At 44.1% G+C, this 72,089-nt stretch overlaps 1 protein-coding gene across 1 annotated transcript; it reads right to left on the bottom strand.

Annotated features, from left to right (window-relative positions):
* Positions 1-45,355: 45,355 nt before the first annotated feature.
* LOC147728639 (uncharacterized) lies at positions 45,356-66,241 on the bottom strand. The gene is made up of 2 exons (XM_086963829.1): positions 66,111-66,241; positions 45,356-46,810 (listed from the first exon to the last, which is right to left on the bottom strand). Exon 2 carries the CDS (start codon positions 46,778-46,780, stop codon positions 45,356-45,358), a length of 1,425 nt encoding a protein of 474 aa, XP_086819955.1. The 5' UTR covers positions 46,781-46,810; positions 66,111-66,241.
* Positions 66,242-72,089: the final 5,848 nt, after the last annotated feature.

Raw genomic sequence — 72,089 nt, 5'->3', positions numbered from 1 at the left:
GTAACTTTTCGTAAACGTAGGGATGCTAACAACATTCTATCGTCTTTACCGGGTACTGGATCGTATCTGCAAATTGGAAGGGGATCTTTAAGCATGTCGAAACGTGGTGTTTGGGGTGTACGTTGCTTCATTATGTCCCTAAGGTTCAATCTGTGTGTTGGTGGCGGGGTCTGGAGACCTCCTGTCGCACCTCCTGTGGCGGAGGCTTGAAAATTGTGTGTCTGTGGAGTCGGTATCTGTACCTGAACTTGTCTCTTATTAGGATCAGGCGCAATCGGATTTAGTATATTAATCTTAGATGTGGGAAGTGGTGGAGGTGGAGGAGCAGGTGGAGCAGGCTGTCGAACGGGTGAACTTTGTTGCGGCAATGGCTGGACATTGTCTCGGAGCGGGTTGCCACCTCCGTCACCGTCAGTAGGCGGTACGTTGGCACGTGGATTGGTGTAAGCGGGAGCTACATCGTCTAGATAGGAAGCAAGGAATATGTCTTTGGTGGTCCTGTGACTTACTTTAGAACCAATGGTGGCGGCAGATCTTTCGGTATTTCTGAAGTGGCTTTAGGCAAACCCTCGGCCACAAAGTACATGCCATGTACAAGAGTGTTTCGCATGCGGTCTACTTGTTCTGCTTTTACTCGGATCCCTTCATTAACTAATTCGTTTTCTCGGACTTCATCCGACTCTTCTCTATGTTCATCTTCTTTTCGGAGTGCTTTTTCGGCACGTTTATGTGATTCTTTACGCCACAATTCTATGGCATCTTTCTGGGATTGTCTGGCTTTCTTTTTCCATAGCGCTTCTTCTACTCTCAAGATGCACTCGGCATCCCATGTTCCTGTAACGGGCCACCTGTGTCTCTCCTCTAGGTGCTTGGTATAATCGGCCCATAAATCTAGGTACAGTATGGCATCTAAGCCATGCTTATGGTACATAAAATTTCCAGGAGTGTCCCTAGGTGGGATAGGAATTTCTTCCTCTAGCATCCCTTTCCTAGTTCCTATCTGTCTTAATTTATTGAAAAACGGCATCTTGTTACTTAGTACTGGATACTCGATACTTGTTACTTACTCTGTACACAGTTAATTACACAAAAACACAGTAATGTACATCAAACAATCACTCATACCACGACATTAATCACATGAAAACATTTTGAACACATATGACTACCCTTGATACTAGATGTACTGCTAAACAGTACAGATACACTGTTGAGAACAGTGCAAGAACTTGAATGACTGATGTACTGCTAAACAGTACAGATACACTGTCTAAAACAGTGCAGACCGTGTTTGTGTACCCAAACCCGTCTTTACCGGATACATAATAATGCACCCGTCTAGATGCGTCCCCAGCAATGGTACTCACCGGGAAGCACGGAACAGAAGGCCTCGGAAAACTCGACTGGACTGGACCGGACTGGACTCGACTCGACTTGATACGTGAATACTTCGGAACTGGTGGGCCTCTTGACACCTCGGACCTTGCTTCTTTCGGCTAGGCTCTGGTCGGGATCCTCCGCACTCCTCACCGCCTCGTCTGGGTGCTGATCGCAGTCTCCGTCACCTCCGTAGGCCTGAGGGAGATACAGGAAATCCTGCTGGTACGCGTAATTGTCCGTCTTGTCTTATGGCAGGGGGCAAAGGTTGCAACGCACCAACCGGCGCGTGGGGTGGGGGAGGGGTCCCTATTCGGGCGCCAAAATAATGTGGTAAATATTTAATTACCGTCCTAATTTCTATGCAGGTAAGTACTAAAAACAAAATAACTCAATCGGAAAGAAAGACGCAGAGTCCGTGGTGTTAGAGTTCTTAGGGGTTTTATTCCTTAAAAAGGAATGGTTCTTGAACCGGATATCGGGTTCCTGACACCACTGGGGTTCAGGAAGGGATAGAGCAATGCTTTATTGACAATACATAACTTTTATACTCAAATCATATAATGGAAACCAATACAGTAGGCGTAACAGCTGAGAGAAACAAGATAAGAGCACACACGTGTTAGCAATACGTAATCAGAAGGCGTGAACTGGGCGTGAACATAGAGGTGTGTGCTAGAAACGTCACATGAAAGTGTCACAAGTGGGTGGGTACATAGCAGAATCTTGCAATGTCAGCAGAAATCTGAGATCTGGATGCGCGCGCAGCTGCATGACGTGTGATTGACGTGGAGCTGGAGGGTGCAGGGGACTTGCCATTTACACTAGAGGAAAGAGACAGAAGTCTGGCATGTCAGATCAACTCGTTCCTATATCATATCTGATATCTGATGTTTGGGAACCATATTATCTAGAGGGAAAGGTCTCTTGGGCAGAGGCTATTCTATACTGACGAGGAGTGCGTGTATAAGCGTCTACGTGTCTGCATGAGATGCGAGGGGGCATGGGCCTACCATGGTAACAGAAGCTATGAATTACTTGCACGGAGACAGTGAGGCCGGGCCCTTTGCTCTGCAGCTGGAAGGATGTTTACTTGAACTAGTAGGCAGGAATGTATTTTTGAGGAGCGGAGCAGATAATTCGAAGGTTGAATACAGTCTTGGCAGGCAACAGGCTGAGCTAAGCGCCGTTAGCCGCGCAGGGAGTAAGGCAGAGGTCACGGGTACAGAGGCAGGCCCAGGCTGAAGCATTCAGAGTCAGAAGGCAGGAAAAGGCTCGATGGCAGAATTCAGGGCCTACTTCGCCAGAGCTGAAAAACGTGTAAAGTTCACCACAAAAAGACGTTGGCAAGGCATACTTAGGAACGGAATATTCAACCCGTTCAGGGTGGATCTGAAAGAGGACATGTTAACGTTGGACGCAAATGTATTTTCGTCTTCATAGCTGGCACAGGAGGGAAGTTACATGCACTTTAAGCTCGTACATGGAGACGGTGGGGTACACGTTAGGGAACATTTCTTGACCATAAAATTTATATTTCCTCAGGAGGCTCACCAGGCAGGGAGGCAGGGAGGGGGAAGTTGGGGGGGTGGGTTGTTGGGTTTGTGCGGGTGGGATGGGGTGGGGGTTTGTTTCTAATGTACGGTTTTGTTATGCTCATTACTTGGTCAGTCCTTTGGTGGGAGCGGTGGCAGGCGGTTCATCAAAGGCTAGTAGGTTTCAGTTGTAGAGCTGGTGGGACACGAATACAGTATGGGCTCCCAGTCTCAGGTTAGGGTTTGGACGTGGAACGTCAATCTATTTTTCTTTTCTATTTCAACTTATATAGCGCGTTATCACCCCAAGGTCTCTAAGTGCTTGTACAGGAGAAAGAGAAACCGCCTCTACAGAAAAAGCTGATGACTTTACAGCCCTACCCATGCTTCCCGGAAAAGAATGGTTTTTAACATTCGACGGAAAGACAATAAGTTGGGCTCCTTGCGCAGAATCGTTGGTAATTTATTCCACGCTAAAGTGGAAAAAGCACGCCCCCCCCATGGTGGATAGGCGAAAGCGTGGATTATTCAGGAGAGTGGCATCAGAGGACCGCCGCGCCCTACCCGGGACATAACTAGATAATCTAGTTTTGATGTAACTGAGCGCATTCCCGTAGAGTGCCTTGTGTGTAATACACAGTCCCTTAAACAGTGCCCTCTGTCTAACGGGAAGCCTATGCAACTGACGCAGGAGAGGTGAAGCATGAGTTTTTCTAGGCTTCTTAAAGACCAGTCTCGCTGCATCGTTAATGACTGTCTGAAGCCTCTTAAGTTGTTGCTTGGGCAGCCCTATGTACAGCGCATTGCCGTAGTCCAGTCTTCCCAGAATTATGGCTGACACCGCAGTTCTTAGAGTGGAGAACGACAATAGTTGGGCGATCTTGCGGAGCTGTTTCAGTAGGCCGACACACGTGCCTACCACACCCGACACCTGTTTTTTCATGGACAGAGTGCCATCAATGTGGATACCCAGGCTTTTCACCACGGTTGCTGGCTCCGGCGTCCTGCCCAACTCCGTAGGCCAAAACCCGTCATTCCAGGGGCTGCCAGAGATGGCTATTGGCAGCACCTCTGTTTTGGCCGGGTTAATCTTTAGGGAGTTTGCAGACATCCAGTTTACTGTGTACCTTAGAATGTTCTGCAGCCTAGCTTGTGCACCTGGAGAATCCTCTATTTTAATAACAATCTGTGTGTCATCAGCATAATTAAAAATTTGACACTCCATCTGATTGAGAGCTGAAATCAGTGGCTGCAGGTAGATGTTGAAAAGGAGCGGTGAGAGAGCTGAACCTTGTGGTACTCCACATTTGATGGCCGCTGATGTAGATACTAGGTCGGACAGCTGCACCTTCTGCGATCTATCTTGCAGAAAGGAGGTAAGCCAACCTAATACTGGCCCCCCGATGCCCAAGTCTCTCACACGCGACAGCAATTGACTATGACACACCGTGTCAAAAGCCGCGGAGAGATCAAGTAGCACCAGAGCCCCCGGGATCTTCTTATCAGCTCTACACCTCAGTTCATCCAGAATGGATACCATCACCAGCTCCGTACTATGGTATGCCCTGAAGCCTGCCTGATTATGCTCTAGCAAATCATTGGCCTCCAGGTGTCTTGAAAGGTATGTCCGCACATGCTGTTCCAAAACCTTTGCTAAAAAAGGTAGTTGGGAAATTAGCCTAAAATTCGTTAAGACCTTTGGGTCCGCCCCTGGCTTCTTGAGCAGCGGAATCAGCTGGGCTTCCTTAAGCATAACCGGTATTTGTCCAGTTTCCAAAGATTTGTTTAAAAGGTAGAGAACATCTTCTTCTAACCCTGGCACAGCTAACTTAAAAACCCTCGTGGGGCAGGGATCCACCTGAGAGCCAGATTTTATCCTCCCTACCAGACTAGCTAGCATCTCCTTAGTAATCAAGGGAAAAGTTTCTAAGGGATTATCAACTTTTGGAAGACGTGGAGTAACTTGTAGTGAACAATTTAAGACAGGGGTGTGAGTCTTTGGCCTGGGCAACAAGATTAAACGGACCTTATTGCTGCAGCACCTGAAGCGACATTCTCCAGATGTGGTTCTCCTGCAGGAGACACACTTGCGGGGTAACTGATGCCAGGCGTTGGACCGCTTTGGGTACAAAATGGCTGCTCACTCGGGCTTCACGTCTGGCTCCAGGGGAGTGGGCATTCTAATGCGTAAGACCTTTCCTATTGTGCTCACTGGGACATGGACAGATGACTCGGGGTGCATGGTAGCGGTGGTGGGTGGGTGGGAAGGACGGACGGTTACTTTCTGTTCCTGTTATATCACACTGGGCCTACGCTTCACAACTTACTCACGACTTGGCTCCTGTTTGACTAATCTTCCCCTGGGGATGCTCCTGATGGGTGAGGACATGAATGTGGTTCTGGCCACTGACCTCGATAGATCGGGTGGGGGGCAGGGACACCGGGGGGAGTGGGGATTACAGGGATTCCTGGAATCTTTTGGCCCGAGCGACTTGTGGCTGACACATAATCCTACCTCGAGGCAATATACATTCTACTCTGACAGACACTGGTCCTTCTCTAGACTGGATCACCTGCTGACACGTACTGATCAATTGGGAGACTTCCCGGATCCCCAGATTTTGGTGAGGGGTCTCTCCGACCATTCCCCGGTGGGTGTGATTTTGAGGGGGCCAGTCTTTAATAGGGCTGTGTTCCCACGGATAGACCCATGGCAGCTGCTGGATGACAAGATAAGTGACAAACTAAGGGAGGGCTCCCGGCTCTACTTTGAGGAAAACCAGGGGTCTGTAGAATCACACATTGTACTGTGGGAGGCGTACAAGACCATCTTTAGGGGGCAGGCACAGGCACTGATTGGAGCCCAAAAGAAAGAGGAATCCTTACAGATTAGGGGCTAGAGGATGAGATCACCGAGCTAGAACAACGGGAGGAGGCTGTGTCCTCGCTGGACAGTCGCCATACTCTGGCACTTAAGCAGAAAGAGCTCAGAGCCCTAGCAGAGGGCGAGGCGAGGGCCTTTGCCTTGGCCACGCAACACCGTATCTATGATGTCGGAGATAAGGGCCTAAAACTCCTAGCTTGGTTGGAACACAGAGATAGAGTGCGCTCCTGGGTGGCGGTGGTCCAGGATAAGTCGGGCTCCCTCGTGACCACAAGTAGAGATGTTGCGGAGGCGTTCGCGACACACTTTGAAGAGGTTTATACCCCAGTCTGTACCCGGACGGAGCAGGACTGTGAGGAGTTCCTGCATGACTTTGCGCTTCCCACTCTGTCTCAGTCTCAGAGTGATGCCCTGGAGACAGCCTTGTCTAGTGAGGAGATAGGGGCAGCGCTCAACTATCTGCAGTCCGGGAAGGCGAAGGGCCCTAACGGGCTACCGATTGGGATTTTTAAGAGACAGTCTAACATTGCCACAGGGCCCCTTTTGAGGATGTACCTAGAGGCGCGCCAGGTGGGGATGCTACCACCTGATCAGAGAGAGGCCATGATCGTGGTCATCCACAAGGAGGGCAAACCGGTTGATTGTTGCTCTTCTTATCGGCCGATCTCCCTCATAATTGTGGAGGCGAAGGTGTTAGCAAAGGTTCTGGCGGACAGGTTGCTCCCGCTACTACTGGACTTGATCCATGTCGATCAGTCTGGGTTCATGCCGCGACGAAGCACCAGACATAATTTGCGATGTTTGTATGGCATACTGTATATGACAGAGGGTGTGGGGGACAAGCATTGATGACACTCGACGCATCCATGGCGTTCAACAGTATTGAGTGGCCGTACCTCTTTATGGTTCTGCGGAGACTGGGCTTCGGCCCAATGTTCTGCAGTTGGGTGCGCCTCCTGTATGAACAGCCATTAGCGCATGTACGAGTTAATGGACCGGTGTCCAGAGCCTTCCAGCTCCGGCGGGGCACAAGGCAGGGATGCCCCCTGCCCCCTCTCTTGTTCGCCTTAACGCTGGAGCCTCTGGCTCACTGGGTCAGAAGAGATTGCTCGTTTTGGGGCCTAGCGCTGAATGATGAATGGGAGGAGCGCATCAGCTTTTACGCTGACGACATTGTGCTATATATAGCCAGGCCTTACCAGTCGATGGCGCAGGCCCTCCACCTCTTCGAGCTCTTTGGGAGCTATTCGGGCTACAAAATCAATTGGGCGAAATCAGTTATCTTTCCTCTCTCGGGCCCTCCTCTGCGGATAACGTCCAGGTGCCCTGCGATGGTTGCTAGAGATGGCTTCAGGTATCTGGGGTTGTTTATCACCAGAGACAAAACAGAGTTTCTGGCTAAGAACCTTGAGCCTCAGTTGTTGCGCCTTCTCACTGATGTAAGCCACTGGAGCACGCTGCCTTTGTCCCTGCTGGGTCGTGCCGGGATGTTTAAAATGTTGGCATTGCCCCGCCTCCCATAGGTCTTACAGAACACTCAGTATCCGATCCCGCCGGGATTCTTCAAGTGTTTATTCCAGGCGGTGCGGACTCTTCTCTGGGATGGAGGCGCCCCACGGATTGCATTACACAAACTAATTTGGAGAGTATACAACGGTGGGCTGGCCCTGCCGGACGTGCAATTGTATTACTGGGCTTCCCAGCTACAGGTTGTTAAAGACTGGGTATACGCAGACAGGTCGGAACCGGCCTATAGAGTGGATCGGTTTGTGATGGCGGATGGGAATTGCCAGTCCGTGTTCTACACCAAAAGGACAAGGGCAGATTGGCCCTCACATACTAGTGTGGTAGTCCACTGCTGGAGGAAGGCAAATAGATTTCTGGGGTGGACGGGATCCCTGACGGATAGGTCCCCCCCTGTGGATTGGGGAGCAGCTGAGCGAGGTAGCTTGATTGGAGGGCTTTAGGGGCTGGCAACTCATTGGCACTGACTACTTGGGGGATGTGTGGAAAGGGGACGCCCCCGTTCATTTGAATATCTGCAGCAGGAATATGACCTGCGGGACTCGCAGTGATATCATTACTTACGTCTCATACACGCCTTGCGTGCCCGTTTCCGTGGGGGCTCCCCGATCCCGTAATATTCCCCGATGGAGGATCGACTACTTCTTGATCCCATCATTGACAAAACACACGTCCACGATCTACCGCAAGTTAATAAACAGCATTCCTGGTCCATTGGTGTCCCTGAAGGCGACTTGGGAGCAGGACTTGGACCTCTTAGAGGACGATGACTGGCAGGACGCCCTGTAGAGTCCATGTGAAATTGCGATCGGGGTCCGTTTCCGGCTGGTACAGCTCAAAATATTACACCGGGTTTATTACCCCCGTACCCTATTGTACACCTGGGGTGGGTGCCAGTCTACTTTGTGCGCGTGGGGGTGCTGGGGGGTAAGGGTCCTTCTACCACATTCTATGGAAGTGTCCAGAGATTGTCCCCTTTTGGACCAAGATCACAGATATATTGGCGGAGGTGGTGGGCTCTCCGGTCCCGAGGGAGCCCAGATGGCTACTTTTAATGATTAAGGGGCCTACTGATTGGACCAGATATGGGGAACTCTGGCTGGCCATGGTGGCAGGAGTGGCAAAACGGAATATAGCAAGGGCCTGGGGGGCGACGGCTCCTCCACTGTGGGACCAATGGGACCGGGACCTTGATTGGTGCCAGAGGATAGAAGAGACCATTTACAAAAGTAGGGGGTGCCCCAAAAAAAGGAAGAAGATCTGGGGGCCTTGGAGAAGGTACAGGGGAATGGGGGGAGGCCTGGGATAAGGGTGTTCACTCTGAATGTCCAGTGTATTGTGAATTATGTCTATTCTTTACGCTGTTCACTGCCTGTTTGTCTGATACAATGTTACCAATGGATTGACATGTCAACGAGAATGAGCACTGTTAATAAAAAGATTTTTTTTTAAAAAGTTCAACTGAACTGACTCCCGAAGAAGGCATCAGAGGACTTGCTTGAGTATTGATCAAACCATGTTTCTGATGATGGTCCCCAAGTGATTGCCCTACTACCTTTCTTCTCAGTGCTCACAAAGATTAGTGGCAGGGTTATTCTGGGGTCTGCTGTGTCATTACTTTTTCGATCTTAACCTTGTGCTCCTAGCTTTGTTGATCAAAAATGTCATGATATGATTAGGGGGATTTATAAAGCGTGCAGATACTCAAGAGAGTGTCCTGGCGCTAACAGAACAGTATGGGCAAGGAAAAGAACGAAACAGCTGTGTACTGGACAAAGAGCCAGGTTTTGAACATTTTCATGAACAGTCTTTATTTTCTATATGCCTGAGTTATAAAAGAAGGTTGTTCCAGCCCAATGGCCCCAAAAGAGAGAAAGACTGCCGGCCAACTCTTGCAAGGTGGACTCTCAAAACCGCAACCAAGAGATTAGTGGAGGAGCGCAGCTTTCTCAAAGGGCTGTAGAAGGAAATCCTAGAAGACAGATTGTCCAGTCCAGAGTGGTAAAGCGCTCTGTGCACAAGGAGAGAGGTGTTAACAAGAATCCGCATGGTGGGTTTAAATTTTTTAAACTGATGGAAGACACTCCACTCATCCTGCAGGTCAATAGCTAGTGATAGATAGGCCAACTAGGTGCACTTAATGCATGAGCATAATAGTTAAATGGTTGTTTCAGAAGCAGTTGAAATTAGATTTAATTAAGATCTGAATTCTAATGTCCATCCAAACTTCAGCTATCCTACTTGATATTTGGATCCAAAAAAGTACCTGTGCTGTCTCACTGGGCTCATCCCTTTATCTTACAATGCTCAATATCTATATACGCCATTTGATTGCTGTTATTAAATCTTGTGGCTGTTCTGTTATTCGTTGGTTCAGAAATCACCTTGGGGCATATTACCAACAACTAGTGATATTTATCGCTATGTTGGTTTAGCGGGGATATTTTTATCGCCGAGCTGCGGCGATTCTTATCGCTTAGGAACCTTGCTATTATCAAGGTTTATCTCCTAAGCGATAAAAATCGGCCGAAATGCATGAATATCGCTGAAAAGTCAGCGATATTCATGCTTTACCGAGCTAATGCTCTTAGCCATGTTATCCACCTACCATTGGATAACATGGCTAACAACTGCTCAGGGGCAGGTGTTAGCTTTTGGAGATATTCGCGCTTAGCGCAAATATCTCCAAAAGTTGGTAATAGGAGATAGCGATGTTAGCGACTGTTTCCAGTCGCTAACATCTTGGCACGCCCACTTTGCATGTCATTAGTGATAAATATCACTGACATGCAAAGCGGGGCCCAAGATGGTCTCTATCTCCTACTAGCTGTCGCTAACTGGTGTTAGCGAGAGCTAGGTAATAGGGATATAATTTTATCTCCGCTTTCTTGGCTTTTAAAGCCAAAAAAGCGGAGATAAACCCCCTTGATAATATGCCCCCTTGTTTTTCTGCAAACCTTTCTTCTCGTCTCTGTTCAGTTCAGCGTTGGAGGTCTTTAAACTTTCTGCTACAACGCAAAAAAACGGAACTCTTAGTGGTGGGCAGACCTGCAGATAGGTGGCATCATTTTCTTTCACCAACCTGTCGAAGCTAAGTGCCAAAAGCATCTACTAATGTAAAATCACCTGGAATTCAGCTGGATCCCCATCTCTCCATGATGCACCAGATAAGGGCTGTGACATCATCCTGTTTTTTGTTTCAACTTAAAGTAAATAAAAAGTTTATCTTTCCTTCCAAAACAGTTTCATTGTCAAGCCTTTGTACCTGCATTTTGTCTAGGTCAGACTATTCTAACCTTCTCTATCTTAGCTTTGCTGATGCTTTTTTATATGAATTGAGTTGAGACATTGAGGTACATATAGTTTGTGGGCTAAAAACACTGAGATCCACATAAACCAGGCATATATGGAATTACACTGGCTCCAAGTGAAACAAAGGATTGTTTTGTAGGCACTATGCCTTATGCATAAGGTATTTTGTGGACTTGAGAAATCCCCATTGGATTCTCATTTCAAGCAGTGAAACCACTGGGAAAATTAAGCTCAAATAAAACATTCTCCTTTTTGCAGCCCCTAGCTTTATAGGAGCAAGGGCTGCCATAAGGTCACGTTGTATCCTTGGACCACAGCAATAGAATTAGCTGACCTTTTGGCATAAAACCCATTGACTCTTATCTTTCTTTCAGGGAAGCCTAAAAAATGTTTCTATTCTGTTAAAGTCTTGTTTCTCCATGTCAGTCTCTCAAAGCTGTTTTTTGTGTTTGTAGTGCCAATATGCCCTTAGGGTGAGCTCTGCGCTCCTCAAGTACTCTTCCATTTCTCTTTCACCACCAGGGAACCCTCTAAAAGCACCTGAAAAACGTGTAACACATGCATGGACTGTATCAGAAATGCTTTTCTTCCTCTTACGACAATTACTTGTTTTTTGTTCTTTCCTGATTTATATTTTACCAGAAGTGTGTACTTATTACACATATTTTTATTAGGAGACTAAGAAAGAATCTCAGAACAAAGCTAGTGAGGGGCTAATTGATTGAGACATTTATAAAAGACATAAGATTAATAGGCTCTATAGTAGGGAGCCAATGTAAAGACTTCCTGGCCTTTGACATATGGTCCCTTCTGCGGATACCTATCACCATTCACACTGCAACACTCTGAGCACACTGTAGGCCAATCATGAGATATTCAGGTAAATCCACGTAGACAGGAATTTTACCAAAATATCCAGAACCAGACCCCAATTTTTGGCAAAGAGTATGAGAAGCTTTGGCTTCTCTTACAACTTTTACAGATACGTTCACTTGTGAGAGAATTAAGGCTTCAGTATCTAACGCAAGCCCATGGTTATTCTCCTGATTAGCTGGGGACTCTTTGCAAGTCAAAGATGTTGAGAATAACTAGTGCATGCAGAATAGGATGAGTCTTGCGGTCAACTATAATCAGCTTGGTTTTTGACTGATTAGCTGTAGGAAAATGTATATTATCCAGTCTCGACAGGACCTCTGGATCTACTGCAGATCCGTACCTAGTATTAACCTCAATACCTGGCATCTAACCTACTTCTTTTTGCTGACCTAGCTTCAAAAGAGCCAAGGCTGATATATGTCCTTTATAGGTCTCGCGCCTAGTGTTACACTGCGCAGCTGTTTTCGCGCAGTGAGAGTCCCTTTGACGGGGTTTCAGAAAAGGACCCAGGAAATGAACACGCTTGTGCGTGTTCATTTCCTATGGTCCTCTCGGATTGGGCTTAAAATGCGTGTTGTTTTGTAACAGAACACGCAATAGGCCATAGCGGTCGCGTTACTCCGCCCATGGCCTTGGTGTCTGTTACGCGCACCAAAGCCCATATGTCTTCAATTATCATGCCCAGACACGGGCGCGATAATTGAAGACATATGCCTCGCAGTGGCGCGCGCGTGCGTGCACCACTCGCTGGCTTTTTTTTGTTATCCATTTCGCAGGGAAGCCGTGTTTTATTCGGCGTTCTCTGCACCTTTCCTGCCGGGTTGGTTTATTACTCTCACTGTGCCCAGCTCTTTCTTACCCTGAGGGCTTGTTTTTCTCTCCCGTCACACAAGCGGGTAGAGAGACCATGACACACTTATTTACAAGTTTACTGCTGCCTCCTCGAGCGCCGTGTCATTCAGCCCTCGAGCCGCCTTGTCCCTCACCACTCGGGCACACAGACGCCTCAGCCCACAGTGCTGGTTACCCCTCCTGTCCATCTGTTCCCGAGTGTGTCACTTAGGAGACTGTTAAAACTGATAGTGCGCTTGCCACAAAATGTACCGTCTCTAAACGCTATGATCGTAGGCTGGTGGGATTGAGTTATTCCTTTTCCATGATTTAAAGGCAGAGATGAATGAAAATTGCCACTCGCACATAGCCACTTACCTCTAGGCTCTTCAATCCATGGACTTCAGTGGATACGGATGAAATATTGTCCTAGGCCTTAAGAACAAATTAGTGAATGAATGATGACCTTTCTAGAGCCGCCCTTGAGGCACTTGGGACCATAGGCACTACACTTAAAGGGCATCAGCTGGTATTGATGTGCAAGGGAGAAATTCACAAGATGCCCTCTGTTTTATAGGGCTACCGGAAAACATCATGTCAGAATTGGGAATTCATAGTACCAACCTTCATTGTGCGGATTGCCGTATCATGGGAGAATAACAATTATATTTCTGTTGCACGCTGGTTCCAGCCTCTGTTTTGTTTCCCCATTGGTAAGCCTCCTAAGCCTTGAAATACAAACCAGGGTCTAGAATACATTTTGTTTATTTAATCACTAATCCTTTCATTTTTATTGGAATACGCTGCAGGCATGTGCGTTTTTTTCTTATCTTCTATTTTCAATACGTTTTCTGCAGCATATCGTGGTCAGGACTTGTGCCCTGGCTCCTTTTAGAAAGGAAATCCTGAGCTAGGGAGAACTCTCACTCGTGACTGGATCAGAACTGAGTTTTGTTGTACAGCATCCCCCTTCCAGGCACCATAGGGTCCTGATGGTATTTCATGGGTTTAGCTACGATTAACTTCAGCTTTTCCCACGTATTCGCACAACCACCCCTCGGCAAATGCAGGATTTGCACCACTGCTCATTTGCCATTGGCATTTCCCGTCAGTTTCCAAGACCCCTCCTGGCCTTTCTTGGCGCTGGCTTGCACCATCAGCTCTCCCGATAACTCGTGATTATGTAAATATATCGATAGTTCATAACTCCCTTCCACCCCACCATGTGTTATGTCTGCCCCACCCCCTTCGTTCTATGGAACGGTAGAAGGCGTGGGGAGAGGGGAGTTCTGATTAATCAGCCCATCGGTGGTTGAACAATCATGCTTTATTCCCACTCTGCATCACTAGCAGGATCCACACAACCACACACAGACACAACCACACACACACACACACAACCACACATACAACCACACATACAACCACACACACACAACCACACACACACAGCCTCACACACAACCACACGGTCAGTGCACACTTTCACCAGGCACAGACACCATCAGTCGTCAGTGCATGCTTTTCACCGGGCACAAACCCCACCAGCCGTCAGTGCACGCTTTCACCGGGCACAAACACCACCAGCCGTCAGTGCACGCTACCACCAGGCACACACCACCAGACGTCAGTGCACGCTTTCACCAGGTGCACACACACCACCACCCGTCAGTGCACACTTTCACCAGGCGCACACACACCACCAGCCGTCAGTGCACGCTTTCACCAGGCACGCACACACCACCAGCCGTCAGTGCACGCTTTCACCAGGCAAACACACCACCAGCCGTCAGTGCATGCTTCCACCAGGCGCACACCACCAGCCATCAGTGCACAATTTCTACAGGCACACACACAACAAGCCATCAGTGCACACATCAATTGTTAACGCATCCACAATTAACTATTGTGGCAATCGCCGTATGGCGCACTTTACAGACATTTATACCAGACATAAGAATAATACACTCTACAGTAGAGAGCCAATGTACTGACTTCATGACTGTTGACACATGGTCTCTTCTGCGAATGACTACCACCATTTTACACTACAGCATTCTGAGCAGACTGTTAAGAGGTATTTAGAGAAATCCACATAGATGGCATTATAATAATCTAGACAGGAATATAGCACAGTAGCCACACCCAGACCCCAATTTCTTGGGAAAGAGCAAGAGTAGCAGTGGCTCTTTTTACCACCACTTTTCACTTGTGAGAGGAGCAAGGCTTAGGTATCCAAGGCAAGGACAAGGCTATTTCCCTTATTAGAGGGGACTCTTTGCAAGTCGAAGATGTTGGGAAGAGTAGGTCTGGTAGAATAGGATGAGTCTTGCGGTCAAACGTAATCAGCTCAGTTTTTAACTGATTGAGCTGTATGAAATTTGATGCGATCCAGTCTTGACAGGACCTCCGGTGATACTTCAGATCCATACCTGGTATTCAACCTTCTGAGATTAACATAGATGTAAAAGTGTATTCAAAATAGGATTGTAGAGAAAACTAAACTGTGAAAGAATAAAAGTCTGGTGCACACTGTTCCCTCTGCTCAGCCCAGCTCTCCCTTGCGAGGGTGCAGCGCATCAAAAAGACCAGAACAGGAGGCCACTCCTTCTCCTTCCTCACGGCCAAGGTATGGACAACCCTCCCTCTCCACCTCCTCCAAGTTCCTGAAGGACATCAAAACCTTCCACAAATCACCTTCATCATCCAGGACCTGCTCGGATCCTGGAGGGTCTTAAAGGACCACAGGACCTGGCCTTTTTTGACGAATCTCCGTGAGCATTCATGGAGCTGTGCTTTCCCCTTTCCTCCCCCCACAGCGCCTTGAGACCCCTTTGGGTGAGTAGCTGCGCTTAACAAACCATGATTGATTGATACATGATATATTTTGGTTCAGACAAAAGAAGAACTCAAATTTCACTTGTCCTGTTGTCTAGGACAAAAAAAGGCGTACAGAGACCTACAGGGGTAGCAGAGGCCTTAGATGAAGTTGTGTCTTCTAGGAAGGTGCAGCTCATGATTGTCTATGCCAAAGGCATGTAGTTCGGATTCACTTGGTATTCCAAAATGTAGCATTAAAGGATTTTATTGACTAAAAAATCTTGCTGCAATCATTTCACATATGTGCTCATCAGTCTACACTGTCTCCCATAGCATGAAAGGCTTACATTTAAGGTTATAAGTGTAGCTCACAAACCATTATTTGAAACGGGCTCGGAGTTTCTGATGGACAAACACAGATGGACAGTACAGTCAGTAAATAGAAAACCGACAGGAACAACTTCCTAGGCCAAAGAAGACACCGTTGAAGATCCCGTTTTGGTTAGACTCAAGTGTCAGGATGCCTTTTCCAAAGAAAGGATACAAATGGGAAACCACTGGATGATTCATGAGAGCCTCCCTGCCAGAAACTTCGGTGTGTAGTGAATGTTGCACCTGATAATTTTCAACATAATTTCTTAGTAGCAGAGGGCCAATTTCTAGTATTTCTGCACTTCATATGAAACATAAAAATAGCAAAATGTGAGCTTTCCCCTTAAAAAGCCCCAATTCAAAACACACAAATGAGCATTGCATTTTACAATTCCTAACGCGAATCGCACTGCACATATTTTGAACTCTTATGAGAAAGAACAGATGGGGCATGGCAAGAGGAGTTCTGCTCTCCTTGTGACTTGCAAGGTTATGCTTAGCCACTATTCTAGTACATACAGCAAACTATGGGATTAGTACAGACGAAGGGGAGGTGGCATCAGTTGCAAAGTTTAGACCCAGTGCATACCAACTATGGGCATCAAAAAGAGCAGGATGTGGTTCCTTAGATGGTTGCATGTTCCTACCAAGATCGTATTTGCAAAGTTACTTTCTTGTGGATTAGAGAACCCTGCACACAACGTTGCTGTGCTGTGAATTGAAATGCTAAGAGAGAGGTCTGCAGTCAGAGGAGGCACGCTGCTGATGCCCTCCATATTACTAATAATGAGGCGAGCGACGTATGCCTCATAGCACACAGCTCCTTTCAAAGAAATAGATAGTGATTCAAACTCTGCACCATTGACCATGAGTGCAGCCTCTTTGAGTATCTGGCCCAACATCATAAAAGAAATAAGAGTAGTCAAGAAGGCATGCTCTTCATGGACTACTTAAATGGAGTCATTGATGATGGCATGGTTAAGCAAATTTTCAATGATATGCGTGGGCCTACCCTCACAATAAATTCCAAAACATAACCTTGCAGACACATTGCAACTCATCTTGATATAACAAGACACTTTGCAGATGAAAGAGAAGGTAAACATCAAAACATTTTGTGCCACCCACAAGGTTTATGGAAGCAAAGGGCCTTGGCTACCAACAACATGTGATTTCTAGTTATTCTACACCAGATACTTCCAACTCAACAGAACCTTTATAACCTACTGGGCAAAGAACAGGGTGTCAAGGGTGTTCATCAGCTGAGGGCCCTGAACCTTGATGGACTGACCTACTTATTTGTTATATAAGTAGGTCAGTCCATCAAGGCTCAGGGAAATCAGCTGATGAACACCCTTGGCCTGCCATTGAGAACATAATTGAACCATCACATTTTTCTGGAGGATTTAACAATGGCTGTGGGGGACGATAGGCCTGGGTGAAATTATAATTACAGCGCAGTAATTGGAGCAATTTCAGCTATCTCTAGTTGTGATGCAAAATTACAGAAATTATGCTATTACACCCGCTCATGTAGTTCAGAGTAATTCAGGGCAAAAATACCTACTGCAAAAGCACGGGAACAAAATACGAGTGGCTGTTGCTGATTGTGTTCTGCTGCAGCTAGCACTATTTTCTTGGCCCAAAATACATCCCTCTGTCCATTTTGGATGCAAGGGGGCATTTTGCACTAAAAATATAGCTCTAACTGCTGGATTATGCTCCTCACATAATTCCCCAGAATCTCACGAAAAATTTCTGTAATTTTGAGTAACTGCGCTGCAGCAAATCACATGAGTTACGCACACCCCTCATGAATGAGACACTAGAGTCTAGCCCACAATAGTTTACTTTAATGGACATAACATCGATAGTTACACGTTACTTTTAGAATACTTACTTCTGCAATTCTCTAAGTAACCAAATATGGGACCTATTTCAGTACACCAATGTTGAGTGGACAGATTAAAAAACAGACTATAGTATCATGCCTTTCAGTCAATTTACCCCACTGGATATCTTTTTTTGTGTGCAAGTGCACTCCATAAGTACATAGGAAGGAATTCTAGAAATGAACTAGGTACGTCATTATCAGAAGTCATTCAGATGGCCAACGTTAGGGTGAAATAGGGTACTGTTACTTACAGTTTAGAAAAAGCATAGTTTTTGATGTTTTAGTGTTTGTAGACAATGACGGCTTCCATTCTAAGGGCCTGATTTAGAGTTTGACGGGTGGGTTACTCTGTTACTAACATGCTGGATCTCACATTCATTGTATTACAAGCGCCTTACATCACACACCACTTGTAATAAGGCGGACTGGGTCTTCATCACATTTGTGATAGAGTAGCCCCTCTACAAGCTCTAAATCAGTCCCAAAATTATTTCAGAAATTAACTTATTTAGTATTGCATTCCCAAATCTGCCATCCTCCCAAACTGATCGCTAGTGTACCTTTTGGGGAAATGATTAGAGCAAGGCGTAACTATCTGAGGATAAATAATTTTATTATAAGGTGGAAAAAAGCTTCATGATTCATCTACAGAAGATATTCTTGTGAAGTTTCTATTTCCGCTAAATCTCCACTGTCAGGACAAATAAAAGATACTCAATTAGTGTCCAATAATAAACGTGAAAGGATTCAAGGTTAGCACCGATTTATCACAAAAAATACAGAGGACAGTAAGAAGTTATGTGAGATAATATTTGTGCACTGGAATGTCTCTGCTGCTGATCCTGCTTTTAAGATTGCCTTTCTAATGTCCCTGGATAGCATGCAGTACATTTTATATAATTGGAGACAGGATTATGCAAAGCTATTTTGTGAATAAAATAAACAGCTACTTGTTAAATTTATGAATCACACTTTTTTATATGCCATAAATGTAAAATATGCTACTTATGTGTCAATTGATGTAAACATCTGGAGAACATCCATAGGAAACTAGATTAAAATTAAATCTCTGATACATTTTCAACCAGATTATGCGAGCCATGCACTGGTGAACCCCTGTGTTCTTACCTGTATAGAAACCAAGATCAAGATGATGAAATTAAGAATTTTAGAAATATTATAGAGCAATTGAGAATGACACATCCCAGATTAAAATAGTGGGTTTATACAGATGATGACACAGGACTGTGGAGATAACACAGAATTGCATGTAAAACAGAAGGACAGTACGGTTATAATGAAACTAAAAACACACTTGCCAGGAATTCGCAATACAGAAGAGGGACTATGGGCCACATGTACATCAGAAACATTTTGCAAGCACCAAATTGTGACTTTTTGCAATTTGCAATTAGGAACTCGCAAAATAAGATGTACGACAGCGTCTAAGACACTACTTGCGAATTCCAATTTTATTTTATTTTATTTATAAAGTTTTATATAGCGCGAACCTGATCCCGAAGGATATCAGAGCGCTTTACAATTTGAGGCAATTAAATAACTTCCCACCCTATTCCCCTATAAACCCACATCCCACTATTGAACTAAAAATGCAAAATTAGAACAAACAATTTTTATAACTACTTAACATACCTACTTATAGGGTTTGTCAGTTGGACTTTATCCATTAGTCTGTGATAGTGTCATTCACATTTTTCTTCCACCCACTCCAGCATGCATCAAGGGGCAATTTTTCACCACACTTCAGCCATTGACTGACTTCCCTATCATTTAGTTAACATTCTCGTAATTATATGTACTCCGAGACAAAAGTGTGTGCATCGACCTATACACACCTGAGATTATCAATGAATGAGCGCTCATACTCCTGCCATCGCCTCACATGTGAGATTACCATGAAACATGCACCTTCTCTGTACCTTGTGAATGTGCACCTGCACACATGACATCTCCTGTACCACAATACACACACCGGATTATCTCAAATATATCTACACAAATACCTGTGAGCCAGCACTCCCATATTGAAGCAGAGGCATTTAAGGCAGGAGACAGCTACAATAAAGCAATTTTTGGCATAACAAAATCTGGTGTCTCCTGCCTGAGAAGGAGCTGTTGTTATGTGCATATTTTGCTCACCTCCAATGCTTGGCAAGGTATGTGCAACAGAAACTCGGGCTGATTGAAATGTCATAGAGCATACAAATGACCTACTTTAGATGTTATGTGTAACACAACAACAAGCACATAGGTAAAAACACTTCTGTTCTACTTAGTAGAAGCTTCAATTTACGCTCCTCCAAAACCATCCTATTAACATATTTCCTCTTTGCGTTTACCTGTAGCTGCACAGCTACTTTTCTAATCAGCCCAGAGTAAGGCAACTTCAGCTGATATTAGAGTTTCCCAGATCGTCAGGCCTTCGCATAACACAATGTGTGGTAGAAAGCGCGCACACCTGGCCATGAAGCACATTGGACCTGCAAATCATTCCATTATTCAAATCTGCCCGGGCCTTAAAACTAATTGTGAAGAGTGCCACGTGACTGGTACTACTTTAAAGCGTTTCTTCGGTTCAGATTCGCACTGTATGAAAGTCAAGTGCAAAATAAAGACAAAAAAATTTGTCAAAACACGGAAAAGGTTTTTGTATGTCTACGAGAATTGGATAGGGAACCTTCCTGTTTGCGAATGGGTTAACACCTCCTTCACGTAGTCTGTAAAATGTGAATGTTTTGCAACTGCATTCCAGTCGCAGAACATTCATACATGCCCCTGCGACTCGCTAGTAGGAACAAACATCCTTGAAATGCCCCTTCCTAACACCTACTCGCAAACTCTATTTTGCGATTCGGTAATAGGTTACATACTCACAAATTCGGGTTAGTACATGCCAAACAACTTTTTAGCGGTTGCAAACAGCCCAATTCTCCGTTTGTGACAGCTAAAACGTATCATACATGCTATATTCCTTTCAGTGAAATTGTTCCTGCTGTAAAATAGCTGTTACTGCCTGGCCAGTACATAATATTTAGGAATACATTTTCTTTTATTTTGTTGCAGTGACAATAACTGTCATTGACAGAAAATACTGTGGTAACTGACTCCACGAATATATCCTCCATGTTTAGGAGGATTTGTTCATGTTAGTTGGAAGATCAGTAGTACAATAGTATTCAGCCCCACCAGGAGCAGCCAGCCAGGCGCTCAGCCCTTCTCCAACTGTAAGTTCCCACTCCCAACATTCCATCCTGCATCATTCAGACAGCATTCCACTGGCATATCATGAACCATAACAAACCAGGATACTACAAATACCACAAATTCAAGTGCTAAAAGAATGGGCCTTTAGGCCGTGATTTATAAATATACAGTGCTTTCCTTTCTTGTGGAATTCTTATTACTGTACTCACATAATTATGACTAGTTATGAGGATGATAAAATCCATTTTGGGTTTTATTACAACCATTTTGTCGGGGAACTTTGAATAGTTAGATGACTAGTTTAGTGGATTGGAGCATACATATTAATACACTGTGATTAATATATCATGTTTACACATGTCTCCAATTTTCTTATAATTACTTATACATCTATATAAGCAAAAGTATGTGCTTGTAACTTTAAGGATACTGTATGATAGCTCTATTTAAGCCCCTACTCAAATATGGCATTGAATTATTTCTTTCAAGGGACAGAAATTCTGCAGAAATGCTTTAGGTATTAATCACAGTTTGTTACATACTCCCAAAACGCACGTTATTTCATAATAAATGGAAGAAAGATCTTCAATCCATGTATCCTTGTGGGGTTCTTAGTAGTCCTTTTAAAGTAAATTGATACTTGTATAGCGCACTACTAACCCGCAAGGGTCTCAAGGCGCTTGTACGAATACCGCTGTGGAACCCATCCTGGCTTTCCCTGTGAGGCGTCCACTCCTGGGCACCCCCAAGGTGGAGGCCAGGCATCCTTAGCCTTGTGGGGCCCGTTGTGGAGATTAAGCAAGCTATTGCCCAGAGTTGCAGAGTGGGACTCCATGATTGGAATAGGCACCGAGGCGAGAATTATCAGGTCTGTGGAAGTTTGAGCCCAAGACCCGCCGAGGCGGGGAATTGAACCCTCGTCCCGGGCTAGACCTCTGCATCAGGGTCTGCCGCTCTAACCATTGAGCCACACTTCTCCAACTCCCTTCATAAAACAAGTAAAAATATTCCAAATCTATAAGACTATGTTTTCTCTGATTGCAGTCAGATTACTGGCAGCCCACACAAACTAAACACAATTAAATTGTCCTTCTTATCCTACTACCAGCATAATTATGTCTATGATATTACCCCAAAAAGAAGTGATTGGATGCAAAAGTCTGTGTGCCATTACAGTTCTTACAATAATAATATGCACTAAATTTAACTAAACCAGGTTTATACATTCTTTCTTGTGTCCAAAATAAGTTAAACAACTCTTTTCTGCATCTACAAACATCTTAATATTTGAATGCAACCACTGGATAATTGCTACAGTTACAATAAGAGGCGAACCTACAACAAACATCATTGGCTGGAGTAATTATTCATTTTGCCCCAGGGCCAACGTTTTCGGTATATTGGCCAGGGGCACAAGGAGAATCTTAATTGTTTGAGATCAGCTGCACAGGCCTTTGCCTTCCTTAAATATAGCTTTCCTGGTAGGTGTCTTACAGCTGAGAGAAGGAGCAGAGCAGAGGAAGTGTCCTGCAACAAGGATATAAATAACACGCTCAGCTCTTGCAGGGGTGTAACCTTTTTTAAGTTGAAGAGTTCAGTGTTGACTGAACCCAACGTGGGCTAAAGGAAAATAGGCATTTAGACCAGTATGAACACCACGAACAGTTAAAACAAAGTTATAGGACATCTGAAACAATGTAGTCACAAGAAACTTATTTTAACAGAACCCATGAGCTATGTTCCCGCTCAAACCTTTAACTATGTGTGAAGGCGTAAAAGGAAAACAATTACCCGCATCGTATAAAAGGAATTACAAGACTATAGATTGGATCTCAGCCTACTGCTTCCAACATTTGAAGCCTAAAGAGAGTTATTGAACACAATAATTTATATAGCATTAAAATAGGCCAGTGAAGTTCGGGTGGACCACTTCAATTTGCAAAAATGTGTTAGGGAAACATATTCGAAATTATTTTAAATAGTAGAGCTGCATATCAAAAGGTGTTAACCAGCATCAATAAGTAGGTGTACCAAAATGTAATAAATGAAAACGAAAACTCTAATTATACATGCTTGCATATGGAAACTAGTTTAATTTGAATTAAAAGGAGCACAACACATTTGTACATGCTTATCAACTATTGTTCTGCATTAAAGGAAGCATAGTTTGGTGGCCATTTCTTAGTTTGTGTAGCATTTAGTCCTGATATACAATCAATCATGGTGTGACATGATGACGTTCTCTCTGAGGTCCTCTGGCTTATATATGCACATAAAAAAGTAAGCAGCAAATTACAAGTCTTACCCTTTTATTAATCTCCTGTGAACACATGTTGTTGTTGAAGTAGTTGCAAAGAAATTGAGATATAAGGTCCCTTTTGAAGCAAGACAAGGAACGGTTGTGGCATAGGTCATTAGGGAGCGAGTCCCAAAATCTTGGGGGCATTTCCAGAGAAGAAGCATGCGGTCTTGTAGATGCACCGTCATTCAATGGGGAGCCAAGTGAGACTTGTAAGAGCTGGAGAAATGTGGTCAAACCATTTGGTTCCTGTGATGAGTCAAACCCTCTTTGACAGTTCCCGTCGGGGAAGTTCCCTGACAATTTCACTACACAGACTCAAATTCTATCCCCTACCCCAGTACCCAATTGCTTCACTGATATATATAGTACTGTATCCTTACTGTGGTCTACTTTACTGCTCTGTTGTCCTATATTTTTCTATATGGCTGTTTGTGAATCCCACTTCACTTTCTTCATGTACTTTTTGTTAATTTATTCTCAAAACATGTAAAGCCCTCTGATACCTTCTTGTTTAGCCAGCACTATATAAAACTAAATAAAACAATTGGTAGATCTCAGTTGAGTTCAGTAACATATGCAAGAATGCAGCAACAAGCTCCTGATAAAAAGGCACGTGTTGAGTATTCTATACATTGGTACACTATATGATACCTTATGTAGGGGAACTACTTTCTACGATTCTTGAACTTAACTGACATTCAGGATTCAGTGGGGCAGAAGAAGTAAGGATATGCACTTCTCATATTGTTCTTCATTTACATTTGCTTAGATATATTAGAAATAACTTACTGATTATAGCAATAAAAATATCTCCATTTGAAAGTGTCACGCATCCAAATAAAGAAAACAAAAAAGTGGATGGTGGGATGCTTGAAATAAACTCAGCCACTGGTAATTTATCAGGACGGCATTCTTGACTATCGTTTTCTGCCCACTGTGCCCTTTCAGACAAGAGCCACCCTTGTGCAAATCATGCTTCATCCTGTTTCAACATGGACAGCCCAGCCAGACCTGCAAGGCCAGGTCTATTCCGGATGGGATCAAATAACCCCAAACAGGTTTTAGCAGCTTTGGCCATGTCAGTGAAGTGCAGCTTTATTCCAGTGGCACACTGACCACACAGCACACAACCGTGCACTGCAGCAGGAAAACAAAAAGTTGATGGGCGATTGTTTGAATTAATCTCAGCCACTGGTAATATCTCTGGGCCACATTTCAGTCCACCTATAATTTTTGCACTGTGTCATTGCAGACAAGAACCAATCTCATGTATATTAGGCTTGGTCTTGCTTCGATGTGTAAACCCGGATACTGGTTCTGCTTTTACTATGCCATAGAAATCATTTGTTATCTCACTGATGGAAAAAAACAAGGTGAAGGGAAGAATTCTTGAATTAATCTCAGAAACTGGTGATCGCTATGAGCTGCATACCAGACCGTCATTTTTCACCCATTGTGGTATTGTAGGCAGAGGTCCCGCCTTATGCAAATGAGTTTTGGTCCTGCTTTAAGAGGAGCAGTCCAGCCGCAACTCAATCTGTACCTCACTGATGAACTCAATCTGTAACTCACTGAAGAGACCCAAGTTTATCTAAACCAGTTTGGGACTGCTTGTGTTCTCATCTAGATAGCCCCTTTAGATGGGAACACAAGCCATCCCAAACATATTTTGACATACTTAGGTCTCATCAGTAAGGTATAGATATACGGCCAGATTCATGAAAGACCCGTTTTGCGAGTCTGAAATAGCGATTCATAAGGAATCGCTATTACAGACTCGCAAAACGGGATTCATGTAGGAATCGCAAAATTAAATGTGATTCCTACAGATTCCTTATTTGCGATTAGCAATTTGCTAATCGCGAATAAGGAATAACTCCCCATTCATTCCTATGGGCCAAAAGGCCCATAGGAATGAATGGGGAGTATTCCTTATTTGCGATTAGCAATTTGCTAATCGCAAATAAGATAGCGATTTGAAGGGTGCCAGGGGTGACCAAAGGACACCCTGTAGCACCCCTTAAATGCACATTTCAACAGGTGTTGCGCACACACATGTCCAAAGGATATGTGTGTGTGTGTAAAATGCAACTTAGAAAAATGCTTTTAAAAGCATTTTTCTAAGTTTTCGCTATTTACCACGAGGTTTGACCTCGCGGTAAATAGCGGCCGAAAATTGCGAATTCGCATTTTTAAAATGTTTCAAGAATAGCATTTAAGGAATCTCTAATAGAGATTCCTTAAATGCTATTACTCGCTAAATTGTGAGTTTCCTAATAGCGAATTTTGCATTTGTGATGATGAATCCCAAATGAAAAAATTGCACTTGCAAAGGGCCAGATTCTTAGAATCTGGCCCTTTGCGAGCGCAAATATGATTGATGAATCAGGCTGTTAGGGCCTTATTATGAGTTTGGCAGTCCGTCCGCTGAAGGACCGCCCCCACAGCCGCTAGAAGACCTCTGTGCCTGTGGCCTTCTGCCCACTTAATTACAAGTTTAACGAGGGGCCAGCAGTGTGGCTATGGTGGTCTTGTGGTGGTGGGAATGTATTTCCATATATATTGATGCCTGTGTGTACATTCCAACTGCACATGTGTAGAATGCACACATATGTATGATATAAGTGGAAAAATACCACCTACTCATTGCAGGAGTCCCACCCATATTTGGGAAGTCGGGTGTATGAGGGACCTGGAGAAAAGAATCCACATCGATATCAGCTGGGAAGAACTAGAAAGGGGTGAGTATGCACCCAAGTCCTTAGTTTCCGCTGACCCTTTAGTCGGCGGTCTGACCGCTGCGGTCGGCTCGTCAGGAAGTCAACTCGTAATACAGATGGCAATGTTCCGCCTCTGTACTGCCCAATGGAGGCTGGGGTCCCCTCAACCGCATACCCAGCAGTCGGCAGTGTGCTGGCGGTCCAGCTGCGGTCTTCAAAAAGCCAATCTGGCCAACTCGTAATATAGTGGCCGGATCACTGCAGTCGGACGGCCAAATTCATAATAATGGTTTGAGTCCAAGGACACAATATGCATGTGACCCACATAAGGGCATACCTATTCCACTTAGGAAATTTAATGCGAAAACAGCAAAGTGATGGAAGGAATGCTTGAAGTGATCTCAGCCACTGGTGATCACACTGTGCCGCATTCTAGACCATTATTTTTCACCCACTGTGCCATTCTAGAAAGAGACCCACCTTAGGTAAATCAGTTGTGGTCCTACTCCAATAGTAACAGTTTACCCACAACTACCAGGCCAAGTCCTCTCCCGAAAACAAGCAACACTGGATAGGTTTCGACCTACTTGGATCTCATCAGTGAGATACAGCTTGACTTCTATGGCATAGAGAGCACAGAATCCACATTTAGGCATACTTGTCGCACTTAGTGGGTCTTCTGAAAAAAAAAGGTGATGGAAGGAATGCTTCAATTAATCTCAGTCCCTTGAGATATCTCTGGCCCACGTTCCATGCCATCATTTTCCGCCCACAATGCCATAACAATGGATTCAAATGCGGACAGAGTAATTACCAGTGGGCGAGAATAATCCAAGCATTTTTATAGTTCAGGCAGTGCCCTAAGTCGGACGAGTATGGCCCAGACAGGGGTCCTGTTCATACTTTGCCTTTGGAACCAAGCTATACTTGAATGATGAGCCTAGTGAGGGTGAAACTGGTTGTGGGATGCTTATGTTCCGGAAAAAGAAGGATCTGGCTTGGCTGTTGTGGGTGGACCTTTGCAATTGATGCCGGGTCAAGACTGATTTGCATATGGCTGGGTCCAAACTGAGGTGGAATAGTGCGCAAAAGTACAATAGACTTGGATGCAGCCCGAGTAATTAGGAGTGGTAGAGATTAATTCAAGCATTGCATCTATCACTTTTTTGTATAATTAATATCTTACAGATGAACCTAAATTGGCCAAAACTGGTCTGGGGTTGCTTGTGTTCCCATCTAGAGGGTAAATTGCTTGGCAGTGTGGGATGGACTGTCTGTATTTCATGCACAACCAGGGCTGATTTGCTCTCAGATAGCCTCTGTTTAGAGTGGCACAGTGGGCTAAAACCAATGGACTGGAATGTGTCCCAAGTAATTATAGATGACGGAGACTAATTCAAGTATTCCACCAATCAGCTCTTTGTTTTCCTACCCACCTAGATAATAGAGCTATTTGGCATCAAAAGTAAATTTCTTAAACATGTATTCTTTGAAATAGTGAAGAAGTAAAATACGTTTTGCCTTTTTTTGACCAAAACATAAGTGCCCAAAGAGCTTTGGAAAACCTAGATTTTAATACTCCTGATTATTTGACATTCTTAAATCGTACTTATGAATGTGCCAATTCCTTCAGTGATGCAGAATTTCTGCACTGGCAAGTTTTTGGTTAAGGATTTGATTGTAAGAATTATTGGGTGATATACTTTTAAAAAGTTGGTGAAAACGGACTATTATATTTGTGGGTATTTACATACTTAAATATGTTTGTAGGTGGGTAACTGCAAAGCGTAAACCTAGTCAAGGACAACAGAGTACTCTACAGGACTTGTGACAAAGATTAGGATGCACAATAGTTTGCTGAGTAGGGGACTTGTAAGGATATCCCTTGCTATGTTATTTGAAGAGGTGTGCCTTTAGTCCTTTCCTGAATCGAAGGTGGGTTGGGGCAGTTCTGAAGGTTGGGCAATGTTGTTCCGGATTCCTGGTTGTTTTGTTTTTGTTATATTCCTCTATCTTTGTTTCCAGCAATGCTTAGCTGTGATAGTGCTGAGGTCTGCTGGGGATGGTAAGTTTGCAAAAAGAACAAATGATGGATGGAATGCTGAACCAATCAAGCATTCACCCCCAGTCACAGATCTGGAATAAATCCATTTTTTTGCATGTCACGCCATTCCAGTTCAGACCCAGCCATATGCAAATCAGTCTTGACCCTGCTCCCCATGGGAACAGTCCAACCCGAACTGCCAGGCTAGCTCCTTCCAAGACCAAAAACAAGCAACCTATGACCGGTTTCAGGGTTTCATCCCTCCTCAGCCAGGCTAGCTGGAATCTGGTGGCGTAATGAACAGGGGACCTACGTCTGGGTATACTCTTACCACTTAGGGCTACAATTGCAAAAAGAACAGATGATGGACGGAATGTTAAACCAATCAAACACTCACCCCCATTCACAGTTCTGGGTTAACTCCATCATTTTTTGCACGTTGCACAATTCCAGTGTAGACCCAGCCATATGTAAATCAGTCTTGACCCTGCTCCCAATGGGAACAGTCTAGCCCGAACTGTCAGGCCAGGTCCTCCCTGGAGTAGAAGCAAGCATCCTGGGACCGGTTTCAGGGTTTGACCCCTCATCAGTCAGGCTAGCTTGAATCTCGTGGCATAAGTTTGTCAGTCATATAGGAATTCGTGTCATTCATGGTGGCTTTGTATTCTGCCACTTGCCTTGATGGCCGGCACAGGTAAGAGCTGAGGGCCGGTGGGCGCAGAGGGGGGCTGGTGGTTTTTTGGAGAAATTGACTGAAGACAGAATAAGTAAAATTAAATTAAAAAAAAATAAAACCACTTACCTTGTGCTTGCCGCATCGCTGACTGGGCAATGTGGCAAGCGCAAGGTAGTAGTTTTATTTATTTTTGTATTTCTTTTACACATCCTGTTGTCGGTTGACTTCCTTGGCCCCACCCAGCCCTACCCACCGCTCTTACCTGTGCTGGCGACCACTGCACTTGAAGTGCATGAAAAACGCACCTTGAGACAAAGATGCAGTTTTCTATTAATAAAGCACACACATTATCTCCTCATGTAGAATTGTAAACTCTCCAAGTACAACTTGCAGTGCGAAAGTACAATTTTAAAGAAGGTTGTCAATGTGGACAATTAATGGGATGCTTTCTGAGCTTTAGCTCTGGTACACTTATGTTGCAAGGAAGCATTGGCCCCTAACTCAAGTAGGGTAACTACCCCCTCAATCCCTGATAGAGTTGTAACGGACAGTCAAGTTTGCGGTGCACTGGGTCCCTCACTCCCCTTGGTGCCAGGTGCAACTGTACCTGCTGTACCACTGACAGCTACGCCTCTGCTCTGGAAATTCATGGAGTAGACTTGTGTCATACATTCTGGAAGCAAAATGAGTTATAAGTACCAGGAAGAACATGCTAGAGCAATAAGCAGTAGACAGGATTACAACCACCTTTTGGAAACGTAGAGACACAGGTTTTGAATGGGGTAGAAAACAAGTCCAGGCTGCAAAGTATAAGTGGTCCTTATTAGTGGATCAGATCCCTAAAAAAATGACCCATGACCAATAACAGTTCCACACACAGACCTGTCAGGCCAGCTGTCGGCACTGGCTGATGTCTATATAGGAACGACTGCCCCGTGGAGAGACACAAGCTATACTGTGCTTCAAGAGTTTAAGATGTAGATGATTTTATTTCATATTTTAAATATACCTAGCAAATAATGATCTAAAAATACACAAATGAAAAAAGAAAACATGGAAACTGAAGACAGCGAGCATGGTAGAAGGTAGAATACTTTTTGTTATGTTAACGGCACATGAGGCACTTTAAAAATGCCGTCTATTATTGTTTAAACGGTATGTTAAATCATGGTTAACCACTGCTTTGGATTCCTGCCTCCCTATCCAAAAAAACAAATCTCAAGTTCATCACCCCCCGGCACCCTGGTTTAACGACTCCCTTCGCCTTGATAAATCCAACTGCAAAAAATTGGAACGGATTTGGCGCTCAAATTATAACCCTGAGCACAAAGCAAAATACAAGTCCGCTCTCAGAACCTACCATGCGGCATGTGACACCGCTAGAGCTAACTTTGCCAACAGCACCATACTTACAGCTCATAATAGACCTAAAGCCCTCTTCAAAATAGTCAAGGAGCTTTCAGGTGCTTCCTCTGTCCCTAAGGATCCCTGTCTAGACACAGCCCAGTGCAACTCTCTGGCTAATTTTTTTCGTGATAAAATTGAGAAAATCTATGCCATCTTTAATTCTACTTCTGCCCCCTCAACTTACGCTGCCCAAGACCCTTGTAACTCTCCCTCGGTTATTACTCCTTGCTCTTTGCTTACCACCACTGCACTTCACGCTTGGGATCCTATCTCCCCCGCGCTTCTAAAAAAGTATCTCCAGGACATCAAATCTGGCTCCCCCCTTGACCTTTTGCCCCCTCAAGTTCTGAGCTCCCTTGACCCAGCCCTACTCCACATTATTTTGGATGTCCTGAACGCTTCCCTAACAGAAGCGATTGTTCCAAATGAATGGAAGCACGCAATGGTGGTACCTCTACTAAAAAAGGCCAATGCAGACCCCAATAATCCTTCCAATTTTCGCCCTATTTCTTTGCTTTCTTGCTTTTCCAAGATTCTGGAAAAACATGTTAATTCTTTGCTTAACTCTTTTGTTGAATCCACCAATTTTCTTCATGGTTCTCAATCCGGGTTCAGGGCTGGCTTCTCCACGGAAACAACTCTCCTTGGCGTATCAGAAACCATCAGGCGCCAAGTGGATAATGGTGAGACGGTGGCACTCATCCTGCTTGATTTGAGTGCCGCTTTAGACACCGTCTCCCACTCCATCTTACTGTCCACCCTGGAGGCAGTCGGTGTCGGTGGCACCGCCCTGGCCTGGATTGCTAATTTTCTTTCTGACCGCACGTTTCAAGTTTTTTCTTCCACATCTGTTTCATCTATTCTCCCTTCCTCACACGGTGTTCCCCAGGGGTCTATCCTTAGTCCCCTTTTCTTTAACCTGTACGTGAGGCCTCTTGCTTTCCTGGCGGAGCAGGCTGAACTCACAATTTATTCCTACGCTGATGACACTCAAGTCATCTACTCCCTTTCCACTAATAAAAACCTCCCCTCTTCCTCTCTCCAAGTTGGGCTGAAACATATATCGGACTGGATGTTGAAGCACAAATTAAAACTAAACGGGGACAAAACTGAGTTGCTCCTGTTTGGCCCAGACACCTCTCTCTGGGGCCCACACCATTGGCCTCCGGAGATGGGTCCTCTACCCATTCCATCTGTGTCGGCCCGAAATCTTGGTGTGATCTTCGACAACCAACTCACTTTCAAACAACACGCTGTGAAAGTCTCAGCCACCTGTACTACCATCATCAGGTGGCTGAGAAAGATCACCTGGATGCTGCCTGCGGACACCTTGAGGACCGTAGTCCAGGCTCTTGTCATCTCACGCCTGGACTATGGAAACATCTTGCTCCTAGGTGCCGCTAAAGAGGTAATCAAGAAGTACCAGGTGGTACAGAATATGGCTGTCCGCCTGATCTGTCACCTTCCGGCCAGATCCTCGGTCGCTCACCATATGCGGAATCTGCACTGGTTGCGGATTGAAAGCAGAGTCAACTTCAAAGCACTCTGCTACATGCATAAAATCATGACTGGTAGAGCCCCTCGTTATCTCTCTGCTCTGGTGCAGCAATATATCCCTCCTCGCACGCTCAGGTCTTCGACGCAGAATAAATTTAAGATTCCACGCACCAACAAAGCCAAGATGGGAGGACGTTCGTTTTCCCTGTTGGCCCCATCCTTATGGAATTCTCTTCCTCAATCTCTGCTCACTGAATTGCGCTTTCTGAAATTCCGTAAGGGAATAAAAACCTGGCTCTTTAACAACTAATATTATGATCTTATCTTCCTCCCTCCTCTCACCGTTCAGTTTGCCCCAGCGCCGGGAAACCTTTGGGTAGCTGCGCGCTTAATAAATGTAATTATAAATAAATATAAATATAGATGACATTCTAATCATATGGCGAGGCTCACGTGTCACACTTGAAAACAACATTCTTAAACTGAACAATATTCATCCACGCATTCAGTTTACCTCTCAAATCGAAGCAAAGAGTATTCCATTTCTAGATGTACTAATCACGCTTCAAGAACAGAAAATCATCACTTCTCTGTTCACCAAAAAGACTGATCGCAACAATGCTCTGGCCTACCAGAGCTTCCACCCTTGGTCACTTAAACGCCACCTACCATCCAGTCAATTTCTACGCATCAAGTGAATACACTCTGATGAACAGACTGGCATGCAGACCATAGAAAAATTCAAAGACAAATACAAAGCAAGAGGGTACCCACCCTCAATCATTCAACAAGCAGAAATCCGAACTCATGTCTTAAAAGAGAACAATTATTGATAAAAACCACAAAGGCAGACACCCCTAAAAGAGAAGCTTTCGTCTCCACCTATTCCACTCAATCCAAAATGCTCAAAAGCATTATAACAGACAGATGGTCCCTATTGAGATCAGAAGCAGATTTCAAAGACTTGTTTCATGAAACACCAATGTTTGCTTATAAAAGAGCACGTAATTTGAAAGAAATACTGAACAAGCCACCGACCCCTCAGGTCACATACAAAGGAATGTTAACTTGCATGAACTGTCCGAACTGTGGAAATATGATAAAAGGTAACACCATCAACCACCCAAGATCAGGACAACCTATTCATCTCAAGATCAATGCAACATGCAATAGTCATCATTTAGTGTACTTCATTAAATGCCCATGTGACTTATTCTACATAGGGAAAACTGAAAGACCACTAAGAACTCGGATTACCGAACACAAAAGTGGAATCAGGACTCAAACCACAAGTTCTCCTATCGCTGAACATTGGCGCAATATGAAACACAACATAGCCCAACTGAAATGTGGGGTACTTGAAACAATAGATACACGACTGGACAGAGACTCAAATAAGTACCTGTCCCAGCGTGAAACATACTGGATTTGGTTTATGCAGACATTGACCCCATTAGGTCTTAATGACAAATTCGAACTGGCATGCTTCCTTTAAAGTGTGGACTCTCATACTTATTTGACATATACCATTTGTGTACACACTCATTGCTCTGTTCTCCAAATTCCACTTTGTATTGTACATTGTGATATCTGTCGATACTATACTGATTTGTGTCTCAATATCCATAGCTGTTTTCTCAACTCTCATAATATACTTGTTACTAATCTGTTGTTCATTGGACCCTCTTAACTTTGTTTTTACTGATGTTCTATTCTCATTCACGGACTATCTCCCCACTCTAATATGGCCGACACTCCCTGCACTCTAATGCTGATCCTACTTTCATCTTCACTGTCTCTCGGCCTATCATTAACACGCAAATTCCTGGCGCTCTCACGACGCTAGTGTTTCCTGTTTGTCCACACCGGGTTCCCGGCACGGCGTTTCCTTGTGCAGACACCGGTAAGATGACCGTAACCGTTCAGACGAGCACAGCACTAGTCTTATCACGTAATTGTATGTTCACGAACTGATTCTTTTTTTATATATAATTGTTTTACAGCCATTGTTGCGCTTACGAAAATGGCATTTTCAACACTATAATGGTAAGCCACGTATACACGCTTTCACTTCAATGATTATGTCACAGAGATGAGTGGTAACTCACTGTGATTCACGTTTCATTTTTTGAACAGCACAGATCTTTGAAAATAACGGGATGGCCTAAAACTCCATTATAATTTCTTAGCTTCGTAAGTGTCCGATATCGCATGTCAGCTAGATTTGCATGTTCACCAGAAGTGGCTACACATTATCGGAGTCATCTCTCATTTCACCATTGACACTTCTCTGATGACCATTGTTGTGCACATCGTACCCAGCACTTTTCGAGCTCGTTTTAATTAATTCTATCAGTTCACTATCCTTTCACCTTTCTATCTTGGGCTTGTCGGAGTTTCACCTATATTACTGAACCATCACTCGAATTACACATTTCACTGTATATCGCTTTGATTTATTTCCACTTCGTGTTTCTCCTTTGGATTACTTACCTTATCTTGAGCTTGCTCTTCCTTGCCTCCGCGTTTGTGTTGGTAGAAAGCCTGCAGCTTAACCTTTCAGTACTGAAATTGTGATATTGTCTCTCTAGATTCCCCTGATGAAGGGCCAACTGTATAGCCCAAAATGCATTGGGATTTATAATTGAACTGTACCTGAAGAAGTATATACTACAAACCTGGATTTTGTGATTTTGAACATTTTCCATGGATGAATTGTCTGTTTCAACATAAAAGAAACAAAATCAAAAAGAACATGAACTACATGTCTCATCTCATGGTATCTACGTTAGAATACGGAGTGTACTTTCTTCCAAAAATTGTTAAAAACTTTTATATTGACTAAAGAATTCTGTTTTACACTCCCAGGGTGATTCACGCTGTGCATGAGGTTACTTTGACACATGTCTAGTACACTTTAACGTCGATAGTGTAAAAGGCATTTTCATCTTTCATGAGTCCTTTATCTTTCATAGCTGCATTTTTAACACATGGAAAACACAGAAATTCACTTAATGCGGCACAAATTTGGCATCGCGCAAAACTGGTTAAGCAGTCTTGAGCAATGGCACTGTTGCGCCTGCTACAAAAATTGTAATAAACTGCAGATGAGAGAAAGATATCAATTATTCAACTGATCACGTCAGGCCTTAAGTAACCATGAAATTAAAATGGATCAAATTATGTCCAAATTATATTGCCTAAATTAAGGAGCTTAATGCATTGAAAGAAACAAAATAAAATAACAAACATTTGCAATGTCGTGCTTCTCATATGATGTATTTTAAGAAGATATCCCAGGGTGACTGTTGGAAAATCCCCCCACCCCCCAATCTTATTGACCAAGCTACGCCCCTGACTGTCTGGTAGGAGTGCATTGCATTGATCCGAGGGCGAACTGCGAGTAAGTGGCACATCCTTTTAGTAAAACATTAATCCAAACATCGAATGATAAAAAGGGAAAAACTCCTCCCACTTCTTTCAATTTTACTTGTATTCCAGTCCAAAAACGGATTACAAACTTTTGAATTCAGTGCAGATGTTTAAAAACAGACGAGGGCTGGCTCCGAATACAACAAAGGGCTGTTACCAGGCTGCAGAAAGAAATTGGAATTATTTTTTCAGGGGGGGAAGCTGATCATATCTCACTATTTCTAAAATGAAGAGCATCATGTAAGGTACCAGCTCCCTGGAGTTTAGAGTACAGTTGCAGCACATCTGAGCAGCCTAGCATAGAAGCACCCCAGTTGTAATAGTGTGAGGAAGCATTACCTGTGGACAGCAAAGATATGCAGCACCGTGAGAGTAACGTGCAGCGGCAGTGCCGCAGGTGCAGCATAAAGCAGGCGAAGCGCTATGGAACAACCTAAAATAACGCAGCAGCACCTTGGGATAGTGAAAGCTAGCCATTCCCATAGCACTGCATGAAATTGCATCTCTCTGAAGACAGCTTACGTTAGAAGCATCCTGGAAGTAGCATAAACTAACAATCAGGGGCGGCTCCTCCGTTAGGGAGGAAGAGCGTCGCCCCACTGCTTTCTCGCAGTGCGAGATGCAGAAATATAAAATGGTATTGTAAATACAATTTTATGTTTCTTCTTCTCGCACTGGGAGAAAGTAGAAGGTAGGGTAAGCCTGGTTGGGGGCGGGCAGGAGCCCTGGTTGGTGGTGGGTGGGCGGGTCGGTCGGGGAGGAGTGGCTTGCCCACTGTTGTGGGCCTGGACTGTTTGGTCTGCCCTCTGCATGCAGTCTACATAGAGAAAATGTCCTCCATACAGGCGCTCGGCTGGGCACTGTCCGCACCAATCACAACGCTGCCATTGCAGCGTTGTAATTGGCCCACGGGAGGGGAGGGAGCATGCCTATTCCTGTTCAGGAGCAGGCAAACGACAAACGCGGACCCCCGCCCAGGAGCAGAGGCGGCGCGGGACCCGGTCAGGTAAGTTTTATTTTAACCCCCCAACGTGAACCCCCACGCGATCCCCTCCTCCCCAACCCCCCACCCACGAGTATTGGGAGACGAGACTGCTAACAATAATCTGGTAACAGCAAAGAGCTGCACTATCTTGGGAAAATCATAAAGTAGAAGCAGCCTGGGAGCAGTGAAAAGCAGCAGCAGAGGTGGGCCCAGAGTTGGTATCTCAGGCCAAACACCACATCATCTCCCCAATGAAATACAATTTCTAATATCAAGAAAAGCGTATCGAAAAGCGTATGGTCAAGTTACATATGAGCATCTGCTGCTGCTTGGTAAGTTGAGCTTCTGATGCACACATCTTTAGTTGCCTCCCAGAGCAGCGCATGAGCGCTGCTAGGCTCGACCTAAAAACCATCACCTGATTCACAAAGCCATTTGCGCATCTAATTTCAAAATAAGTGGACAAATCCTTTATGATTTACAATGCAAATTCATTTTTGCAATTCACAAAATATGACTGGAATTGTAAACTGATCAACTCACAGATCAGCATGATGCAATTTAATTTGCGAGTAAATCTCTTCCAAGTGGCACGGTAGTGGAAGTGACAAGGTCGAAAAGTTTGCATGGCATATTTCATCCCTGAAGATAGTTGGAAAGTTACTTTTGTCAAGAGCAAGGGTCATTTCCTATACATGGCAGGAGGAGGATGGAGGATAGAAAGGAGGCAGAGCACCCTCAAAATATGTTTTTTAAAGGAGAGCATTTGCACATGCAGCATTGGACGCCATAATCAATTATGCATTTGTGACTGAATATGCATGAAAGTACTACTTGAAAGTTCAACTAGCCACAACTTTGCAGCAGTAATCTTCGAGCTCTTTGAGATATAAAAAAATCTTAAATGTACACCAAACATCAGTGTAAACATAGGGAGAGAGGTTAACATTTGTTCCTGAATTCGGCTCTGAGTTTCTTAGTGACTACAAAGATTTCGGTTTTGATCAGCCTTGTCAAACGACAATATATTAAAAACAAAGTTTTTATGTCTTTACCAGCTATGTAGTGACAAGAATATATTTATTATTTTTGTAATTCTTTTAATATCATCAGAGATCAGCAGGATTATGATAGCATTGTGTTTCATTCTAAATATTGACTGAACTTACACTGAACATTTCTCTCTAGTATTTACAACATACACACTGCATACATGTTTATATCAGATCAAGTTTTAACCGCATCGCTGCGGCGGCTTTTTCCGCTGTGTGCGGCATTTTTTAAATTACCGCATTACGTGACGAGCTCAGCTCGTCATCTGCACACGGCAGGTAAGCCTGATGACGAGCTGAGCTCGTCATCAGCATCGAAGTGGTTAAACCTTTAGGACTGTTTTAAGAATGTGTGGGTTTAAATAGTTTTCAAAATGTAATATATTAATTACTGAGCACTGCGATAAAGTGTGACAGCAAACCATGCATCATTCTGGGGTACGTTTAAAGAGGATCTGTCACCATACCTACCTTACAGACAGGATACACTCTTCCTGCTTGACAGGCATTCTGCCCAACTGCTGTAAACCAATAATTGTTTACACTTTTTTGAAAAAATCCTCACTTGGACCATCTGAATTTCCTAACTATAGGCTATTTCCGTAGTCAAGCCTAGCAAGAACGGAGGTCTGCACGATAGTTTGGCGCACTCTGCGCTGACTCGGTGCTATGACGAGCGTGAAACCCATGTTGAGATGAATCATAGATGTTGAACTCATTGATAAATTTGGACAAGTTAGAGTTCACATGCGCCTCCACCAGCTTGGCTCGCCTGCAGAGGGTTCAGAACGTGGTGGCGTGTCTGTTAGTGGACCTACCTAGATCCCATTCGGTGGCGCATGTGCTCCCCAAGCTGTATTGGCTGCCCATCGAAAAGCGCATTCAGTTTAAGGTGCTGTGCATCTCTCAAAAAATCCTGATGCACCAAGCCCCCGTTGGGTTATCTGGTTTACTGAAGCCATATATGCCCAGGCGTGCTTTGAGGTCTGCCGACATGGGCTTGTTTGTGTCCCTCGAGTTTGGAGAGAGAGAGGGCTGGGGGCTGTTCATTTGGCCTCTTGGCGGCCAAACTCTGGAACTCTCTCCCAGCGCACATTCCAGGTATCTCCAATCTCTTGATGTTTCGCAAGACCATAAAAACCTGGCTGTTTCCATTATCTGATGTTTAGGCGCCTGCAGGTCTCTCTGATTTCTTTCTGATTTCTGGCTGCGCTGGGACGCCTCGTCGCTGAGGCAGCCATGCGCACTACAAATCCCAAATCTATACTACTATTATAAAGAGAGAACACAAACCATTGAGCCAGCTAAACTCGGGAACCACAGCGCCAATCCACACACTCGATACATCGTAGAAATTGTCAGGGTGTGCAGATGGACATAGGCTATAAAAATTTTTAAATAAACGTACATTAAAAAATATAAGTTTAAAAAAAAAGTAGTGCCCTGAAAGTAGCGCCGGCCGCGACGCTGCTCTGGCCGCGACGTAGTGCTGGCCGCGACATGCGTGATGACGAGGAGGAGCGGCGGACATGGAGCGGCGGTGAAGTGAGGAGTGCGGGGAGAAGCGGCGGCTCAGGTGCGTCATGACGAGGAGGAGCGGCGGACATGGAGCGGCGGTGAAGTGAGGAGTGCGGGGAGAAGCGGCAGCTCAGGTGCGTCATGACGAGGAGGAGCATTCGGATATGGAGCGGCGGTAAAGTGAGGAGCGCGTGGAGGAGCGGCGGCTCAGGTAAGGTAAAGGCACACATTGGAGTTGGGGCGGGAGGGGGTCGGGGCGGGAGTGGGTGCGCACACAGGGACGGGCGGGAGCCCTTACTGCACGCAAGCCTCAAATGCTGCTCCCAGCCCCCAACGGCGGCTAAGATAAGATAAAGGCACACATTGGAGTCGGGGCAGGAGGGGGTCGGGGCAGGAGCGGGTGCGCACAGAGAGACGGCTGGGAGCCCTTAGTACACGCAAGCCTCAAATGCTGCCCCCAGCCCCCTTCTGCCCCGGGCAGCGCTGGGGCGGGCTGCTAGTAATAATAGTATTAATAATAATTTCCCTGTTACTCTACATCTCTAAATCACAATAAAAATGTTCTCAGAACTTTGTACGTACACACGGGTGGCAGTGTTGTGCTTTACAAATGCTGTTTGTTGGATTTATTGATTACAAACTATTCAAGCTGGCATTAGACCAAGCATAGCCACCGAACTGGTGATCGCCTCAGTTGTCGAACTTTGTATGACATAGATGAATACAATGCAGGTGTTCTCATTCCTTTGGATCTCTTCGGCTCCTTCGAGACCATTGATCACACTATTTTATTACATCATCAGTCATCCTAAGCAAGAGGAGATCTTATTCTAATGCTGCTCTCTGCCTTCCTGTCTCGAAAATCATTGATAGTAAAACTGGGGTTTGCTGTTCTTCTCCAAGGGCCACATGTATCAAAATTGGAAATTGCGATTATCTGAGAATCCCAATTAGGTAATCGCAATTTCCAATGTATGAAACTCCAAGAGTTTCATATACCAATTCCATTGGGGGTCGCAAATCGACCTACCTTATTAATATTAATGTGGTAGATCACAATTTGTGATCTCCTAGGAATCGCTAAAATAAGGAGGTGGTGGCCTGCTGTGGTCAGCAGACCGCCATGTCCGTGATTGCTTTTAAATAAAGCACTTTTTTAAAATGCAGCTCGTTATCCTTAAAGAAAAACAGGTTGTGTTTACAAAAAAAAAGTTTTCTTTTAATTTTTTAGGAGCAGGCAGTGGTCCATGGGACAACTGCCTGCTCTTAAAAAACTTTTTACAACAATTCCCAAAGGGGAAGGGGTCCGTGGGGACCCCTTCCAATTTGCGAATGGGTTACCGCCTATTTAAAGTAAGTGGTAAAATGCAAATGTTTTACAACCGCATTTACGGTCACAAAACATTCATACATACCTTTAGGATTATTTATTTGGAAGGGACGCCCTAAACACGCCACTTACAAATACTAAATCGCAAACCCATTTTGCAATTCGGTAACAGGTTACCGAATCGCAAAATGGGGTTTGATACATGTAAAAAGCCTTTTTACCTTCACAAACGACCTGATTCTGCAAATCAGCCCCTTTGCAAACGCAAATTTGGTTGATACATGTGGCCCCAAATCCCTTACTTTGGGGCATCCCACATGGATCAATAATTACTCCCCTACTATTCAATATATTTTCGGTAGGTCTAGAGATCAACAGGTCTTGGATGGTTAACAACTTTCTGAAACGTAATCTATGAAAATCAGAAGTTTTACCATCTGCAACTAATTTTGCAAATAGGAGGATTGACTTTGGCTGCCCGTTTTAGGGGCCTGCCTTAATCCGGTTTGACCAGTCCAGAATGTTTGCACCGTTCTTAGCTACCACCAGTCTTTGAACCTCAGATTTGAGAACAGACCAAATGGTGTAGTTACCATTTGTGAATGCTTTTTAGAATTCTTATTTTTCTATATTACAGTCAAGGTTAGACTGTTTCAATGCAGTTTACTTTGACCTTACCTGTTTGTATTTCAGACACAACTTAAAAACTGTCTCGTTGACCATAGGACTCACATTTCCTCCCAAACTTTTTCTTCCTACGATGTATGCAACCTTAGGTGCTCAATTTCCATGCATTTTAACACACATATAGGGAATAGGTGATCTGCTTATGGGGAAGAAGTCGTAGATTTTGTTTTGCAACAAATACTGGTTATTTTCCTGGAGCATGAGAACTACACAGGTGTAGAGCCCAGAAGTAGGAGGAAGAGCAGGGAAGAGTGTTAGCCTGTTCTCCCCAAGGACCAGCGATCTTGCACCAAGGTACTATAATTAAGCAAGCACTAGTGTATCAATCACCATAGGTAGACATTCTCTATTGAAAAATGCATCTCACATATAAAAGCTTTTTAGGAAACGCCAAGGTTTGAGATGGAACAATGAGTCTTTTGGCCAAAAAACAAAAAGATTTCTTTCATCAACCAAACCAATTAAGAACTCATGAGAACATTAAACATTTTGATAGATAACTTCATTGAACGATGTGAATCTTGTATATTACACATTTTGTATGGTCTCACAGTCTTTGTTAGTGCACAGTCCATCAGATAGCATATAGGTAAAGAGATCATGGGTCCCATTTTCTAATAAGAGTATTACATGAGCTCCAGCAGGAATTTGTATAATGTTTTCCTATGAAGCTGAGGTGTAGTACAGCTTGATTATGCTTCCACAGTCCATTCGAACTACAGTGCTCCAGCAGGATCTCTAACAAACACTAAATAAAAAGTTATTCAAACCATGGTTTTTATTAAATGTAACACAAAACAACCCATCTCAAACAAGGCAATCTGCCCTACCATTTGCCCCCATGAAGGCCTGGCGTTAATAAACCAAGTATTGGGAAATTTAACATAAGTCCAAATCCCAGACCTAGTAACAGGGTCAGTGACCTGACCTTTTGGGGTCATAGGGAAAGGGTCAGCCTTGCCAGTGGTTTCAGAGGAATCGAAGAAGAGGATCTCTCTATCCAGGTGAAAATGCTGAGAAGATAGGCCTGTTATCCAATGAGCAATCGTTCTGCAGGCTGCTGTTAGGTCTTGGATTTAAGGTGAAATACCCACATAATCACAGATATGGCATTTTGTAAAGGTTTTTTTTATACATTTTAGTCAGATACTAAAGCCAATCAAATGTTGTATTATGGATATGTAAATACATGTGTTGATCTTATATCTTTTGTGTAAAATTGTATGTAATCTTTTAAAATGCACCTTGCACTTTTATGGTCGGATGACCAAAATAACGTTGTTTGATTGATATTGCTAGTGCTCTCACTGATAAATGTGTTGCTCTAACTCTAGCATAGCTTTTCTTTGTGCTGCCCTGTTGTTTCCTAAACTTTCTGTCCAGTCCTTGGAGCAGAAGGTCCATTGTCCTGCTCTTATCCTGGAAGGATTCTGTCCCCCAGGGGCTGAGTTTACTCCACACAGCATATCTCACATTGTGTTAGAGGAAAAGGACACATTTCCCCCAAATTCAGGAGAAAGCACCTCAGTGTCTTTCCATGCCTCAATTCTTGGTACCTCAGACTTCATTGAGTCAGTTGAGCTGCTTCTGTCGCAGGGCCTGGTACCTTTCTCTTTTTATCAGCGTGATAGAAAAAATCTTTAGCAAAATGGAATTTATGTCAATTTTTTAACAGTCTATAGTGTATCCCTCACAGCACAGAAGGTTTGTCGCGAGGGCATTTTGTTTTAAGCACGCATTCGGTGAACTCTTTTGTTTAGAGAAAACGAATAACTCCCAATGAGGTAGTTATTTCCTCATAAGAAAAAAATGCCCCGAGGCACAGGGAGAGTTCTCTCTGCATGTGGAGGTCGATACCTGGCGGATAGAGACAAGTAGTCAGGAGCTTAGCTTGGACAGTAAAATTAGGGGTGGGGGGAGGGGTGAGCTTCAGATTTCCCAACAATCACGCTGGCACATAATGGTAAAATACATTATACGACAGGAAGGGCGCACAAGAGGTGCTTCAGGAGCAGCAGAAAGGGAGAGGAATGCAGATTGGTAGGGGTACTAAATGAGAGAAAGCACATTATTTTGGGAAATAACCAACAGTTTTAAACTCTTTCCAAACAGAAAAGAGGGAGAGAGTATATGTCCGTATTTATCTGTATGTGTAAAAATTGTTGGTGAAATCCAACAGATACCGCATCATACCCGACTGAAAGCACCTGCACCCAATTATTTATCACAAAATAGAATTATTAGGTAAGTGTAGTACAGTAAACAGCACCCTCCCTGAAGCTACGCCCCTGCAGGTAGTATGAGTGATGGTCACAGTAGGCCAGCGCCACCATTAGAGTGACCTAACAGTCCCATGGCAGGTGGGCTGCTAGCTCAGCAGTTTACACTGGCAAAGCCAGCAGAGGCTCTGCCAGTGCAACTGTGGTGTTGCCCCCAAGTTTACATAGACGTGGGAAACACAACTTTGGGAGCATGGAGAGCTGCTGTAAATAATGTTTTCAAAACTCTAAAAAAGGCCCTAACTCTCAATTTTCCTGAATACAGTGATATTCTCAGCTTGCAAGATTCAGCAGTACAGCAAGAATCCTGAAATCATATCTATGATGTTCAGTACAGTGACCAGTGGAAGAAAATGTGTGCCTCCTGGATACACTGTCACACTCACTTCACAGTACAGGAAAAACACACAATAAACACATACGGTGAGTAATAAGCTATTTACCACCTGCCCTTTATGAGCCATACTGAAACTGTCACGGGACAACATAGAGCTAGTTCCTAGTTGCGCCCATCACTATCGCTGTACATACTTCCTCGCGTGTCACATGCGTCGTCACAATCCTTCACAAGCACTTGTGCGCTGTTTCTGACAGGTTACATGTCCTTCAATGTAACGCAGTGCTACCCTTTCATATACTTGAACATATGAAGCTTAATATGTCAAATATGTATATTCACTAAAATACAATTTATATCACAAAATATAGGTTTCCCTGGTTTTCTCCCCTTTTGATTTAATTCTCAGCAATTAATCGTGCTACATGTAATTGACTTCCAAATAACACCCTTTTGAGACATTGTTGTATGTTACAGATGATTGCCCTGGTCTCCTTAGGGTAAATGGGGTACCTCCTGTAGTTTGATACTGTCTGCATAAACACCCAGCACATCCCCTCTCCATGGCTCTGTCCCCTTCTCTTTTACACAGAGCAAGATATTTTTTTAAGTTGGCAGGAAGAGTGACATAGTAGGTTGACACTTACAATTTACAGTTGTATACATAAAATAAAAAAGTACAGAAAGAATTGTAAAATGTACAGTAAAATATAACACACAGTCTATCATGTATGTACACATCAAATACCTAAATTAATTTAATATGCTGGGGGGGGAGGGGGGTCAAACGCAGTAAATGACTGAGTTTAGAGCCCAAACACGTCTTCACAATGACCCCCTTTACCCACTTTTCCTAAATACCTACGCCTACAATTAGGATGCAATTTTTTATCTGTATTTGGTTAAAGCACACACGTTTTCTAAATTCGAAAGAAGTATTCTTGCAAATTTATCAACAAGTGTGAGTGCTAACGTACATACTACTACGTCCCCACCTTGGGCATGATGTATCAAAGGATTTTATCCCTTCTGTGGGTAAAGGCGATCATGCATAAGGGGTCCTTATTATTTATTCGAGGTGCACGCTCCTGCGGGAAGTGAAAAAACATGCACACGGCAATGGTTTCTCTACTACATAGAAACAACCTACAATAAGGAGAAACTAACTACAACAATGTTCAACAATTCAGCATTTTTTTATATTTCTCTTTTCAGAGCATTTCCCGCATGTTTTCTAAATTACAATGCTACCAACTCAGCCAACGTATTTTGTACGCTGGAAAAACAAGAAACATGGGGCATATTTACAAGCCCTTATCGCCACAGAACATCACTTTTAAAGACGTTCCTGTGGCGATATGGTCTTTGCCTTATTTACAGTGCAGTGTTAAGCCACTTAACATTGCTTAACATTGCCTTGTAAATAAGGCACCATTTCACGCTATACTTAGCGTGAAAGGGTGGGGGCAATAGTTGTTGCGGTGGGTGTTATGCCGCAATACCCCTTGATTTTGACATTGCCTCCAATTTACAAGAGTGGCATAAATAGGAGGCAGCGCAAAATTAAGACCAAAAAAAACCTGGTCTTAACATGGCAGAAGGAGGGGAAATGCTTTATTTCTCCTCGTTTTTGATGATTCTATGTGTGCTGCATTGTGCAGCACACATAGAAACAGCAATATGCTGTGCATGATTGTTTAGGTGCAGGAAGATGTCCCTTACGGCACATAAACAATAATTTTAAAAATGACAAGTTGCAACTTCTGTGTTTGCTGCACAAAGCAGCACACATAAAAGTTACAAATCGACATTTAAGATTGTTTATGTGCAGGAAGGGATACCTTCCTGCACATAAACAATCATTCCTCACAATGCAAGCACCATTGCACCATGGTGCAAGGGTGCCTGAGTTGGTGTTCAGTAACTGAAATTAGCGCCAGCACAGGGAGAAACACAGGGATGCACCGTATTGTTGTAATACGGTGCAGCCCTGCGTTTCAGAAGTGGTGGACCGTGGCGTTAATCCAAGAAGGCTAACACTCCGTCACTTCTTTGTAAATATGCTCCATGATTTCAGTTCACCTTTGTCGACATTTCATTGCGCTTTAGTAAATACCGATTCTTTATTTTATGAACACTAACATTCTAGTCTGAATGCAATTTTATCTGATGTTTTTGATTGTAGCGCTTGGAGTGGTTCCACAGATGATCATGACACTGCTGAAATGTATCAACGATTTAGGGGCTCGGGTTGTGAGCTTGATTAGAATATGCAAATGAACGGTTTAAAGTTTAGGTTCATTGACAAATACCAAACTAGGCATGCACAAAAAGCCACAAGCAACCAGAAGCGGTGCTTGCCAAATAATTCCTGTCAAATATCCTGCCATATACACTCAATCATAACACTACTGCTATTAGCCAACTCTTTCTTTTGGCTTACCTGACTTGGGGTGCTGGGTTTCCAGAGACTCTGCATTCCAGCCGAACCATACTTCCTTCTGCAACTTCTTGACTCTTCAACTTTTGAATAAACCGAGGAGCTAGAGGGTGGTCGGGTACAGGTGGAACCTGGCTATCAGCCACAAGTTCACATGGCACTAAAGGGGGGTTGCTTATATTTGGGACCTGGCGATCAGCCACAAGTTCATGTGAAACTAAAGGAGGGTTGCTTGTATTTGAGACCTGGCGATCATCCACACGTTCACATGTAGCTAAAGGGGGGTTGCTTATATTTGGGACCTGCCGATCAGCCACAAGTTCACATGTAGCTAAAGGGGGTTTGCTTATGTTTGGGACCTGGCGATCAACCGAAAGTTCATATGGATTTAAAGGGGGGTTGCTTATATTTGGGACCTGGCAATTAGCCACAAGTTCACATTGAACTAAAGGGGGGTTCCTTTTATTTGGGACCTGGTTGTCAGCAACTTGTTCCTGTGGAAGCAAAGGGTGGTCATTTACAACTGCAGCATGGTGTTCAGCTACAGTTTCTCCCCTCTGAATGACTTGTGTCTTGGTTTCAGTGGCAAAACCCACTTTACAAGACTCCACAGGGCTCACTGACGGTAGCTTTGTTTCAGACTTCACTTCTTGTTGAGGTTTGACTTTTTTACTAATCGTAGAAGCTTTGCTATGAGGTGTCTGGACATTTTTTGGGGAAAGATAACCACTGTCAGGTGAAGAGGAGTTTCCATCAGAACTTCTTCCCCGTGATTTTGACTTGTCTCGAAAAATGGAAGAAAGTTCTTCAATGAAATTAGCAGCTTTGTTACAAAGGTCATTTCGGGAGGATGCCTCATTGTTGTATCCTGGCTTCATGGGTTTTGGGCCATGTTTTGCAGCACCTTTCACAGTGGAGGACTGAGATTGAAGGCTTCGGATTAAGCTGGGTCTTGCAGCTAAAAGAGGTGTGATGATAGTTTGAATCTCATTTGCAACATCAGCAGTGTTTTTGCTGGTTTTTGTGGCTGGCACCTGTTTTGACGTAGCACTTGATGCTTCTGGCTTAATTTCTTTAGTGTCCTCAACAGGTGAAGGAGAGGGGTTCAAGGAAGGCAGGTTTAAAAATTGCACACTTTCTGGTTCCGGGCTCAAGTTTCCAGATTCTGAGCCAGAAAACGCCTCACGGGCGAGGTCAAGACTCTTGTTGATCTCGTCTTGGCTGAGAAAAGCTAACAGTTCAGGAGGTAAGTCGCCATCCATGTCTGCCACATTCAGGTCGGATAAGGAATCGTAGAAAGAATCAAGGGAGGAACCTTCGGACATAGTATCAGAGCAAGCCTCCAACGCTTTTTTGTCAGAAGAATATGCCTCCTTCAGCTGTAAAGAGATCGGTACCGTCTGCTCACAGGTCCAATCTTGCATACCGTTTGGTCATACATACAAATCCGGGTTCTGAAGAAAAAAAAAGAAAGAAATAGAAAGTGTACTCAGTTGGAAATCTTTAAATTAACATGTACACACTTAAAGCTTTACCAAATCTGGCCAATGTTTTGTAGAAACTAAATCCCACACATCTAAAATATACACACTAATATGGTAACTTTAATGAAGACCTTCTCCTATGGAGTGCTATTGTGCATTTGTTGTGAATATGTACACCATAATATAGTTACAAAAATATTACCAGCTCCTTAGTTGGGAAGGAAATTCATTTGGAAATGGGAAGGGTCCCTTTGTGAATCTTAAAAAAAAGGTTTTGGGGAAGTAGGCATTGATCTACTGCCAATTCTTAAAGATTTTTTTACAAAAAAGTTCCTTTTTAAAAATTGTTGGACTTGACCCTTTTTGCAGGGTCATCCCTGAACTTTTTTGCCTTCCTCCTAGGATTTTTTCTGACCTGGTGTTGGTGGTGTTAGGACTCCGGGCACTTTATCACTGCTGTCCAGTGTAAAGAGCATGTGCTCTCTATGGTAAAACGTGGCACACCTGTTTAGATAATTTAATTTACCTATCAGTCCCGAGTAATGTAGTATCTCTTATACCCGGGGCCAGTACATTAAATGCTACTGGTGGGCTTGCAGCGCTGATTGCGCCACTCACCAATGTAGCCTTTCAAACCTGTCTCAGGGCCTGCACTCGCAGTTTACCGCCGCTGTGACGTAGCACATAAAGTGGGTGCTACATCTGTGACTTCCCTTTTTATTACATATCAGTCGCCCCCAAAGTAGTGGAGGCTATGTGGGTCGGCATTACGCTAAGGGTCACGAGGCAATTCCGGCCCTTTAAATATGACCGGGCTTCTACGTCGGCGTTTAACACTGAGAAACCTTCATGACGCACCGCTCCAACTGAGAGGTAAGAATCCGAGAAGACCGCCGTAATAGCATAGAAAGCGAGTGATAACACAGAGACTGTGGTATAGACCATATTGATTTTTGATTAATGACTCTTCACATAGTCAGAGGAGATGTCTTCTATGAGATGTATTTGGGTGATTTGACACGCTGCGTTAATCGAGCCGACATGCATGTCGAAGAGACAGGCATGAGTGATTTGACACGCTGTGTTAATTGAGCCTGAACGCATGTCGAAAAGGGAGACAGTAGCGGGACGCAGGTTTGAATACACGAAATAATAGAGATCGTTAGTATTCCGCCATACGAGTGATTAGCTCTATGAGCAGTACATGGGGGACCAGATATGGCTGGTTATTTTGAATCGGACGCATGTCTTTACATGCACATATAACTAGGCAGTTGGAAGATGATTTGTATTCTATCTTCTATGGCATGAACTGAAATTCATGTAGACGGTAGGATGCACGCATAATCAAGGAAGTTTAAGGCTAACACTCCTCGTGCTATTTTTAAATTCTAAGATACCCCTCAAAAGAATGTAAGATGAATAGATAGTCCTGACTGCCACAATACTACATGTCCGGAGTTTCAATTTTCAAAATGTAAATGAAATATGCAATCTGAGGATGTATGTTTTATAGACATTGCATTGGCTTATTCTTCCAGTGCACACCTTGATCTGACCTCTAAGAGGCGGGCGAGTTGCAGCAAGAAGATCAGACATAAGAGGGTCTCCGATTATCTACACACTATCTTCACTACCTGGCAACAACTTTTTACCAAACAGTCATCGCAGGTGGTTTTCACAATTCTAGAGAGGTATGTTGATATTCTAGACTTTCCAGAAAGCATATCATGAAGTGATTAGACTAATAAATTATTGAGGGCTAATACCGGATACTTTTGTTATTCCCCATTTTTTGCATATCTGTATAATCAAAATTAGATGCTGGTTCCTGTGAGAAGGGAGTGGAGGTAAACCCACCCTACATCCTGAAGAAATAGGAAAGTGGAGATTTTTAACACTTGAGGCACGATTACCTAAGGACGTGGCCTATGAGAACAGTGCAGGTAATGAGATATGAACACTGTATCAGTATCAATAAGAATATACAGCAATATATTACAATTACAAATACCCGACTGAGTAGAGGTTATCTTGCTTTGTCTCCCCAGTGTTGGGTTTAGAACAATCCTATGGGTTTTTAATGAAGTTGTGTGAGAGTCAAAACGGATAGCTGTCTGCTGGTCATTCTGACCACCCGGTGAGTGTGAATTGGAGTTTTTAATTTTAATGGGACCCTGTGGTTTGAGTAGAGGAACATGTACTATTATCCCATCATGGGTGTCAGGGAGAGTTTTTTCTGGTGCCTATGGATTGAGATATTGCATAAAAAATCTGTAGTAGAATATACATTTCTTATAGAACCCAGTTGGTGCTACATTTGGGACAATGTAAGAATGAGCAACAACATATCACCTGGGCTAGAGAACCTGGGTTGTGTCCTCAGAAGCACCAATTAGAGAATTAGGAGATGATGTTTTATTGAATTCACATAATGTACAGGATGAAATACTGTCTGTTTACGCTAAATATGTTTTTTGATACATGTTTTATTATATATGCTTTTGGAAATGCATTTCATGTGACTTACATGTAAAAAATTCTTTTAGATGGAGGAGTAAAACCCCCTTATTTGGAGAGTCCTGAAGAAGGTGGTCGTATATGTTCTTTGTGTACCACCGAAATGCGTCAACGCTTTATTAAATAAGGAATCCAACAAGGAGTAAACATAAGGATAGGAGCAGGGCTCTTACCTGATTTTCAACCCTGAGTAAGATTGTTGGACCTTTAGAGACAACAGAATTTCCATCTAATGATTCAGAGCTTCTACCCAATGCACACAAACACAATATTGTGCAATGCGATAACTCCTCGGGGAGTGCCCAAGTGGAACTGAGCTGTTCCTCAGATTTTGACTCAGAGGATTCAGAAGCGTCTCCTCCAAAGGGAGGGGGGGGATAAGGTTATCATCTTGGAAGACCATGACCTGGGCGAACTCACCGACCCCTTTGGGGAACTGATGTTCGACCCTTCTCTACTGAAACACCCCTTATTCCCTGAGTGGACCCCAGTCCTCCATGTTGCCAATTATATACACTCTTGGCTCAGAAAGCAGATCCCTAAGGATGTCAGGTTGCGCCTTAGGTCTGAATGCCCTAGATCCTCCCTCCCTAACAAGATTACTCAAACTCCAGACCTGGACCCTAAAATGATTGCCTTTATCGCAAAGGGTGGTAGGGATCCCAGAAAAGGACTTGACAAAGGCTTACACATGTGTCAAAATAGGCTCCTTGATCTCTCTGGTCCTTTGTCTAAGATTTTCGACGTGACCGAAGATGCCTTTGTTAATAATTCCTCCCTTAATATCGATGAGTTGAGGCAGTGGATACAACGGGCGGTCTGTTTTCTTGGCAATGCGAACACCACCTTGAATGTGGAAAGAAGGAAGAGTATCCTCCTTAAAATAGACCCCAAATTGGTGGAGCTTGCCAATGATGAAGGAGGGCATAAGGCTAATGGGTTACTCTTTGGGGATAACTTCATAAAACGAATGTCAAAATATGTTGCAGCTTTTAATTCTATTGAAACGTCGCAAAGGGACATTAAGTGAGTCTTTGATAAGCGTGTTTTTGGAAGGGTCGGGCAATCAAGAGGCCGTTTCCCCGGCCTAGGTCAAGCTAATTCCAGAGCCTCATTTCAGAGAGGTTTTAGATCGAACCCCTACTACTACTCAAACTTCTACCCCCATAGACAAGCCGCTAGAGGAAGAGGCTCACGAGGCAACCGTCGATCAAGAGGTTCAGGCAAGTCAAGACCTTTCTGTTACCCCTATAAAGATTGGTGGGAGACTGGCTCAATTTGCAAAAAATTGGTTTTCCATAACTCAGGACCCTTGGGTCCTACAGACTGTCTCAGGTTACCACATAGACTTTGTAGGAGAACCCATACAAGATCTCGTCCCAGAATTGATCAGATTCAATCAAGATTTATCTTGTAGACCAGGAAGTAAAAGATCTCTTAGCGGAAGGTGCCATCAGAGAATGTCTAGACAACTCCGCTGGTTTTATAAGCAACGTCTTTCTAGTGCAGAAGAAAAAGAAAGGGATGAGACCGGTTATAAATCTAAGGAGTCTCAACGAATGGGTCGAATACCATCATTTCAAAATGGAGGGCCCCCATCTAATAAGAGATATTCTCCAACCTGGAGATTGGCTAACAAGGTTGGACTTAAGAGATGCCTATCTAACTATACCTATTTGCGAAGACCATCGGAAATACCTACGTTTCAGATGGGGTGGAAAGACTTGGGAATTTGTTTGCCTACACTTCGGCCTCTCTTCCGCCCCTTGGTGTTTCACCAAGGTTCTCAGACCAGTGGCAGCGTACCTGAGAGAACGAGGGGTACGTCTAATTATTTATCTAGATGACATCCTTATAATGGATCAAGTCAAATCCAGAGTAACGGACCATACCTCTTTAGCAATAAATCTCTTGGAGGACCTGGATTTTGTGATAAACAGACAGAAATCCTGCTTGACCCCAAGCCAGATCACTCAATTTTTAGGTTTTATGATAGACACCGTTGAAGGTCAAATAAGTCTCTCAAGAGAAAAATTAAAGCGCATAAAAAGGGAACTAAGAAACATTCTTTCCCTGGACAAGATCTCTCTTCGAATGCCTGCCAGAATTATAGGCCTTTTGTCCTCTACGATTCAGGACATTTTTCCAGGACCTTTGAACTATCTGGCTCTCCAACGCCTGAAGACCAAACACCTGAGAAATGGTTTGAATTATTCTCAAGAGTTGTCCCTCTCCCAAGCGGCGAGGGATGAGATCCTTTGGTGGCTCAAGAGTATGAAAGCCTGGAATGGGAGAGCAATCTTTGGCTCTCTCCTGGACCTTGTGATAGAATCCGATGCGAGCTTGTCGGGTTGGGGAGCGATCTGTGGTTCAACCTCTACTGGTGGACTATAGAAGGAGGAAGAAAAATCCTTACACATAAACTGTTTGGCGCTTCTAGCAGGCTCCTTTGCAATAAAATCTTTTACAAAGAACTCCGCAAGATGTTCCATTCTCTTAAGGATGGAAAATGTCTCGGCAGTGAACTATGTCAACACACTTGGGGGTCTGAAATCAAAGGATTTAGCAGATTTGGCCAAGGTCTTTTGGGACTACGGTCTCAAACAGAATATTTTAGTTCAAGCAGAACACATTCCTGGCTTAAGCAACGTGGAGGCAGACTGGTTCTCCAGGAACCACAGGGATGCAAGCAATTGGTGTCTGGACAGAAATGTTTTTCTGACTCTGATGGATATCTTGAGCCTTTGTCAAGTGGACCTGTTTACAGACAGAATAAACACCCAGCTGAAAACTTTTTTCAGTTGGCCTCCAGATCCCGACTCTGCGAGAGTGGATACCTTCAAGCAGGATTGGAGAACACTGAAGGGCTACGCCTTTCCTTCCTTTTCGATAATTACTCGGGTAGCAGCAATGGTCCGCAAGTCGAGGTCTTCTCTGGTCCTCGTGACCCCCCTTTGTAAGTTGTAAGTGTGGTACCCTATGCTTTTGGAGATGCTAGTCGATTACCCCATCTTGCTACCAGTTTTCCCTCAAATCCTTCTAGGCCCCTCAGGAGAACTCCTCGATCTGGTTCTAGGTGGAGTCCTGAGGTTGATGGCTTGGAAAGTTTCAGGAATTTATGGGAACTCCCAGGACTTTCTGTGGAGGCATCAACTCTTATTAGAGAATCTTGGGCACCAGGTACCCGCAATCTCTATTGATTGGCTTGGCAAAAATGGGTTTGCTGGTGTCTTGCAAGGCACTTTGATCCTATTTCAGTGGATGTAGTAGAAGAAGTTAACTACCTTTCCGAATTATTTGCTAAAGGTCTTGCTTACAGGACCATTAATATCCATCGTTCTGCTATTGCTTCTGGTCATGCTTCAGTTAAAGGTTCCTCTGTGGGCCAGAACTTTCTTATTAGGAGACTGTTGAGGAGTATTAGGATTTCCAAACCTCCATTTCTAAATATAACTCCCTCTTGGACGTCTCTATAGTTCTGCGATTTATTGATAACTTAGGCTCAAACAGCTCTTTATCTCTTAAGTTACTCTCCTTTAAACTCACTACTCTTCTCTGTTTAATTTCTTTTAGAAGAGTCTCTGACGTTAGAGCTTGAGATGTTTCTAACAGATTTTTTTCCCCTGAAGGTACTTGTTTTTACTTAAACAACAGAACCAAAACTAACTTTCAGTCCATTTTTTTATCCTCATTTTGATGATCATGTCAATTTATGTGTTGTCGGATTTGTTAAGGAATATGAGTTGAAGACTTCTTCTTTAAGATCTAATGTTAATCGTTATTCATTTCTTTCAGGAAACCTCACAAAGGCGTTTCTCCATCAACTCTAGCTAGATGGGTAAAAGAGATCATGAAATTGTCTAATATTGATGTTACACTCTTTGGCGCCCACTCTGTCCGTGGTGCTTCTGCCTCTCAAGCCTTTCTACATGGTGCTTCTTTGAATGATATTCTTAAATGTGCTGATTGGTCAAATGATATGATATTTCGCAAGTTTTATTTTAGGCCTATTAAAAATGCTGCCTCTTGTTTATTAAAGAAGCTTTAAACTTGCAATAAGATGAGCCTCTGGTCTCGCCATGAAATGTAGATTTTCCCCAACGTTGTAGCCCCGAAAATCTGGATTTTATTAAGGACTCAGAGGCTAATAATATTCCCTCCCTTTTTTCCCATCCCTTTTCACCCTTTGTTTTGCCTTTTAGGTTGTGGTCAACAATAAATTGGATGCTGTTTTGAAGATTATCGCTCTGAAGTTTCTAATCAACTTTCTCTATTGTTGCAAAGATGCCTTCCTCTTCGAAGAAGTTTATTTGGATTGCTTCATCTATTGGTTTATTCATCTATTACTATTTTGTTTTGTTTTTTCCTTAAAAAAGAAGGATGTGTATCTGGTGTTCTGACCTTTTATAGGGTTGGAAGTTTTCATATGTCACAATACTCTTTGTTCTTTAAAGTGGCTGTGGTTGGCTAAATAAAGAAGATTGCAATAAGATTAGCCTCCGGGCCTTTAATAAAATCCAAATTTTCTGGGCAACAAAGTTGGGGAAAATCTACATTTCTCTCTGTGTCAATAGGGTTTCCTCATGTTTAGTGAATTTGATGTGTTTATGTTTTGTTGATGTATTTTTATGTTATTCACTTTCGCATTGAACACCTATGCTTAAGTTTTTAATTTTTGTGTAATTAGGAACTGAATGAAATTTGACGCAAGGAGTGGGAGGAACGTTCCTCTTGTTTTTTAAAACTGAAATTGGGAATTTTTAATAAAATCATAGTTTTTCACGCGCTATATCTAAATCCAAGGGATTTCTTTCTGACTACTTTCTAAATTTAGTGGGCCATCCTTTAGTGGTATTATTACTCCAATGTTTGGGTATGGATGTGAATGTGAGGTGCTTATTGGACGGATGTGAGGGCTAAAACATTTGTGCACAAACAAACCACCTAGGGGAGTGTGGTTTTTTTCACCGTAGCCCAGGAGAGAAGGCCTTCTTTTTCGTGCGGCGGCCAATGTAGCGCACCGCCAAAACTGGAAGTAAGGCGAGACAAGCCTGATGGTGGGCGGGACATTGCGCCCCCATGAAGGAAGTTCGACCAGCTTGGAAGCCAAGCGAAGGATGCATGTTTCTGGGCGGGGCTCCCAGTGTACTGAGGGAAGTCCTGCGTGCAGTCTGAAGTCTGCGGGGTGAGGGGAGCCCCGCATGCTGAAGAGGGGACCGGAGCCTTGCAAGCTGTATTGTCATAACTTCCCACCTCCCACTGCCTCCCACAACGAAGAGACTAGGGCAAAGCGAGAAAAGGTCCTGTGAGCGGAGCCTGCCGGGCACACAGATTGGTGCTTGATTTCTGCCCCAGAGAAACCCCGGTGAGTGGGGCTCACAAAGCACTGTTTGTGCCCAGCAATTTTCCCAGTTGCACTGCCAGACTGTGGGCAGCTGCAACATTGGGGCATTTTGTATCTCAGGAGAGACATGGGTGAGTTGCACCTTCGCACGCCTATTTCTGGTACCGGTCTGTTCGGCCTGTACCCTGCTGCAGTGGCAGCCTGGTGGTAAAGGGAGTGTGGCATCAGCAGCCTAGAGCCCTGACTTTGTGGACAAAAGGCGTTGCGGGGGATCCCAAGAAAGCCCCCCGAGAAAGGCCAGTTGGCCTTGGAGCACTAGTGTTCTGGTTGGGCGCAAGGCCCTAAGAGGATGAATGCACCTTACTAGTGGTACTATGGTGCACTGCTAAACGTGATTTATGCATAATGTGTTTATACCTAATGTAAATTCAAAATGTGTTTATGCCTAATGTGGTTTATGTACTAATACCAGTAGTTGCTGGTTGTTTTATTTTCACTACTTGCATTCTAATGGTTATGACAGTGGCCCGATTAGCACTGTCATGTTTATAATCTCTGTAAAGTAATGCCTAGTGCCAGGTGGCACAATGTATATATGTGAGTGCACTCTAATGTGTTTATGAGTAATACGAAGCAAAGGCTATTTTGATATAACCTTGTGTGGAGTTTCTTTTGTGGTGTGCCTAGTGTGTCACTGCTGTGTGTGTGTGTGTTGCGCAAGCACTTTGAACATTGCCTCTGGGATAAGCCTGACTGCTCATGCCAAGCTACCAAGGAGGTGAGCAGGGGTTATCTTCAGTGTGTGACTCCTAGCCCTGACTAGAGTGGTGGTTTCTGACTGGCTTAGGCACTTGCTCTAGCCAACCAGAAATCCCATTTCTAACAAAAATGCATTCCCGTTTTCTCAGAGGAAAAATCACTGTTGTGTATTGATTGATCGTAGTAGGCAATCATCCCTGTGATTGTTATCAATCACAGTGATTGCCAATTTGTAACCTACCTCATTATTATTCATGAGTGGATGGTGACCCAAGGTGAATCAGAATGTTTCAAACTGGTCTATAAGTCATAAGTCAGTTCATAAAATTGTTTGCTAGTCACAATCAGCAACCATATTTTTACAACCAATTCTTCCCACATCTGCCTGTTTGTGAATCTTGAAAAGCAAAAGTTATTTTGGGAGTAGGCAGTGGTCCACTACATCCCATTTTTTTAAAGCAGTTTTTATTTTTTATTTACATTTTTCATATTGGCCAATACAGCATTACATTATTAGAATATTTTTCATTTAGTAAGAGCTCCAAGATATCGGACAGCATAGTTCCCCAGTCATTCTGTTGAGCCTCCCTCAGCCCCTTTCCCCTTTTGCAGGACTGCCAGGTTTCCCTCCCCCCTAGCTCTTCAGTCGCTCTAAGAGGTCCAGTGCTAATTCGCACACTTTTAAAAATTAACATTTATTTTTTTAATGCAGCTCCTGTCTCCTAAGGAAATGGGCCGTATTAAAAAAAAATTCTGCTTTATTGATAGGCAATCCCCACAATTGTGGTGCGTTCATCCTAGCAGGCCACCATTCCTGTGATGGCCTTCAATCACAGTGAGTCACAGTTTGCGACCTCCCCGATTAATATTCATGCAGTAGTTCAGACTGTGACCCATTGTGGATCGGAATTTTATGAACCAACCTATTAGTCATTAGTCTGCTCATAAAATTCTTTACTGGTCGCAATTTGGGACCATGTTTTTGGCAACCAGATCTTCCTACAGCCTACCCCTGGTTAAACTGATCTGCCAACATCTACTTATTATGAAAAGGATACATCAAACAGCATGCATTTCCTTCCATTAGAGCAAAGGTCGTCAAACTGTGGGGTGCGGCCTTCTGGCAGTCTGTGGATGTATTTCTGGGGGCATGCAAAAACCTATGCTAGTATTGTAAATGACTATGTCCTGGAGGGCAACCCTGTTTATTTGTCATGTTTCCAAGCTGCCTTCATTTACAGAACTTTAAGTGCATAAAAAAGCATAGTAACTGGGATCTTGAGTGCCACAGTGATGTGGGTTAGTGAGTGTGTGTGGCAGGGTCAAAGACATGGCTAAAAAGACCAAAATATTCTGTCACTATTTTGTTGTTTTTTTCAATTTCTGGAAACTGCATCTCTATTTGGAAGAGGTAGGTACCTTTGTCCAAGTAGGGACCCTTCTTCCTAGTAAGGGTAAGGGGGATACACTTCTAAAATAACCTCTGCTCACCCCTTGGTAACTTGGCACAAGCACACAGGTTTATCTCAGAGGCAGTGTGTAAAGCATTTGTCAACACATACAGTAATACAGTGAAAACACTACAAATGGACACCACAACAGTTTAGAAAGCATATAAGTAATCTTTATCTAAACCAATCAAGACTAAAATTTCAAAAATCCACAATACAGTACTAAAAATATGACTTTCAAATGGTAGAAATAGTTCAATTCAAAGCAAATTGCAGATGGAACACTTTTCACACAAAGTACCTTGGATGCGTCATGCACACAAACAAAAAGGGTCGCAGGGAAGGTAATCTGTTGGTCCTTACACTCAGGGAAGGTGATGTGTCGGTTCTTTGCTCTGGGGATGTGATGCTTTGGTTCCTTACTGCTGCGCAGGGGAGGTGATGCATTGGTTCTTTACCGGAAAGGAGATGTGTCGGTTTCTTACTGCGTCCCCTAACAATGCAACAGATCTGGCACCTCGATGCGATGATCCAGGACGATGCGTGGGTTCGTGCAGCTGCACAGCAAGGCTAGCGTCGGATTCGGTGCGGTGATCTCAGACTTCGGAGATCGGTGCACCGGATGCGACATGCCGAGATTTCTCGAGCCACGGGCAGGCACTGCGTTGGTTTCTTTGCCAATGCGTCGGACACCGGTACGGTTGCTTCGCACTTCTCGTCATTACATTGCTTTTCCAGCTCCCAACTGCCAGAACAACCGCCAGAGGCCCAGAACAGCTAAAGGCACCTTTTGAACTCCCAGCAAGGAAGTTCAGGGGAACTGGGGGTGAATTATTTGTGTCCCTGAGACTTCAGAACAGGAGGCAAGCTCCTTTTCAAGCCCTTGGAGATCTTCCTCAAGCAGGGGAGACAGCAAACAGCAAAGTCCTTTTCCCTTTTCTTGGCAGAAAGTAGCCACTGCAGGCCCACCCCAGACAGCAAACAGCACAGGTTCAGTATTCCTCCTCAGTTTCTCCAGCTCTTCTCCTTGGCAAAGGTTCCTCTTGATTTACAGAAGTGATCTTTGAAGTCTTTTCGATCCCTGAGACTTCCAACAGGAGGAACGCTCTACTTCAAGCCCTTGAAGGAAACTCTAACAGCAGGATGATGAAAGCCCAGTCCGGTCCTTTCCCTGCCCAAGACAGAAGCAACCACTGCAGGCCAACCCCAACAGCACACAGCAGAGGGGTAGTACTCCTCCTCCAGCTTTCCCGGTCCTTCTTCCTGGCAGGTTCATTAGTTCAGCAGTTATCTAAAAGTCTTGGGTCTGGGCCCCTCTTTTTATAATCCAAGATCCTTTGTTTTCTGTGGCAGAGAAGCTCTTGGCCCGGCCAAAACCAGTTCTGTCCTCTCTGGTACAGCTTCCTGGCAGGAGGGGGAGACAGCATTGTCCTTGGCAGACCAGGCCCATTAAGGTGTGAAATAAATCTCCTCCCCCTACTCTGAATGCAGTCCAGGTCTATTCTGCCCAGCCCTGACTCACCCTGGTAAGGCAGGACACACCTCAACCCCCCAAGTGGCTGTCTGAGCCGAATGCACATCCCCAGCCCCTGTCACTCCAAAAGCCAGACAGTCAAAACACAAACCTAGTAGTAGCACACAGGATTTCTAAGCAAGAAAACACCCACTTTCTAAAAGTGGTATTTTCAAACACAAAATATAAAAATAATTTTTACTTAAAGATGCATTTTTATATTCTGAGTTCAGGCATACTATACTTGACCTTTCTATCTTGTCCCAACTGTAAGTTATAGTTATAAGATGTTATAAATAAACTCCCATTCTAAACTATGGGACAGATAGCCTTTCAATGGTGAAAAAAACTAAATTGGCAGTATTTCACAATCAGGACATGCCACAAACATCAGGGCTTGTCCTACATATACACTGCCTCCTGCCCACAGGGGTACCTTGGGCCTACCTTAGGGGTGACTCACCTGTAAGAAAAGGCAAGGTTAGGGCCTGGCAAGTGGGTGCCCTTGCCAGGTCGACGCAGCAGTATCAGACTGCGCACAGACACTGCAGTGGCAGGTCTGAGACCTTGTTGCAAGGCTGTTTGTGTAAGTGGTACAATCAGTGCTGCGTGCCTACTAGCAGCATTTGGTTTACAGGCCCTGGGCACACACAGTGCACTGTACTTGGGACTTAACAGTACACCAAATAAACAAATAATGGAACCATCAATTCAGAACAACAATTTACTATGGGAGCACTTGCACTTTGGCACTGAACAGCAGTGGCAAAGTGCCCAGAGCATCTAGACCAGCAAAACAAAGTCCTACACACAGCAAAAACACAGGAGGCAAAGGCAAAAATATAGGGGAAAGCCACCCCAATGATGCCAGGTCTAACACTAGTTAAACTATTAGATGCAAAATCCACACTTTTGGCCTCAAACCTCAATAGTTTAAATCAATCACTGCAAATGATTGTATGTGTAATGGGAGAGTCACAGAACGGAATCCTCAATGGTGCAGTAAGTAATAGTGCCTTGTGTATGAATAGTTCTACAAGGTCCCAGCCTGGGACAAACGTACTGTCAATGTGCAAGTTATTATTTTAAAACTGTATTATCCACAGTATAAGACAGATTTTTACAAAACAATTTAGAGTTTAAGATAAAACAAATACTTCACAAGTATATATTTTATCAATACCTAGTTAGACTGTACCTAGTGCAAACATTTTTGTGTCCATTAAAAGGATGTATTGTAGTACTTAGCTGATAACCCCCTTACATTACCTCCTAAACAGAATAAATATTTGTCAACATGAAGGTTCAGGTGACTCCTTCAACTAAAGTCTGTAGAGGCTTCCAAGCAGCCTTTGCCTTAGGCGATTAGCGAATTGCACAGATTCACAATTCGTTCAGGTAGCACTCACTCTAGTGAGAAGACTTGTTTCTTTAGCTCTCTCTTCAGTGGCGCTGGTAGTAGGGATGCAGGAAGTGCTGCAGGACACCCATAAAACTTGAAAGAATTTAGATGAGAATGAACCACAAAGGGAATCTTCACATTTTTATCTTCTGGCAGCATATTTATATTTTTAAATAAACACTGTCAAATATCCCCTATACCTTTAGTGAGATGAAGTTATTGGCCGGAACCCCCACTCAAAAAGTAATTTCAGCACCACTGTCCCTTTCAAAACTTCACAGAACAGGAGGCACAGCACCCTCTTCATTTTCGGACAGAGGCACCTCAAGGTCAACATTAACCATACAGGTATGTACGTTGCCTCCCCCTCCAAATCCCTCAGAGTCGCCCTAGACATTTTCACCAGTTTTGGCAAAAACTCAGGTTACAGTGTCAACTGGGGGAAATCACTACTATACGTCCTACACGGCGCCCCCCGTCAATACCGCGTGACTGCCCGATCAAGATGGCCACTGAGGGGTTCAAGTATCTTGGAATCTTTATCTCAAGGGACGAGACAATTCGGTACGAGAGGAATCTCTTACCACCTCTGCAGAGATTCAAACGAGACACTGCCGTTTGGAAAAGGCTACCGCTGTCCCTACTAGGTCGGGCAGCTCTATTTAAGATGATGGCGCTCCCAAGGTTTTTGTATGCCCTCCAGAACTACCCATAATTAGTCCCCATAAATATTTTACAGAGATTGAAGCAACTCAGAGAGACCTGTTGTGGGAAGGAACACCGCGCATATCGCTCCAGAAACTTACACTAGGGTGGTACGATGGGGTATAGCACTCCCAGACATTCGAAAGTACTACTGGGCAGCACACCTCTCGGACATTAATCAGGGCAGGTACAGTGGTGGGGACGATCCCGGGTATAGGATGGACAGGTGGCACCTCCCGGGAGGGAACTTCGAAGCTGCACTCTATTCTAAACCTAACAAATATCCCCTCACAGGACCTACAAGGAACTCTGTCCAACTCTGGCATATTGTCAACCGCACACTGGGGTGACAGATAAACTCACGTTAACGACCCCGCTCTGGGTTTCTGAAAGGCTAGGCACACTGGGTCATACAAAGGGGTTTCGCAAGTGGGATTTGATAAGGATCTCCCATATAAAAGACCTATGGGGACCCAAGGGTATGGTGACATTTGCCTCACTACAGCAAACGCACGATTTAGCGCAAACGGAGTACTTTCGTTATATACAGATTAGGCACTCACTCCAGTCCAACATTTCACCTAGAATGACGCTCCCGGAGGCCTCCCCTCTAGAAGAAAGACTGCTTGTTGGCCATTTGCCGGAGAGGGCTATCTCCCTCACATATAAAAAACTCATACATCACACCCCTGACCCCTTGCTCACACTTGGGAGAAAATGGGAGACTGACGGTCTGGAGATTGACGTTGAGGAATGGAGGGAGGCGCTTTCCTCACCCAAGGAAGTAGCGATATCAGCAAAACTGAGGCTGATACAACTTAAAATATTACACCGACTTACATCTCAGGGACACGGCTAGTACTGATGGGTAGGAGCAAGGACGGACTTTGTAGGAGGCGGTGTGAGGAGGTGGGGACCTTCCTTCACATACTATGGGAATGCCCTTTGATACAAGACTACTGGATGCGGGTACACAACTGTATGCGTACTGTCTGGGGGGGTCAGCTTGCGACCCGAAGTTAAAAGGTGTCTCTTGAACATCTGAGAGCCCACAGACTTGTCCACAAAAGGCAGAATATGGGCAACACTCGGACAGGTAATTGCTAAACGCAATATAGCACGCCTATGGGGAGCGGCAGCACCTCCACAGATAAGTGCATGGAAGAACAACATGGACTGGTGCATGTTGGGAGAGGAGACAGTCTATGTGGCCCGGGGGTGTGCAAGGAAATGGGTGGCAATCTGGTCAAAATGTAATGAATACCGTGGGAACCTGTGTGAACCCCCTGAGATCCTCTTCCTTGACGAACCTTTTATGCCGTAATGATCCATGTGCCACTACCACCTTGTGTATGATATCTGGAGAAGTATACTTGTATAAGAATCTGTTAATGCAACACTGTAATTACTGTGAATCTTTATGTGTAATGACCAGCTTTTTCTTTTTGCAAACAAAAAGAGTTATAAAGAAAAACATACAGGCATGGTTCTTTTTTTTAACAAAATGTAAGAGTTTTGTTTTTGTAAAATGAAAAAAGCATGGGCACATTGGCCCCCATAGATCCCATCCACTTCCACCTTGGTTTACATTCAGGTGAGTTGTGGGGTGGCTGGGAGGAGACCAGCAGGCTTGAATTTAGATGCAGTGTCCTGATAGGCCGTACAGATGGGGCCCCAAAGTAATGGCCTAGAAGAACGAAAAATGGACTGAAATGTGTCAATACTGTCAAAGAAATGGCCAGAAGCTGCACTAAGTGGCCTTCCAGCTGCAAAGACTGTGTGTGTGAAGGCTCAGTGACAGAAACTAAGTCATAAATGGGCTTCCCGGAAACGAAACTCCGGAATGGCATGTTAAACTACTAATATCAGAACTCAAACCTACAACATGGCCACTTCCTAGGTTGGTGGGGTGGCATTGAGGTGTTATCAGACTTCAATTTGTTTTGTTTTTTTAAAGTATGCCCCCACAAATTCAACTGAGGGAACATCCCAGAGGATGTGAATATTACACGGCTGAGAAACTCACAAACTGGGAATCGGTTGGTATCAGTACAGTGGGTGATTTATTTAAGGAAGGTCTCTGATTACAATTGAGTCAGTGATGGTAGATTACCGGCTCCCCAAGGGACAGTTTCTGACCACAGGGCACTGAGAGAGGTGTTGTATAAGAAGTGGGATGTTAGAAATACTGCACCCCATTATTACATCTTCTCTGTGCAACGAGGGACGGCAGAGGATTTAAATCCGGGCTTTATAAGGCATTAATACACATGATAGGAATACCCTTAGTTGGGTTTCAAAGTTAAGTGGGAGGCTGATTGTGGGAGGATACTGAATCCGAATGGTCGTATAGATTAACTTAGTTCCATAGTGTCAAAAAATGCCACATTTAATTATATAAAGTACACTTTCTACACAGAGTAAACATGACCCCAAAGAGAACTCACTGTTTATCTTCCTCAGTAACCTATGACTCCCCTCACTGTACCAAACCGGAAGCACAAGTCTGCCAGATGATATGGGTATGCCCAACGATTGTATAACACTAGGGTGAAATAACAAACACGCTTGAAAAATAACCAATGGGAGGTTATACAACCCTCATGTTGTGTATTAAGTCATTGCCCCAAAAATGATGCAGCATTTTCTAAATTTGAAGATTTCTCACCGTTAGCAAGGAGAATTGCAATTTCCTGGAGGTCTCAGATGGCTCCATCTCTAAATAAATGGTGAAATGTAGTGGAGACATGGACGGGGCAGAGAGTAGTGCGCTCCATATTGAGGGATACAAAGAGCTTAGAAAATACCCTCAATAGTCATAAGAGGGCAAATAGTTCCAAGCTTGTATAGTAAATGCCAGGAACGGAGACAAGTCTCTAGGAGTTCTGAAACATCTGAATATGAACAGAAACGACAGTTGTGACAATATATACCAGGAGCGGCGCCAAGTGCAAAATACCATCAATGGCAGGACCCATGTGAGCATATATGAACAGTCACTCACCGATGATGATCCATGTGACGAAAGGAATCCAATGTGCCAGCCACACTACCTAAACGATAGTTGTTACTCAAAAACACAACTGACTGCATACCGAGAAGTCAGAATCTCAGCATAGTGTTGAAAAAATAAATATGGAAACCCAGTATCATTTAACCAATTGATGTTAACCTATGTCCAGCAGATAATAACGAGTTGCATGATATTACTGATAAAGAGTATTAAAACGATGTTCTAAGGTTCAGCTCCACTAATTGTTCAAAGTGGTGTTTGTGCACCTTTTATGCACTTTACATGTAAAAGGAATCAACAATAATTATGTACAAGCAGTTTCTGAGTATTTTATAGGAAGAAGGGATGGAAGAAGGGAGAAATTCGGTTTAGGAAGCAACAGCTAGTAAACTGGGAGCAATCAGACAATTTTGGGGTTAAGCAGATGTCTTAGATTGGATGTTGGCACAGCATATGAGTTTCCAGGGCTTTCCTCAAGGAAAGATGGATCATTACAGTTCTCAGAGACAGGAGAGAGAATTCCAAAGAGATGTGGTATCCTGGTGAAGGAATTTTAAAGTTTACGTTGACTTTTGGTGATGTTAATTAGAGCGAGACCTGCCTCCTGAGACAGTGAGAAGATTAGTTGATAGTTCCTTCACAATATATTATCCATTAATGGTTCGAATGTATGCAATTATGCAATAAGGTTACACTATAAATGTTACACAGTAGTGTGCAGAAGAAAATCTATACTTAATGTAGATTTTATCTAGAATTCCAGTAATTCTGTAGTAACAGTATCTAAAGACTGCGTAGAAGCTGCCAATACCAGCTACAATTTTCCAGCAGGACTCCTATGTGTGTAAACATTTGGAAATGTAGCAAGCCATCTTCGTGCAATAATGTTGTATAGTTCTGTTGCATTTGCACTTGAGAATTATTTTTGTGTGTGTCCACTGTGGGAATGCATCTGGCAATGGTTTTGTCAACAGTCACAAACTCGCATGTTTGTAAGCATTCGCCTATTTCTGCATGTGTAATAGCAATTAAAATTCTGCCACAATGGCGGTATTTTAAGAGTGTGCATATCCATTTATGAATGCAAATGAATGATGCTTATTTACATATTTGTATTCTCTCTCCCCTTGCTATACCTTTACCGCATTACATTCTGAATATTACACTCAAAAGTAATTCAACGAAAACGTCTTAAGAAATAATGCAGATGCACGTCCTGTGCATCACTGACATGAATATGTACTTGTAAATAATGGGATTTGTGAATGTAAGAATTACTAAATTGAGATTCACTTTGGAGACTCGGGCCCTTGGTGAATAAACTGTGGGCCTCGGGCCCATCTGCCTTCCTGAACCAAGCCCAGCAACCGAAGATAAGGCAGCTCTCGTGACTGCGGCCTGGAAAGGCAGGCACGAGCCAAGGGAGAGTGTGACGTCACAGTCAATTGAGACAAATTAACGGGTAAACGCGCGTTGACCTGCGCAATACAGACAAAATTAATTTGACTTACGTGAAATTAAATTGGTGGGCAATAAGCACCAAAAATAGGCAGTTTAAGTACCACAATTACACAAATGACAGTTCTTTGCGACCTCGCTGTCTCTGTAAACAGTACAGCTGGATATTTTACTTTATCTTTTATATTTTTATGAGCCCCCGAGTCTGAATGAATTGCTAAGTGTTATTGAGGTTTTTTTCTTTCACACATGCAGCCGTGTAATTTGTTTACTAGGCACGCTGACAGAATTTTGTCTTGGATTTTAAAATAACGCATGCAACATGTATCATTGTATCCTTAAGTAGGTGTAAAGCTGAAATGAAACGGCTCCCCTCTGACATAGTGTAGGGCTAGAGTGGAAGTGTGATTTGAATTATGAAAGGGCTATTTTTAGTGTGCGTAGTTTAAACAACCCATGTGAGTATGGGTGTTCACACTGTATGCAAGTAACCAGTGACAGGACTGGTGAATTAAAGTTCTATCGACAGAATAATGCTGTTTTGTATATACAAATGGCAGACTTATGGGGAATGATTTAGGCACATTAACGAGGGGGTACACACAAAAATTGTTTTGCACCCATATTTATGTAATAACAAATATACATATCGCAGGAATATTTTCCAAATATATACACCTTTATGACATTCATGTACAAGGATTAGCACAGCACTATATATAAGGTTTCTAGAACGGCTGGGGTGTGCAACAGACCTATCAAGCAAAATAGAAAGAGGACAGTAACACGTAGTACTGCCGTATTAACTGCAGCACACAAGCTATAATAAATCAAAATTTCCACCTGCAAGGGTTTCACAATTAATTATGTCAGGTGAAAAAAACGTGCCTGAAACACATGAGCAATATGACATTGTCTGCTTCTCCACTTCTAACACGAATTTGTTCTTGTGACGACAACGCCTAACACATTTTAGAAGCTCAGCGATGTTTTACAAACAACCTCCAGGCAAAGCATACAGCAAATGCAGTGACATGGTGTTACAAGAAACAATTCAGAGTTAGAGGTATAATATCGAAATAAAACTCGACGTTGACTGACAGACCTGTACGGTGCCGTCCAAGACCTCGGAGCAGCTGACGCGTCCCAGGCAAAATGTGCCAGACTTTTTCTCGCTTTCTCGCAAAACTACAAGCTTGGCTTCTCATTCAAGGGTGCTTGGTCCGGCTAGCTCCGGGGCGACTGAGGCCTGCTCTCCCATCTGTTCCCACAGGCCTCTGCAGCTCCTGCTGCCTGTCGTCTATATTTGGTAACTGAACTCATGTTTCAGCTGGCCGCAGGAGGAGCGCTATCTGGCATTCCTGCAGGAGAGCTGTCAGTCCTGTGGGGACAACAATCTTTGTCACACTCGGTACTTAGACATTCAAGCCCTTCGTATATACGGGCTAACCAAGTATTGATTACATACCTGAGACGATAAATAGGAACTCTTATAGTGCTGTGCTTCTAGAGCTCAACTTCCATGCGCCAACGTAAAGCTTTCTGGGAGCAGCTGACCAGGTTCACTTCAATTCAACCATTTACAGTGTTACCGTGTTTTAAAAAAAAGTAAGATGCAGAGAAGCAGCAAAAAGTGCTACGTATGTTTTTAACACAATTAGAGGTAGTCACCGGTGTGATCTTGTTATGTTATGTTTAGTTATGTGAGATTTATAGAGCGCATGGATGTCCCGGCAAGGAGACATCCCAGCGCTAAAAAGCCAGAGGAGAGGATGTGAGAGGAGCTGCTGGATCATTGGAAAAGCCAGCTCTTCACAGCCCTTCTAAAGGACAGGAGATTGGTGGTGTTTCTGATAGAAAGAGGCAGAGAGTTCCACAAAGCGGGTGCAAGCACCTTGAATGACCTGCTGTTGCCGGACACAGGCCATTTCTGAACTTAACGCAAAATTTATATTGTACCATTACTAATTACACTGGAGGCTCACCTATTACCCCGAAAAGTTATTTCTTCACCGTTTTAGGCAACATACGCCTTGATCTGGACTCAGGACATAGGGATACTCGCCATTGACCATAGGCCTCAGTCTATTTCCATCAACTGGGACGTTTTGTGACTTCACTCATTGCTGGTACCTACATACTGATACACAATTCTGGATACCTTATATTGCCCTGAAGAAGCACTTGTGAAGGTTGAAACGCGTTGGCTGTTTTCCACTTGTACAAAAAGGACTTTTGAAAAATAAAAAGACTTGCAATCAACATCCGAAGACTGAACTTTGCTTTGTGCATACCATAACCTATTGATTTTGTGTGTTGCCTCATCAGCTTTTGATCTAGAATTTATCTGTGATCATGTGGCAGGTGACCATTTGAGGTGGGCAATACAACCTTAGTTTACTTTCTATGACTAGCCTAGGTGGTGCAGTTGTCTTTCACCCTGCTGCCTTTTTGCCTTTGTTGGACCTACAGAACCGTGGCACGGTTGTCAGATATAGGTCGGCGGAGCGAAGAACGCGGGTCGGAGTGTAAGGGTGACATAGATTGCTCAGAAACGCTGGGCCTGCGCCTGCAAGAATTTTGTGTGTAATGCCAAGCACTTTGAACTGGATTGTTTGCTCTACGGGCAGCCAATGAAGGCGACGCAGCAGACAGGAGACAGAACTAAATCTAGGCAGGGCAAACACGTTCGGGCTGCCGCGTTCATGGTGTGCTGTAGCCTGTTGATTACGGACTTAGTAGATCCAAGCAGCAGACTATTTCAGTAACCGTAGCTTGGACGACCAACTGGCGGGTGTGGGGGTCAAACAAACCCAGTATGGGTTTAAGGCCAAGCAGTAGGCCTAAAACAGGCCCTGCTACGGACTTAACATGGTCTTCAAAAGAGATGGTGTTGTCGAACCAAACACCAAGGTTTTTACGAAGGTTTTTTGGCACCGGAGGAGTACCCAGCGTCGGCAGCCACCACGTGTCGCCCCAGAGATGAGAGTCTCTACCTAATAGGAGGATCTCTGTTTTAGATGAGTGAAGCTGGAGGCAATTCATTTCCATCCAGGCAGCTATGACAGATAGGTCTTCCCGAAATTTGGTGGCGTCCTGGCTAGGTTCCTTAATGAAGGATAGTATCAACTGTGTGTCATCCACATATGACATCAGAGAAATATTATGGCTTTTGGCCAACACAGCCAAAAGCCAAATATAAACATTAAACACGGCCCCTGAGGAACACCACAGCAAGGTGAATGTGTCTGAGAGTGAAAGGGAGGGGCAATGACCTGAAAAGACCTGTCAGACAGAAAAGATGTGAACCAGGCGAGGGCATTGCCAGTGATACCGATCTCCTGCAACCGAAGGAGCAGGATGCTATGCAAGACCGTATCAAAGGCGGCACTAAGATCTAACAAAATAAGTGCCGCTGTACTGCCCTCATCCGTGGAAGCTCGGAGTTGCTCCATAACTGCCAGTAGGGCTGACTCAGTGCTGTCTCTCGGCTGAAAACCATTTTGCGATGAATCCAATATGGAATGGGATTTCAAATATTCCGTTAATATGGTATTCACATAGGATTCCTTTATTTTAGCCAGGAATGGAAGCAGAGAGATCAAGCAATAGTTCTCCGGCCTTGAGGCATCCAAAGACAGCTTCTTTAATAAAGGAATTACTTTAGCATGTTTCCAGGATTGCAACGACTCTGCTGTCCTTAAGCATAGGTTAATAAGTTCCAGGCAGCTGGGGAGCAGGCATTCTTGGAATTTAACAAAAAGTTCTGGTTTGAGGGGGTCAGCTGGAGACCCTGACTTTATTTTAACAGATACAGCCATAAGGCCATGTAATGTAATGTAAAAATTACTTCTAAAGCGCAGCTAACACCTAACGGTTTCTTGGCGCTCGAGCAACAGGGGGTGGACAATTCACAACACATAAGCATTAGCAGAAGGCATTACGGAACAAGTGAGTTTTGAGAAGGGACCTGAAACGTGCATAGGGAGAGGCGAGTCTGATGCTCAGGGGGAGTGAGTTCCAAAAGGAAGGGGCGAGGAATGAAAATCTTGAGCCTCCATGTTTCTTACGTTTAAAAACAGGGACCTTGAGTAGGGCAAGGTGGGAGAAACGAAGATTGCGGGCAGGAACATAAGAGTGCAGTAGTGAGGAAATAAAAGAAGGGCTCAAACCAGCAAGGGACTTAAAGATGGTGCAGCCTAGCTTAAATTTGCACCGCTCAGACACGGGGAGCCAATGAAGGGACTTTAACAAGGGACTGACATGTAGGTGCCTAGGTTGATGGTAAATGAGGCGTGCAGCCTGGTTCTGAATAAGCTGCAGCCTCTTCAGCAAATAGGACGGGATGCCTACATACACGGGGAGCCAATGAAGGGACTTTAACAAGGGACTGACATGTAGGTGCCTAGGTTGATGGTAAATGAGGCGTGCAGCCTGGTTCTGAATAAGCTGCAGCCTCTTCAGCAAATAGGACGGGATGCCTACATAAAGTGAATTGGCATAGTCAATCCTCGAAATGACTAAGGCTAGCAGAACTAAGGTAAGAGCTTCAGTGGTCAAAAAACGGGCGATCTTCCGGATTTTCCGGAGCTGAAAGAAGCTAGAGGAGACTACCGCATTGATCTGGGGCTTCATCGTGAGATTGTTACTGATGATAACTCCCAGACTTTTTGCTGAGTCGACTGGACTAGGGGGAGGGCCCAAGCTCACCGGCCAGAAGGTGGATTTCCATTGGTTGGCGGCTCCCCCAACAAGAACCAGATCTGTCTTGTCGGGGTTAAGCTTCAGATGGTTAGCCCCATCCAGTCGCTGATGTGGCAGAGGTTGGACTGGAAATTGAGGATGGACTCCGCCAAGCCATCGATATTAAAAATCAGCTGAATGTCGTCCGCGTAATTAAACTCGGTGACATGATTGCCTCATAAAGACCGGATAAGAGGGGTCATGTATAAATTAAAAAGAAGAGGGGATAAGGAAGAACCCTGCGGTACGCCACAAGTTAGACCTAACCTGTCAGCGGTAAACTGAGAGAGCCGGACCGCCTGATGGCGGTTGGACAGAAAGAAGCAAACCCAGTCCAGAGCGGTGCCCCGGATGCCAGCCTCCCCGACACAGCCGACGAAGATATTATGGTCGACTGTGTCAAAGGCGGCCGACAAGTCCAGGAGCACCAGAACCTGGCTGATGTTAGAGTCTGCCCCTCTCCGCAGTTCCTCCATAACTGAAAGTATAACTGACTCCGTAGAATGGGCGGGTCTAAAACCGGCCTGTTGGGAGTCAAGGTATTGGGAGTGCTCAATGAAGGAGCTCAACGTGTTGGTAACATGAGACTCAAGCACTTTACTAAGGTAGGGGAGAAGGGAGATGGGGCGAAAATTACTCATGATCGTCAGGCGCTTGGGAAGGGAGAGGTTTGATAGTGACCCAGTCAGGATGTGATAGCTCCTCCACTATGGAAAAGATGTCTTTCATTTTAGTAGCTGAGTTAACAATTTTTTGTGAAAAGTAGGAGGTCTTAGCAGATAGAATCGCTATTTTATATTCTTTGAGCAGGGACCTATACCGCAACTTTGTGTCCGCGGCATAGCCTCGCCGCCATTGACGCTCAGCCTGCCTGAGCTCGAACTTTAAGGCTTTAAGGTCTTCAGTGAACCACTTTTGTGCGTCATGTGTGCGCTTAAGCTTGATGTGTTTAAGCGGGGCGACAGCATTACTAGCTGTTTCAAGCCAGTTCGTAAGAGCTGAGGCTTGGGTGTCAATAGAGTTGGCTGCAGGGGGAGGAGAAGTTTTAAGTAAATCAACAAATTTACTAAGGTCAGCCCGATTCCAATTCCGGGCTCGGAAATTGCTCTGCAGGGTTCTGCTAGGATAGGGAGTGACTGCGAGGGAGAAAGAGATTATGAGGTGATCTGACCATAGGCAGGGGAAATAAGGGGGGCCGAGATCTTCACATTGGATGTCCAGACATGGTCCAAGACGTGACCTTTAATGTGGGTCGGGACATTTATGTGTTGGCAGCAGTTCATGCCGGATAAAAGATCCGAGAACATAATGGAGCAAACACTCTCCTTTTCATCAAAAGGCCAATAATTAAAATCTCCTAAAATTAGGATGTTGGAATTATTAATGATTAGTTCAGAGAGCATATCACCAAACAGCGTCAAGAAGTTGGGCATAGGTTGGGGGGGGCGGTAGCTAACACACAGATCAGGGGTGTGGCTGAAGATTCCAGTCTTAACGCCAAGATAATCAACCAAAGGAATACAGACCGTAGTTAAAGAAGAGAATCTGATAGAGGATGTGATAATGGCTGCTACTCCTCCACCTGGCCTGTCAGAGGCTCGGTCTGCTTGCAGAATATAGTAGCCAGAAGGGATAGCTCAAAGAATGTCTGGAGTAGATTCAGCATTGAGCCAGGTCTCAGTCAACAACAATATGTCGGGTTTCACAGAATGTAGGTAATTAAAAATTTCCAACTGGTGTCTTACCAGTGAGCGAGTGTTAAGATAACTCACTGTAAGTTTTGATAACAGAGACCCTTTAGTGGGGGAGGAATCAGTGCCTGCAAAGAGGGATAGAGAAGGGAAAGCAGCAGAAACTTGTGTCGGGGGCGATGGAATCTCAGAGAACGAGTCTCTGGCACAGAATAACCCCAATGACTCGAGTTTCAACCGAGTAATCGCCGTAAGAGGCCAATTAGCATGTAGATGGGTTAGATAAGAAGATGGATATCCGGAGGAATGGACAGGGGGATTAGCCCCTTGCCCCGGCGGGTCGCGGATGGGCTCAGACAGGCTTACCTTAGGCGCACCTTCGGCGCGCCATCGTCGCGCCGGCTGTGCTCGTCCGCTGCGCTTCCGGGGGGCCATTGCAATTTGAAGCCAAACCCCACCCCCATCAATCGAGATGGATGGATGGATGGAAAAGCAGAGAGGGAATGGGTCTCACTACCAGGGAGAGCTCCCTTCATCTAGCGTAAAGTGTCAGGATGGAAGCTGTCATAAATTCCCACCACTTTATTAATGAAACCAGTGGCCAAAGTTTCACATTGGGCATTGGAGGCGATAGTGTTGTCAGCTGTCAA

The sequence above is a fragment of the Lissotriton vulgaris genome, chromosome 3_1 (genome assembly GCF_964263255.1).
Source record: "Lissotriton vulgaris chromosome 3_1, aLisVul1.2, whole genome shotgun sequence".
Classification (NCBI taxonomy): domain Eukaryota; kingdom Metazoa; phylum Chordata; class Amphibia; order Caudata; family Salamandridae; genus Lissotriton; species Lissotriton vulgaris.
Note: the sequence above shows the minus strand (reverse complement) of the source record. Positions and strands in the feature narration are given on the sequence as shown.

Excerpts from the sequence above, each read along its gene's own strand:
- LOC147728639 (XM_086963829.1), bottom strand. The coding sequence starts at position 46,780 with ATGCAAGATTGGACCTGTGAGCAGACGGTACCGATCTCTTTACAGCTG.